General features: G+C 37.6%; 3 protein-coding genes and 2 pseudogenes across 7 annotated transcripts; 4 read left to right on the top strand and 1 right to left on the bottom strand.

Moving 5' to 3' along the window:
- Nucleotides 1–786: 786 nt before the first annotated feature.
- On the top strand, nucleotides 787–4,717 carry LOC108319741 (protein IQ-DOMAIN 2). Of its 5 annotated transcripts, XM_052874228.1 has the most exons (7): nucleotides 787–938; nucleotides 1,138–1,220; nucleotides 1,916–2,015; nucleotides 2,211–2,510; nucleotides 2,823–3,044; nucleotides 3,167–3,286; nucleotides 3,637–4,717. In XM_052874228.1, the coding sequence occupies exons 3-7, from the start codon at nucleotides 1,941–1,943 to the stop codon at nucleotides 4,345–4,347; spliced, it is 1,428 nt and encodes a 475-aa protein (XP_052730188.1). In that variant the 5' UTR covers nucleotides 787–938; nucleotides 1,138–1,220; nucleotides 1,916–1,940; the 3' UTR covers nucleotides 4,348–4,717. The 5 variants fall into 5 exon arrangements, with proteins under 5 accessions (XP_052730188.1, XP_052730189.1, XP_052730186.1 ...); XM_052874229.1 differs by lacking the exon at nucleotides 1,138–1,220 and having other exon boundaries at nucleotides 789–938; XM_052874226.1 differs by lacking the exon at nucleotides 787–938 and having other exon boundaries at nucleotides 992–1,263.
- Nucleotides 4,718–8,457: 3,740 nt separating this feature from the next.
- On the top strand, nucleotides 8,458–10,222 carry LOC128195842 (uncharacterized). The gene is made up of 3 exons (XM_052874533.1): nucleotides 8,458–8,625; nucleotides 8,711–8,860; nucleotides 10,100–10,222. The coding sequence occupies exons 1-3, from the start codon at nucleotides 8,458–8,460 to the stop codon at nucleotides 10,220–10,222; spliced, it is 441 nt and encodes a 146-aa protein (XP_052730493.1).
- Nucleotides 10,223–26,128: 15,906 nt separating this feature from the next.
- Nucleotides 26,129–28,223, bottom strand: LOC128195843 (two-component response regulator ORR22-like; annotated as a pseudogene).
- An 8,336-nt stretch (nucleotides 28,224–36,559) lies between these two features.
- On the top strand, nucleotides 36,560–37,815 carry LOC128195844 (30S ribosomal protein S5, chloroplastic-like; annotated as a pseudogene).
- A 19,738-nt stretch (nucleotides 37,816–57,553) lies between these two features.
- Nucleotides 57,554–58,138, top strand: LOC108319740 (uncharacterized). The gene has a single exon (XM_017550979.1). The coding sequence runs from the start codon at nucleotides 57,554–57,556 to the stop codon at nucleotides 58,136–58,138; it is 585 nt and encodes a 194-aa protein (XP_017406468.1).
- Nucleotides 58,139–72,089: the final 13,951 nt, after the last annotated feature.

The raw sequence follows: 72,089 nt of genomic DNA on the forward strand, positions 1-72,089 counted from the left end.
TCGAAAAAAACAATATAAATATCAAGTTGGCATATAATGATAATAATTCACAAAATCTATCTTTGTCTTCTACACCGTTAGCCTTCAAAAAAAAAACTTCAATGCAAATTAATTTCTTGAATTTTCCTTTTATTACATATATATACACTAATATAAAAACTAATTTCAAAATCATACAAAATTTAACACACCCAAACTGATTAATTTTCAATAATTTAGTTGCTTACATTATTATTCCCTCAAAAATCGTTTTAATAGTCATAATAAGAATATTGATCTTTTCAAAATTATCTGCTAAACAATATTTACTATATACTTTTATTTATTAGTTAGTTGTGTTTAATTCCTTCATTTATTAATACATAGAAATTGATTTTTTTTCCTATATAAATCACGTGTATTTTTCACACAACAATTTGTTTCAGTGATACTTTCTCTATAAATATTTCAAGTCAAATAATCAAGAGAGGATTTTTCATCAGCACTTAAAGAATACAATTCATTTATACATAAATAAAAGTAAAGTAAGTAACTTCTCAAAATAATTTATCCAAACACTTATTTTTTTATGAATACTTATGAAAGGAAGAATATATACGGTGAAAGTATTAATCATATATATGAATAAAGTCGATCCAATTGAGGATTTTTATCTAATATTAATTGTTCATTATTGTATGAATAACTATAGACATTAATAATTTGCAGAGTAATGAAAAATCTATGCAGGCAACAGTTAAGACAAGGAAAGCAGTTAAATGATAATTTATTGAGGAAGTGTTGAACACAAAAAACAGCAAGGAGAGAGAGTGAGAGAGAGATGAAATGTAGAACGAGAATGTCACTGCCAGTGGTAATGGGCAACCACTGCATGAGTGGACCAACATCAACATCCATGGAAAGGGTCATCATTCATCATGAGACACACGGTTAACAAGGTAACTTAACCAGCAAAAACGGGACCTTGGACTCAAGGTTTTTCCTGAACCATGATAACTAAGTGGGTCCCATTTTCCCTAAAACAAGTAGTGGGGTCACAGTATTTGCTGAACCAGCTGTTCTCTCTCTCTCATTCTCTCCTATCATTGAAACCCTTTGTCCCTTCCCAAGATCTGATTACATTTCCCTGCTTTACAGGGGGAGATAGTGCAAGCGTAATCTCCAAGTTCTTTCATCTTTTTGTTACTTTTTGTTAGAGACACATAGGCCCAGAAGAACTTGTAAGTTATTTGATTCAGATCTGTCTCTTTGGTTTCACTTGAGGTACCATCATTTTCCGTCTAAATCTGGACCCCCTTTTTTAAAATTGCTATTTTTGCACTTTCCCATTTCCTCTTAATGTTGTTGGAGCCGTTTAATGTTCAAAGTTCTTCAATTTCTTTCCTTGTTTTGCTTTGGTGAAAATTCTGTTAGTTGCAGAAGGGTGTTGCATAATTTGACTGGAAATGTTGATTTGATTAGATAAATCTGCATTCTGTGTGATTCTTTGCAGTCGAAATGCACAAAAGGAAGATAATTCGGTTCTTCGTACTGTTGGATTCAATATGATTCAGCGAATGAGGATTTCAAATTACTCTTTGTATTTTTCACATGCCATTTGGATTCCTTTTATGGATAAGGATTTGAATTGCTCAATAGTTCAGATCAGTTAACTTTCAATCATTCCTTGATGATAAATTTCTCTACCAGAAGCCAGAAGCTGGTTCCTGGTTTCCTTTTCATAACTTTTTTTCTTGTTTTCAAAAGCTAAAAGGCTTACATAATTAGTTTTTCAGCATCAATTTCATAGCTCTAGTAGCATTTAATAACACCAGTTGGTGTGCTACTGGATTTCCAATTCAAAGACAAACTGAATTCTTGAATTATTTTGGGTTGAGAGATGATATCATGAAATTTACATATTTCCTGTGTTAAGGGTCCAAGTGAGGAATGCAAAGAAAATGGGGAGGAAGGGAAGTTGGTTTTCTACTGTGAAGAAAGCTCTGAGCCCTGAATCAAAGGAGAGGAACTATCAGGTTCTGATGAAATTTATGTTATAAAATATTAATGTTGATTGCAAAAGAATAACTGAGAAGTTCCTATGGACTTGCACAATACACCTGAAAGTACACGTTTTAGGAAATTTTGTGAGCTTTTTTACAACAATTTATAGTTAACATTTCTCAGGTATCCAGCATGTTCCTTATAGTGTTAACAACTGCATTTTTCAGAAAACAAGTAGACCAAAGAAGAAATGGTTTGGAAAACAAAAGTTGCAGACTTCAGCGTCACAATCCGAAACTGATAAAACACCTCCTCTTCCTCCACCCGAGGTTATTTTACCTCACTCTGAGATTGAAACCAGTCATGATGACGTCAAAGTTGAAACTGCAGTTGTTGCCGAGGAACCTGTTCCTGCTGTTCAGACAGAACCTGTGGATGTCCAAGCCACTACAATTGTTCAGTTACACAGTAAACCAACAGAAGAAGTGGCAGCAATAAGGATTCAGAAAGCTTTTCGGGGATACTTGGTATATTTTGCTATTTTTCATTTAAACCAATGTAACTTATACCATTCACCTTCCCTCTTTCCATTATCTGTTGAATGTTTCCACTTTTTCTCTACAACTACTTGGGACAAAACCTCAGTTACAATGATGATATAACACTTTCATGTTCACTGTATACTACCAGTTGGTCAATTCAAACTCTTAAAATGTAAATCAGTAGTAAAAAGTATATATTTATTATATGTGCTAAGTTAAGAGGTGATATGTGCTGGAAAGCTTCTTGATTCATGATAAACTGCCTGCAAGCTGAGTTATTTCTCAATAATCATTTAGGCAAGAAGGGCATTGCGGGCTTTGAGGGGACTGGTGAGGTTGAGATCACTCATGGAAGGGCCAGTGGTGAAACGTCAAGCCATTAGTACCCTCCGTTCTATGCAGACTTTTGCACATTTGCAAACTCAGATTCGTTATAGGAGGCTCAGGATGTTGGAGGAGAATCAAGCTCTACAGAAACAGCTCTTACAGAAACATGCAAAAGAGTTAGAGAGCATGAGGGTCTGTGTTTCATTTCCCTTGACTTATTTTCTGTTTTTGATCCTGTTGACATAAAGATAATATTTACTTTACTTTTAGATGAATTTTTAATGCTTTTAACTATTTTCAAATTCCTATAATAGCTTGGTGAGGAATGGGATGACAGTGTACAATCGAAAGAACAGGTTGAAGCCAAGTTACTGAGCAAGTATGAAGCTGCTATGAGAAGAGAAAGAGCAATGGCTTATTCATTCTCTCATCAGGTTTTCTATTTGTCGTGAATTTATATTTGATAGGATAGTGAAACTGAAATTAGAAAGGATATATGAAGCTAATATTTTGGTGAATTCAGAGAACAATTAACTTAGTCTTAACTTAGTCTTGTTTGGATAAATTTTTCAATTAAAACTCATAAGAGAAGAAAATAAGAAAGGTAAAATGTATTAAACTTTTTCCATGAAGGGAAATTTGTCCAAACTATTTTGTTATATCACAAAATAATACATAATATATAATGGACTATAATAGGAATATTGCTACTGGTGGGATTTCCTTGAGGTTTTGAATACATTGAACTCTTGACCTTAAACAAGTGCTACTTTATTCTTTACAGCAAAACTGGAAGAATTCATCAAGATCCATAAACCCAATGTTCATGGATCCAACCAATCCAACCTGGGGTTGGAGTTGGTTGGAGCGATGGACGGCAGCCCGGCCCTGGGAGAGCCCTAGCTTGGTGGAGAAAGAGAAGAATGACAATAAATCTATTAGAAGTTCTGGCCGTGGCATTACCAGTGCTGAAATCAGCAAATCATTTGCTAAGTTTCAGCTCAATTCTGAGAAGTATTCTCCAACAGCGAGCCAAAATCCAGGCTCACCTAACGTTGAGTCACATTCCCAGCAATCGCATTCAAATCCTCCCAAGTCAGCTTCTCCAGCAGCTGCTAAGAAGCTGAAGAAAGTGAGTCCAAAGGACATCATTGCTATAGATGATGAGACCAAAAGTGTGATGAGTGTGCAGTCAGAGCGGGCAAGGAGGCACTCCATTGGTGGATCAACAGTGGGAGATGATGAAAGCCTTGCAAGCTCCCCAGCAATTCCAAGTTACATGGTGCCAACTAAATCTGCCAAAGCCAAGTCCAGAATGCAAAGTCCACTAGCTGCAGAAAATGTGACCCCAAATAAAGGGTCCCCTGCTGGGACTGCAAAAAAACGTCTTAGTTTCCCTGCTTCACCTGCTAGACCAAGAAGGCATTCAGGTCCACCAAAGGTAGAAAGCAGCTTCAATGCTGAAATCGCTGTGGGAAATGGTGTGTCTGGCTGATTACATAGCCACAGGAAAACGATGAAAAAACAAGAAGTTGAAATATGGTGGCAAGAATAAGACAAAAGTTCATTTGAATTGTCCCTTTATTTATTTATTTATTTATTTATCATGTGTATCTTCGTCTTATCATTTTTATATTGATTTGGGGTGAAAACTGTTTTGCCTAATACATTTGTGTATTTGTCGTATTCCACGCCTGGTATGTACTCACAATTTGTGCTGAGGGGATCAAAGGTGGTTCATGAGAGTTCTATGGACAAAAGAGCATTCAGCTGCAGAATGACTTACTGAGCCTCCCCCAGTATCTTTCTGTTACTATTCATTCTTATTTCTGATATAAAATGTATATTTAATTTCATTGCCCCCATTATTTGAGTCATTTATCAGTACAGATAAATGTTAGTGTGTTCTGTAACCTCAGTATGAGTACTTTTTCGGGTGTGGGATCACAATTAACGTTTCTTCACACTTTTTTGTGAATTCTTTAACGTTGTATTGATCTTCGTTACTAAGCTATTTTAAGTCCTTCGTCTTCAAATTTCTAGCGTACGTATGTTCGATCATTTAATATATTATAAATTTTGAAGTGGGCTTTTAATTAAGGTTGACTTAATTAGGATCCAAAAATAAGTATGTTTTATTTGTAAATGTGTTAGATTTGTGTTTGCTTATGTCTAATGGAAGGATAACTGGTCGTTTTAGTGGTGTGCCAGTCAATCTACATTAACTTAGGATTGAAATCGATAAACTAACGTTTACCTGGAGACATTTGCAGTCCGGTCAAAATTCTTCCAAGAACATTGGCCGCCCGATCAATGATACGTTAATATTCTTTCAAGAACATTAATCGTCCGGTCAATGATAAATCAATCAGTCATACATTACAGGTGTTTGTAAATAACTATGCTTTCATCCTGTTAATTGGTTTGTAAATATATATTGATCATATTTTTCACTCTTAAAAGCATTTTGCAACATATTTTGTTTTATATTCCATAATTTGATTTACTTTAGTTTTTATAAAAGTAAATACTTACAAAATATTATTTAAATATAAAAAGAATCAAAAATTTGAATTATTGAATATAATAAAAATTATATATGGGATTAATTTTTCTTCGTTATATACATAGGGTCTTCTATTTATAATAGAAGAAATATGGACAAAGTCCAAAATACAAATAATAACAAACTAACTAAAGATAAAAGATAAATATAAAATAAAGATAATATATATATATCACTCTCCCTCAAACTGGTGCATACAAATATGAACCAAACTTGTTACTAATATAATTCATAAAGACTTAGTGAAAACCGAAAAGACTCCCCTTGAGCAACAAATCTGGAAGATTGCTTCATGTAAATCTCTTCTTGCAAATCGCCCTTGAGAAATGCCACTAGTGGATAAAGAAGTAATTGTTGGAGAGCCATCACGACTATAAATAAACTAACAAAAACCATCTTTTCCATGAAAAAAAAACATATATGGATGGGTCAAACGCAATGGATGAACACGAGAAAAAAACTATAAAAATCAAAAATTCTCCAATCAAGACACCTAAAAAAGAAAAAAGAGCAACCTCAATACTCTGAATAGCTACCTGAGAGGACGAGACGTGCAACAACACACGATGAACACGACGGTAGTGACAACGGTAGACGACGACGCCGCCGACAGCAATAGATGACGCCACTGCCGACATCGGCGGATGTAGTGGCAGAGGTACCAGAATTTTTCCTCAAAAAAACCTAACTCTAGATACCATGTTGAATATAATGAAAATTATATATGGAATTAATCTCCCTTTATTAAATATACACATAAGATCATTTATCTATAATAGAAAAAATATAGACTAAACCCAAAATACAAATAATAACAAATCAACTAAAGATAAAAGATAAATATAAAATAAAGATAATATATCTAACACGAATAAATAAATAAAATAATTAGTTTTATGCATGATCTTTTATAAAGGAGACATAAGCTGTAACATCCCAAAATACAGTAATCACCATATAATAGAATTAATTACATTTGATAATAATTCAGTTCAGTCTTATACTAAAAGTAACGTACGTCTATGGCCGAACAGCCTTACTTAAGTCATTTACAACTTAAACAATACGGATACGAGAAAACATGAACGAACGGTTTACAACCAAAACAAATACCGAACGTTCAATTAGAAGAAAAGAAAATAAGCGGCCGAACGATACAAAACCAAATACAAGACGAACGCTTCTATTGCTCAGCCTTCACTTCTACTTCTATTAGGTTTTCCTCTTCCAGCGCGTCCTCCAACAGTGCATCGTCGTCTGCTCACATCCACACGGATGATCATTGCAATGACAAGACGGACGTACAGATACAGGACAACACAAGGAAAAACGAAGGGTAAGCTTAAGTAATTTAATTCACACATCAACATATAAATTAAACATTTCAACAACACAAGAATGATTCAACATATATATATATATATATATATATATATATATATATATATATATATATATATATCAATACTAAAATTATCATTAGACGGACCGTCCGGACTGTATGAATCTGTGTAGCTACAGGCGTTCTTGCACCCGGGTGATGTAGTAACTGGGATACACTCAAGAGTTGCCACCCGAGGTTAGCCCTATCCAAAGTACCCCTAAGGACTAGGACCTCCTGCCGTTCCCACACATGACCTACCCCTCTACGTGAGGATGAGTACTCACGGAACATCAGGATGAACTGCCAGCACTAGCATAACCACAGTCATACTTTACCAATTCCATTATTCAATACAGGAGTCGTTCCTCCCCGGAACGCTCGTTCAAAATCCATAATCGCTTATTCATCTCATATAATATTCATCCTTTAAAATCTTCCACTTTATTATCATTTTCATCATCAGTGTCAAGGACATAAAATAACGAACGTTCAGCCCTCTTCAGAACGAGGACGAACGATAAGAATAAGAACAATACTCAAGAAATGGATTTAAGAGAATATCTTTTAGATTTAAGAAATGGATTGAGTAAACTAAGGAAATCGGTGACGAATGGTAATTACCACGTGAGTCAGTTAAATGAACTAACTCTCTTGAATTCAAACCAATACTCAAGAAATAAGTCAAGTATGGAGGCTTTAGACCGGATCCAATGCAAGAAGAAAATCAAGGTGTTAAGGACTATCTTTAGAATAATTCACATACGGAAGTCAAATGCCAGTAAATGACCGAACATGGAAAAAGGGAAATATTATTACAATTGAACGAACGCTATTTTATCAAGGCTGGTTATACAATAATGCGAGCGTTTGGTATAAGACCGAACACTACTTAGGACGGACGCTAGATGTAAGACCGAGCACTAATTATTACGAACGCTAGGTATAGGACCGAACGCTACTAATCTTAACATAAAAGGGTTTATATATATACGTATTACTCTATTTCAGATGTCGGGGTACAACTATGCTGAGCCGAACGCTCAAACATAGTATTTCCACATGAGGACGCTCGTTCTTGACTAGAATTCTCTCCAAATGAAAGAGTTCCATTTTAAAATAAATTTAGGCTTAATTACCTACTTAGTCCCCATGTTCGGAGGTAATTTGCTGTTTAGTACCCGGTTTTAAAAATGTAGGCATTTGATACCTATGTTTTGAAGTTTGTATCAATTGAATCCTACCCACTTAACGCCGTTATAATGGATAACGTTTTTCTGACTGTGTACGTGATTTGTGCAATCGTGGCAATGAGGTGGCTTAAGTGAGTTGACATGGCAGGCTGAATTGGGAATTTGAAATGGGGTTACATTTTTTAAATTGGGGAAATAAACTAATTAGGGTTTTTTTATAGGTAGCTAGTAGCAGAGGTTAAAGAGGTGAACTGAGGTGGGGGTGGCCTTCGTTGTTTGGTTGGTGTGAAGTGGGTGCCCTATGTTGAGTAACTATTGTTGTTTTCTGAGGTGAAGAAGGTCGCAGAGGTGGGGTGCCCTTCGTTGTTTGCTTCGTCTGAGGTGGGTGTCGTATCCCTGTTCTCTTCTCTGATTGTGGTTCATTTTTGGGGTTGGGGTTGTTTTGTTGGTGTGGACGATGACGCAATGTCAACGAATGACTGTTCGTCTTGCTCACGGGGGAGCTGTCGTGGTGCTTCATCAAGAGGAATGCTTGGCACACAAATATGCTATTGTGGAGAGCTTGCCGTATTGAAAGTCGCGAAAACTGCTAAGAACCAAGGCAAGCCTTTTTGGGGCTGCCCTAATTACAAGGTTTCTTCCCTTCGTGGTGTTTTTTATTTTCGGATACATTTATTTGGTTTTGGCTGAGATGATTTTGGTTGCATGTTTTGTACAGCGTAGTCGAAATGAAGAAGTGCGAGGATGTAATTTCTTCAAATGGGCCAGTGAAGATAATGTTGATGAAAGGGATACTACAATTGGGTGGCAAAGGAGAAAGATTATGAATTTGGAAAAATCACTTTTGGTTTGTCAGAGAAGGGAAAAGGTCTTCATCTGAATGTTATGTTTGATGGGGTTGATTAATATCGTCTTTGTATGTGTTATGTTTTAATTATGTTGAAGTGTTGTAATGAGATTGTGCTTCTAATGCCATTGTATTTAATGAAGAAGATGGTTATATTAGAATGTGTTATGTTTCTGGCAAGAAGTACCAAATCGTTCTAATTTTCAAAGAAGTGTTATAATAATTTAACTCATTTAGACTAAGAATAATCTCTTTTTAGTATGGCTGAAGTACACTTTACAATTATACTCAGACCCAATCTCCAACCTTCCTATTATACTCAGACCGAATCTCCTATAGGTGTTAATTCCAGTTCAAAATCCCCACAAGTGGAAAAACAGCATCCACTGAGCGTGGACGAGCGTCCCACTTCTCGATGCCGAGCGTCCACTAAGCGGATGTGGACGACCGTCGTGTTACTTCGCTGAACGAGCCTCCTCTTCTGCCTGATTGGGCGTTCGCTTCGCTGGACGAGCGTCCTCTTCTGACTGACTGGGCGTTCGCTTCGCTGGACGAGCGTCCTCTTCTGACTGACTGGGCGTTCGCTTCGCTGGACGAGCGTCCTCTTCTGACTGACTGGGCGTTCGCTTCGGTGGACGAGCGTCCTCTTCTGACTGACTGGGCGTTCGCTTCGCTGGACGAGCGTCCTCTTCTGACTGACTGGGCGTTCGCTTCGCTGGACGAGCCTCCTCTTCTGACTGACTGGGCGTTCGCTTCGCTGGACGAGCCTCCTCTTCTGCCTCACTGGGCGTTCGCTTCGCTGGACGAGCCTCCTCTTCTGACTGACTGGGCGTTCGCTTCGCTGGACGAGCCTCCTCTTCTGCCTCACTGGGCGTTCGCTTCGCTGGACGAGCGTCCTCTTCTGACTGACTGGGCGTTCGCTTCGCTGGACGAGCGTCCTCTTCTGACTGACTGGGTGTTCGCTTCGCTGGACGAGCGTCCTCTTTTGCCTCACGGGGCGTTCGTTCTCGTGGCGAGCGTTTGTTAAGTGCAAAATATCAAATCAGCCAATACAATATGACAGAAAATACTTGAGAAAACATCACATATCATCCAAAATAGTTCAGATATCATCCAAAATGTATACATTGTTAACTGCAAAATACACTACAGAAAGCAAAGCAACACTATTTAAAGTCAAAGTACATATCCAAAATAGAACAAAGATGTACTTAATGTTTGAAACTAGAACAATCTAAAGTTGTGCTGTTATTTCATCAGTCTGGGGTTCTTGAGTTATCTGACTTGCTTGAGTTGGGTCTGGTGTACGTTCTTCGTTTGATTGTTGAGTTGGTTGAGAAGGGTGTGGGTAGTCTTGTTGTTGACTTCTCTGTGGGCACTTAGTTTTTCTATGCCCAAGTTCTCTACATATGGAACATCTCTTAGGGATTCCTTTTTGTCCAAGTTGTGTATCATCCTTTTTTTGCTCCCAACTCTCGAGCCTTCTTTTCTTTTTTTGTCTACCTGGCAACACCCGTTTTGGTGGAGGCAAAATATCAGGATATGAAGTCCTTTGCCATAGATCAGGTCCATTGAGAGGGAAAATGATTGGAATGTATGCTTCTTGATAGGTGGAGGTTCTGAACCAGTGCGGGATGAAGTCTTCTGGATTCATGTTCAAAAACCTCATTGCTGTGAGTGCATGAGAGCAAGGAATTCCTGATACAGTCCACTTTCTACAGCTACAGTCTCTTTTCTCTAAATCAACGACATACTTTTCAGCTATGTTGGATGTATGGCAGATCTCAAATATTTGCATCCCTGACCAACTGCAAAATCATAAACAATGAATGTTAAATGGAAACAGTATAAACAACAATAGTAAAGGAAATCACAAGTTGTCATACTTTGGTAGCCAATATTTTGTGTTCTGTAACTCTTTTTGTAGCCTCTTTTGAATTTTGGGGCAAATGAGACCTTGAAATCTACTTATCTTCTCTCTATTGGATGCCCACCTCTTCATCAAGTATATACGAATCTCTTCCAACATTGTTATGATTGGTTTCCCCCTTGCATCTAAGATCACACTGTTAAATCCTTCTGAAATGTTATTAACAAGTGTGTCACAAACAGGTCTTGCTGTAAATCTGGATCTAGACCAAAATCTGGAAAAAAAGATTAAGTTAAACATTTGGAAAAGAACAAAGATGTACAACACATGAAACAACAATTACAATTTTGAATACTAGCCTGGGTGGAATAGCTATCAAATGTTTGAATGCATCTTCATTAACATCCTTAATTTGTCGCATCACTGACTCCCATGCTTGAGGATGTGTTGATGATGCTGCCTTCCATAGTAATTGTCTTAGAGTTATGCCAGTAAATTTCTTCCTAAAATTTGCATATATGTGCCTTACACAAAAACGTTGGTCCACCCCAGGCAAAAGATTTTGTAAAGCTAGGAGAAGTCCCTATCACAGTAAAAAAAGAAAGTATGACTCATAAATTTCAATCCTCATCAATTAACAATTAAAAGTTACACATTTACTTACTTTTTGTTGATCTGATACAAATGTGCACCTTGAACAAAAGCCCCCACCTCCAAGATCATCAATTAACAATTCTAAAAACCAAGTCCATGTTTCCTTATTCTCTACTTCAACAACAGCATATGCTAACGGACACATCTGGTCATTGGCATCTCTTCCAACAGCAGTTAAAAGTTCCCCTCCATATTTCCCTTTTAAGAAACAACCATCCAAATGTATAATAGGCCTACAACTTACAAAGTTGTCCTTACATTCTGACCAACCTCACCAACCTCATCATCGTGATCTTCACCTTCATGACGATGTTCCAACATTTCTATATAATCTGGTTCGGACACCGTGTGAACCACAAATAAATGAGCTTGACCATTCAATATCGCAATGCTGACCACATGCATTGCACATATGTCATCACTTAACAATTCCAACCTAGCTTCTAATACAGAACCACCCAGGGAATACCACACCTCCTTAACATTTCTATATCCCATCTCCTTCAGTATGGACAAGATTTCAAAATAACTCCATCTGTCTGTGTCAACCATCAAGGTACTGGTAGAACCTCCATGGTATCTAAATGACCCATCATTGACAAACTTACCCCCATGGTGAAACACCACCTCAACATCAGGGTCTGACATTTTCTTTAATTCTCAACTATTATATGCTTATATAAAAGTAAGTGTCAGACTACATATGGAACAACTTAATGACCTTCACATGCATCTACTATCATTATTTAATGACCTTCACATGCATTGTAAAGATGCCACGTTTTTAACAGCTATTAAACAATTAGGCATACAAAGTTAATTACACAAAAACTTCTGGATTCACCTACAACATTCCATTTTGTCTCAATGCTTAAATAAATACGCAAGGACCACACAATAAACAACAACCACACATTGAACAATACGAAAGTCAAAACAGTACGCACTCATGGGGAACCAAAAACATACAAACAATAAGCATAAGAAAACGACAGGCACTAAAGAAAGGGACCACTCCAAACACAACAAAGGGGTCCACGACAGGAACACAACATGACACACTAAGGGGACAAGAATCCAACATATTACCATGGGGGACCGAAACTACATAAAAGAAATCATAAAAACTGCACCTTTCACCTTTCCGCCTCCAAAGGGATACCGTTATCGCTATCGCTCACCCGCCGCAATAGATGACACACCGCAAGATACTTCACAACGCCTTTTCGCTCAACAAATCTCCTTCCACAACCACGACAATCCTTCACTCAGTATCAACCTTTGCTCGCAAATCCTTCCACACTATCAACCACAACAATGAATGAAAAATCCCCAATTTCTGGGTGCCCTATTCGTAATGTTTTTTAACGTACGAAAAAAAAACCCTAATTAGTTTATTTCCCCAATTTAAAAAATGTAACCCCATTTCAAATTCCCAATTCAGCCTGCCACGTCAACTCACTTAAGCCACCTCATTGCCACGATTGCACAAATCACGTACACAGTCAGAAAAACGTTATCAATTATAACGGCGTTAAGTTGGTAGGATTCAATTGATACAAACTTCAAAACATAGGTATCAAATGCCTACATTTTTAAAACCGGGTACTAAACACAAATTACCTCCGAACATGGGGACTAAGTAGGTAATTAAGCCATAAATTTACTAGAACAAACCGAACGGTAGAGGACCGTTCGATAACGAACGTACATTATTATAATGAGGATATCATATTCAGAATTTCATCTATTTTCAACTCAAGTTTTCAACATATTAGTCCATACCTTATACATTCATATCAAATATCAATTTACAGACTTTATAGAATTTCACATTTATGATTCATACTCCAAACGATTACTCATATTCACAATCATACATATCAACCATTATCATGTATATCAAGCAGCATGCATCATATCCATTCCTTCAATCAACAGACGTTCATACAGTAAAACAACATACAAATGCCAATTAAATTAATTAAGCTTCCCTTACCTGGATACGTGATGGAAATGGTTTAAAAGTGGGTTTTTAGTTCGTTCAAATCTACAACTTCTACCCTCAACAATCAATACTTCTCCAAACGGCTCAAACTTGAAACTTGTTCGGTTCAAGATAAAGCTTGAGTTGCCGGAAGCACTTCTACGGTTTCTGAATGATGATCGGAGAAGAGGAAAGGTTAGTTTTCTTAGAGAGAAGGTAGGAATTCTAGTGAGAAGGAGGAGAAAAATGAAAGATCAGATTTTTGGAAGATGAAGGGTGCATGCAGAGAGAGTGGGAAGAAGGTTTCAGAAAATCATTTTTGTCTGCCCCACGTCCAAACGAACGTGCATTCTCCTGTGGACACCTGTCCTCCACTATCTGATTTCAGATTCTCGTTTCTTGACACTTGGTGTCAGCACAGAAGGGTTTTGAGTATGTTTTAATGAGATTAGACAGGTGGATTTTGGGTGCACATTTACGAGGTCTGATAGGGTTCTTCAGAAACGAGAACAGAAGGTGCGTGCAGAGAGAGTGGAGCATTTTCTGAAAACTTCAGTTTTGCTTCCCACGCCGATTCCCGACTCTCCTCGTCATGACACCTGGCGTCCGTTAATGAAGTGTCTCGACCTGCAGTCGCCACTTGCGTTGCTGAGGTGTCTCGCTCTCCGACTGCCACGCGGACTCCAGCGAATGTATGTCATTTTCCAGGGTCTTACATAAGCTTTGTTCGCTTCATATTTTCTATTCATGCGGATGTAAAGCGGATGCGTGTTTATTTTCATGAATTAATGTGTATTTGAGAGTGATCATTTAGGATACAAACTTAAAGAAATCCTTGGTGTGAAAGAATTAATGTAAATATTAAATGTTTTTATTTAAATGTCCTATAACTTCTCTCCCATTACACATTATTCTCTTTCTTTATTTCTTTTATTGAGCATGAATACGTAAACATATATTTGCTATTGTGGGCGGTTAAGCAAAACACAGATTCAATTTTTTATAATTTTTTTAATTACAAAACTAAATATTTAATTTTTATTTTATACCTAATAAATTGCATTTTTTTCTACTACAATAATTATTATTTTTTCAAAACTATTCATTAACATTTTTTTAAATAATTCTAACTAATCCAAAAATAATTTTATATTACTTTTAACATTAAGGGCAATTGGTAATTTTCTTTTTTATTTATTAAAATATTTTTTAAAATTTATCACATCAGTTAAATTTCTCACAAACTTTATGTTTAAATCCATTATTTATGACTTCCAAATTCCTTCAAAAAAATAATACACATTTTACTTTCAAATTCATTAAATTCATTCACTCACTCTTCTATCCATCTTACATCTTCACACGTGAACACACCTTTAAAGTTAAATAAAAAATATAAATAAAAAATATAGGCTTAATTGCTTATTTTGTCCATAGTTTCACTCAAATGGGTCAAGTTGGTCCATCCACTAATGGAAAAATCGTTTTTTATGATAGGTAAAAATAACCTATTATGATAAGTAACCTGACATCGTAGTTCTGGACATCATAATAGACTTGCCCATTTTATGACGTAGTAGAAAATTACGTCATATAATAAGTTCAACAAGTTTAACGTATTATGACCTACTTTCATTCACCTATCATAATAAGTCTAGTATATTATGATAGATTTTCATTTATCAATCATAATGTAACGAATATATTATGATGTAATTAGACTTACCTATCATAATATGTAATGTTTATGATGTAAATCTTTTCACCTATCATAATATGTCCAATATATTATGACAAGTAATTGTTCACCAATCATAATATATACTTTTCAGAAATAAACTTTTATTACATACCCAAAATAATTCAAGAATTCAGTTTGTTTTTGAATTGGAAATCCAGTAGCACACCAACTGGTGTTATTAAATGCTACTAGAGCTATGAAATTGATGCTGAAAAACTAATTATGTAAGCCTTTTAGCTTTTGAAAACAAGAAAAAAAGTTATGAAAAGGAAACCAGGAACCAGCTTCTGGCTTCTGGTAGAGAAATTTATAGTTCAATAAATTATATGATTAAGTTTATTATATTATTATTCTATTTACATATATTTTAACGAGTATAAAATATAAATAAATATGATTGTTACTTTATTAATAACCTAATTGATATCAATTTTATAATATTAGAATATATTATTTTGATCCTGAAACAAAAATTTTCTAAGTATTAATCTCAGTACCATATATATATATATATATATATATATATATATATATATATATATATATATATATATATATATATATATATATTACATTTAATACATTACCTGACGGATCACAACATCATCAGGGCTAGTATTATTGTGTAACTTCTGGTATCATTCCTCCATCATTCCACCTTTGCAATTATTCTTTCTCTGTAATATAAAATTTGCATAAGATTAAATCCATATGCAGCAAAGAGGGAAATATGCAGACTGTAACATCCCAAAATATAGTAATTACCATAATCAGAATTAATTACATTAAGCTAATAAAACAGTGCAGTCTTACAAGTAAACCGGACGAGCGTAAAAAGTCGAACGGCATAAACAATACAGAAATAACGAACGCTTTTACAAGCAAGAGTTCAGGGACGAACGGTCTTACAAAACTATAACCGAACGTTCAAAATAACACTAGTAAAGCTAACTACAGAAAACCCGCGAGCGCTCTAAGGCTCGGCTTTAACTTCTACATCCACTAGGTTAGCGTCTTCCAAATTTTCTTCTTCTAGCACTTCTTCAAGTGACGCACCTCCATCTGCTCACATCCACACGGATGATCATTGCAAGGACAGGACGAACGTACATATACAAGGCGACAACACAAGGAAAACGAAAGGGTAAGCTTAAGTAATTTAATTCATACTTCAATATATATATATACTAACAATTCAAATCATTCAACACATAACTCAACATAAATCATCATCCAACATGTAATTATATATATATATATATAGACCGACCGTCCGGACCGTATGAATCTGTGTAGTTACAAGCGTCCTTGCACCCGAGTGATGTAGTAACTGGGATACACCAAACAGCTGCCACTCGAGGTCAGTCCGTTCTTACGTCGCCCATGTTAACTTATGGACTAAGGACCTCCTGCCGTTCCCACACATGACATACCTCCTCTACATGAAGATAGTATTCACGGAACATCAGGATGGACATCGAGTCTTAACTTATCCACAGTCATACTTTACCAAATTTAATATTCAATATATATATCAGAGTCGTTCCTCCATGGAACGCTCGTTCAAATACCAAAATCATAATTTCACTTCTTATAGTGTTCGCACATCTTAATACTTCCTTTTATTTACATTTTCATTCTATGTTCCACTTCCATAAAAAGACGAACGTTCAATCCTCTACACAACGAGGACGAACGGGACTTTCGCGAGAATCAGTTAAATGAACCGACTCTTAGCAATTTAATATAAATGATTCAGAATAATTTGGATATAAAGACCTTAGACTAAATTCAAAAGAATACAGATACAACAAGACGAATATTTAGTACTCTGAGAACAAGTGTTAAACAGGATTGACCGCCAGTCAATGACCGAAAGCGAATACTCATTTACTAATTATTTGAGACGAACGCTATTTACGTACGTTCTGAAATTCAAAGGTATGGACGAGCGTTCAGTATAAGACCGTACACTTCTCAGGACGAACGCTAAATATAAGACCGAGCGCTATTTAAGACGAACGCTCAGTGTAAGACTGAACGCTACTTAAAACGAACGCTTGGTGTAAAACTGAACGCTATTTAGGACGAACGCTCAGTGTAAGACCGAGCGCTACTTAAGACGAACGCTTGGTATAAAACCGAGCGCTATTTAGGACGAACGCTTAGTGTAAGACCGAGCGCTACCATTTTATAAATATGAGGAATATTGACTTAATTTAATTTACTAGATTGCCACTAGGCTGAGCCGAACGCTCAACTTGGTGTTTCACGGGACGCTCGTTAAATTTCAGAATTCTTTTCAAATAAAAGAATTCCTTTTTAAGTAATTGACCAGAAACCGAACGGTATAAGACCGTACGATGACGAACGCTATTTTATCATAGACAGACTTATCAGATTCAGATTTTTCATCTATTCTAACTAAACATTTCTCATTCAATTCATGATCTTATAATTTCCGATTCATCCTTTAATTCACATACTTTATAGAATTCATATTAATCACTCATACTATACAATAATCAACCAGTATCTAATTCATACATATCAATCCACACATACCATATTCACTCAAGCATAACAGCGATCGTTCAGGCATATTCAACCACAGCATACATCTCATACATTCTATTTTTATCATGCTCGCACACAATCATATACGTATAAACTAAATTATTAAGCTTCCCTTACCTGGATAGCAGTGTACTCCCAAAAAGCAAGATTTAGCGCTTCCTCTAACAACGTCCTACCCTCAGGTTTCGCTCAATAATTTCCACTTACTCTAAAACACCAGAAATCAGAATAACTCAGACCTATAACCCATGCATGCAACCAGAACTAGGGTTCGCATGAAACCAAAAAGAAGAACGCTTAGAAATGAGGACTTACCAGTTCCGTTCCAAATTCTGTTCGGATCAGAATGACGCTCACGTCTCCAGGAACGTTTCTACGGTTCTGAAACGTGATCGGAGAAGGAGATGGTAAGTTACAGTAGAGAGAAGGTGAACTGGTTTTAGAGAGAAGTTAGAGAAATGAAGGTTTTGGTTCTGAGGAAGAAGATGAGTGGTGTAGGTGAGTGGAAGAATTTTTCGAAAAAGACATTTTGTTCAAATCCACGTTCGTTCGGACGAACGTTTCCCAAGCCGACACCTGCACACCCACTCTGACTTCAGAAGCTTCCAACGTGACAAGTGGCGCTCGTGCATGCAGCGTTTAGTGCGTTTTTAATGCACTGAACGTGTGGCGCGGTGCATTTATGGAAGCAGCCAGGTGACTCAGCAGTGCAATAATGACAGATTTGACAGTAATCATGGTTTAAATTTCCGAGATCTCACATTCCACCTATCTACAAAAATTTTCGACCTCGAAAATTAAAGACTCACCCGGAAATAGATTAGGGTACAAGTCCTTCATGGCGCTCTCAACTTCCCACGTTGAATCACTAGTCTTAGCGTCCCACACCATCTTCACCAAACGAACGTCCTTGCCTTTGTAGTACTTAGTGCGGCTATCTTCTATACGGACTGGGTGTAGTTCCAACGTTCGGTCTGGACGAAGCTGAATGTCTTCCAACTCCAGTACATGTGATGGATTCGATATATACTTCCGAAGTTGAGAAACGTGGAAAACGGGGTGAAGGTTTGATAGTTGGGGCGGCAATGCATGCTCGTACGCTACTGGTCCTATCTTCCTCAGAATCTGATATGGTCCAATGAATTTGGGAGACAGCTTCTTTGGACGAACGGCTCGTCCTACACCAGTGATTGGATTGAGTCGAAGGAACACATGATCTCCTGCAGCGAACTCCAACGGTCTTCTCCTCTTATCAGCATAAGACTTCTGCCTGCTCAAAGACGTCTTCAACCTCTCCTGGATTTGCTTGACTTTCTCGGTCATTTGCTGGATAAGCTCAGGTCCAGTTAGCACGTTCTCTCCTTCCTTGAACCAACAAAGTGGCGTTCGGCATTTCCTCCCATAGAGTGCTTCGAACGGTGCCATTCCAATGCTCGCCTGGAAACTGTTGTTATACGTGAACTCCACTAGCGGCAGGACCTCATCCCAGGCGCCTAAGTGATCTAGGACGCACGTTCTCAGTAAGTCTTCAAGCGTCTGGATTGTTCTTTCAGATTGGCCGTCCGTCTGGGGGTGATAGGCTGAACTCATCTGCAACTTACTACCGAGCTCGCTTTGAAGTGACTGCCAAAAACGTGAAGTGAACCTGGTGTCTCGATCGGAAATGATGCTCGAAGGTACTCCATGTAAGCGAACGATCTCTTGGATATACAGCTTAGCTAAGTTGGCCATCGACATCTTCAAGTTGACTGCCAGGAAGTGGGCGCTCTTCGTTAGCCTATCCACGATCACCCAGATTGAATCATGATTCCTGACCGTGCGTGGTAGATGAGTCACGAAGTCCATGGATATGCTATCCCACTTCCATTCGGGAATTTCCAACTGTTGAAGTAATCCGCTAGGTCTTTGGTACTCCGCCTTCGCTCGTTGACAGGTTAGACATGATGCCACAAAACGAGCGACATCACTCTTCATTCCAGGCCACCAGAATGATTTCCGGAGGTCTTGATACATCTTAGTCATGCCAGGGTGCATGCTAAGACGGTTGTGATGACCTTCCTCCAGAATAATTCTCTTCAGCTCGCCATCATTCGGAACGCACGTTCTACCCATGTAACGCAACATGTCGTCCGTTCCCGTATTGAACCCCTTAGCTTGATCCGTACCGAGCGCGCTTAAAATTTTCACCAGCTCTTCATCCTCACGTTGCTTCATTCTAATCCAATCAAACACATCGCTAGATATTCTAAGGTTACAGCACTTGATGCTGCTCGGTTCTAACTCAAACTGTAACCTTAGATCTCTGAAACTCTCCACTAAACTCAGCTCGCGCACCATCATGGACGACACATGCACCACTTTTCTGCTTAGAGCGTCCGCTACCACGTTAGCTTTCCCAGGGTGATACAACAGTTCGAAATCATAGTCTTTCAAAAATTCTAGCCAACGCCTCTACCTCATGTTCAACTCCTTCTGATCAAATAAATATTTGAGGCTCTTGTGATCACTGAAGACTTGGAACGTGGATCCATACAAGAAATGCCTCCAAATCTTCAGCGCAAAAACGACCGCTGCCAACTCCAAGTCGTGCGTTGGGTAATTCCTTTCGTGAATCCTCAACTGACGAGACGCATAAGCTACCGCTCGCTTCTCTTGCATTAAAACACAACCCAAACCTTGGTGAGAAGCGTCGCAATATACTTCGAAAGGTTTAGATGCGTCTGGAATAACTAACACTGGAGCGCTCGTCAATTTCAGTTTCAACTCCTGGAAACTGGCCTCACAACGATCGGTCCAAGCGAACGGCTGATCTTTACGGGTCAACTGAGTTAGCGGCGCCACTATCTTAGCAAAACCTTCAATGAAACGTCTGTAGTAGCCCGCCAGTCCAACAAAACTACGTACCTCAGTGACCGAACGTGGACTCTCCCATTCCAGTACTGCTCGCACTTTCGCTGGATCTACCGAAATGCCTCCAACCGACACCACATGACCCAAAAACTGAATCTCCTTCATCCAGAATTCACACTTAGACAACTTGGCATATAACTCCTTCTCCCGCAACACTCCAAGTACAAGTCTAAGATGCTCTTCTTGCTCGTCTTCGGTCTTGGAATAGGTGAGAATATCATCTATGAAGACGACCACAAACTTATCCAAATAAGGCCTGAATATGCGGTTCATATACTCCATGAACACGGCTGGAGCGTTCGTTACTCCAAAAGGCATCACCACATATTCATAATGCCCATAACGAGACCTGAATGCTGTCTTCTGGATGTCGTCTTCCTTAACCCTGATTTGATGATACCCGGATCTCAAATCAATCTTCAAGAACACAGCAGCCCCATGTAATTGATCCAGCAGGTCATCTATCCTTGGCAATGGGTACTTGTTCTTGATGGTCAGCTTATTTAATTGCCTGTAGTCTATACATAACCGAGAGCTGCCATCCTTCTTCCTTACTAACAATACGGGCGCTCCCCAAGGTGATACGCTCGGCCTAATGAATTTCTTCTCTATCAACTCTTCAATTTGCTCCTTGAGTTCAGCTAACTCCGCACGTGACATTCGATATGGCTGAACCGAGATAGGAGCCGCTGTCGTCACCAAATCAATGATGAACTCCATTTCACGATGAGGGGGAAGCCCAGGGATCTCTTCCAGAAAAACGTCCGCGAACTCAACCACAACCGATCGTCCATTACCGTCACTAGTGGACGATCGTTCTTCTACCATTCCTCTGGATTCCTGATCCTCGTGAGTCATAATCAGGAAACAGCTGTCGCCCTCCATAATGTCTTCTTTCAACTGACCGAGCGTCACTGAAAGAACTTCTTCTTCTTCACCCGGGAAGATCAATTCCTTCGCTCAACAATCAATAAGAATGCGATTGGCAGCCAACCAATCCATTCCTAAAATCACCTCCAAACCTTGAAGAGGTAAGCAGATGAGGCTAACCTTAAACTTACGTCCTTCCACTTCTATAGGACACTTGACGCACATAGTGGACGTCCTAACCTCACCAGCTGCTGGGGTAGACACCACCAGATCAAACTGCATCTCGCTCACTTCTAATCCCAGCTTTTCAACACACGCCTTCGAGATGAAGGAGTGCGTTGCCCCCGAATCATACAAGGCACAGCACGATCTACCAAACAGCATGCATTCACCAATTATAAGATTACCTGAGCTCGCTGCCTCAGCGCTCGTTATAGCATACACTCGCCCACTCGCTTGGGCTCGTCCCCCTCTTGACTGATTCCTCCCAGCATTCGGCGGCCTCATCACTACACGCCCACTCATATTGCACTCGTGATCCAAGTGCCCGTTTCTTCCGCAACGATTGCAGTGCTTTCCTCCCACCAACTGAGGGCATGAAGACCTATAATGTGGTCCTCCACATCGGAAGCAAACGACACTTCCCTGCCCAAACTGTCCGACAGGAACCACTGCTTGTGATCTGCTTGCATGAGAAGGCTGGTTTGGACGAGCGTAAGGAGGTCTCCTCTGCACAGCTCCTCCCCTGGACACGATCGGTCCCCTACTCACTTGTTGTTGCCTCTTTTGCCGTTCCGCCTCTGCCATATTCTTCTCCAAAACCTTGGCTCGCTCAACCATAGCAGGAAATGACCGGATGCATAAGCTGGAGATCAAAACCTTCAAATCACTCCGCAGTTCGTTCTCAAATTTCCTGCATTGCCACTCCTCACTGGTGGCCATCGTGTTGAACCGAACAAGGTGCTTGAACTTATTGGTATATTCAGAAACCGACATCCCACCTTGAATCAGTTGTAGAAACTCCACTTCCTTCGCAAAACGGACGCTGTCAGGGAAGTACTCCTCGTAAAACTTGCCACAGAACACTTCCCAAGTGATCGGACGTTGTGCGTCTGCCAGAATCGCCCTTGTGCTCGCCCACCAGTGGCTTGCTTCCCCAGTTAACAAGTACTCAGTGAACGCCAAACGGTTCTCGTCCGGACACCTTTTGGCGTTGAAGATCTTCTCCATGTCCCTTAACCACTGATCCGCTTTGTCTGGGAGACCTTTCCCACTGAACTTAGCCGCATGGTGTTGGAGGAAACTCTCCAAGCTCCACTCAGCAGTAGGCGGGGCAGCGTTGGAAGAAGACGCTCCCGTAGTGTGCCTGGTTGCTGCTAGAATTTCCATCAGCTGTCTTTGAGTTGTTTCAGAGTTGGCACGCGAGGCCTCCAAACTCTGCATGGCACTCTGATTTTGTTGCATCAGGGTGGCATTTTGTTCCATCAAGGTCGTGTTTTGTTGCTGTAATCGGTCAATCACCGTCTCCAACAACCTAGCGTTGTTGGACGCATCTGGTTCAGCAGGTTGAGGTGGTGGAGGGAGTCTAGGTGTCATTCGTTCTCTGGACACAGAGAAAAACGAACGTTAGTTACATGCAAAAAGTTGAGAAAATAACTCATTTTAAACACGTATTAAGCACACAGCAAAAACATAGTGCACCCATAACCTACAATGTCCTTTAAGAGAACAAAACTGCTCTGATACCACTAATGTAACATCCCAAAATATAGTAATTACCATAATCAGAATTAATTACATTAAGCTAATAAAACAGTGCAGTCTTACAAGTAAACCGGACGAGCGTAAAAAGTCGAACGGCATAAACAATACAGAAATAACGAACGCTTTTACAAGCAAGAGTTCAGGGACGAACGGTCTTACAAAACTATAACCGAACGTTCAAAATAACACTAATAAAGCTAACTACAGAAAACCCGCGAGCGCTCTAAGGCTCGGCTTTAACTTCTACATCCACCAGGTTAGCGTCTTCCAAATTTTCTTCTTCTAGCACTTCTTCAAGTGACACACCTCCATCTGCTCACATCCACACGGATGATCATTGCAAGGACAGGACGAACATACATATACAAGGCGACAACACAAGGAAAACGAAAGGGTAAGCTTAAGTAATTTAATTCATACTTCAATATATATATACTAACAATTCAAATCATTCAACACATAACTCAACATAAATCATCATCCAACATGTAATTATATATATATATATAGACCGACCGTCCGGACCGTATGAATCTGTGTAGTTACAAGCGTCCTTGCACCCGAGTGATGTAGTAACTGGGATACACCAAACAGCTGCCACTCGAGGTCAGTCCGTTCTTACGTCGCCCATGTTAACTTATGGACTAAGGACCTCCTACCGTTCCCACACATGACATACCTCCTCTACATGAAGATAGTATTCACGGAACATCAGGATGGACAGCGAGTCTTAACTTATCCACAGTCATACTTTACCAAATTTAATATTCAATATATATATATCAGAGTCGTTCCTCCATGGAACGCTCGTTCAAATACCAAAATCATAATTTCACTTCTTATAGTGTTCGCACATCTTAATACTTCCTTTTATTTACATTTTCATTCTATGTTCCACTTCCATAAAAAGACGAACGTTCAATCCTCTACACAACGAGGACGAACGGGACTTTCGCGAGAATCAGTTAAATGAACCGACTCTTAGCGATTTAATATAAATGATTCAGAATAATTTGGATTTAAAGACCTTAGACTAAATTCAAAAGAATACAGATACAACAAGACGAATATTTAGTACTCTGAGAACAAGTGTTAAACAGGATTGACCGCCAGTCAATGACCGAAAGCGAATACTCATTTACTAATTATTTGAGACGAACGCTATTTACGTACGTTCTGAAATTCAAAGGTATGGACGAGCGTTCAGTATCAGACCGTACACTTCTCAAGACGAACGCTAAATATAAGACCAAGCGCTATTTAAGACGAACGCTCAGTGTAAGACCGAGCGCTACTTAAAACGAATGCTTGGTGTAAAACCGAACGCTATTTAGGACGAACGCTGAGTGTAAGACCGAGCGCTACTTAAGACGAACGCTTGGTATAAAACCGAGCGCTATTTAGGACGAACGCTCAGTGTAAGACCGAGCGCTACCATTTTATAAATATGAGGAATATTGACTTAATTTAATTTACTAGATTGCCACTAGGCTGAGCCGAACGCTCAACTTGGTGTTTCACGGGACGCTCGTTAAATTTCAGAATTCTTTTCAAATAAAAGAATTCCTTTTTAAGTAATTGACCAGAAACCGAACGGTATAAGACCGTACGATGACGAACGCTATTTTATCATAGACAGACTTATCAGATTCAGATTTTTCATCTATTCTAACTAAACATTTCTCATTCAATTCATGATCTTATAATTTCCGATTCATCCTTTAATTCACATACTTTATAGAATTCATATTAATCACTCATACTATACAATAATCAACCAGTATCTAATTCATACATATCAATCCACACATACCATATTCACTCAAGCATAACAGCAATCGTTCAGGCATATTCAACCACAGCATACATCTCATACATTCTATTTTTATCATGCTCGCACACAATCATATACGTATAAACTAAATTATTAAGCTTCCCTTACCTGGATAGCAGTGTACTCCCAAAAAGCAAGATTTAGCGCTTCCTCTAACAACGTCCTACCCTCAGGTTTCGCTCAATAATTTCCACTTACTCTAAAACACCAGAAATCAGAATAACTCAGACCTAGAACCCATGCATGCAACCAGAACTAGGGTTCGCATGAAACCAAAAAGACGAACGCTTAGAAATGAGGACTTACCAGTTCCGTTCCAAATTCTGTTCGGATCAGAATGACGCTCACGTCTCTAGGAACGTTTCTACGGTTCTGAAACGTGATCGGAGAAGGAGATGGTGAGTTACAGTAGAGAGAAGGTGAACTGGTTTTAGAGAGAAGTTAGAGAAATGAAGGTTTTGGTTCTGAGGAAGAAGATGAGTGGTGCAGGTGAGTGGAAGAATTTTTCGAAAAAGACATTTTGTTCAAATCCACGTTCGTTCGGACGAACGTTTCCCAAGCCGACACCTGCACACCCACTCTGACTTCAAAAGCTTCCAACGTGACAAGTGGCGCTCGTGCATGCAGCGTTTAGTGCGTTTTTAATGCACTGAACGTGTGGCGCGGTGCATTTATGGAAGCAGCCAGGTGACTCAGCAGTGCAATAATGACAGATTTTACAGTAATCATGGTTTAAATTTCCGAGATCTCACACAAACGCTATAGAAAAGCAAATAAAAATCAAATATACCTGAATAACAAGTATTTCATCCCGAATCCTTTGTCCAACATCTCCTTCACCTCCACGACCAACAGTAGACAAGATCATCCTTACAATTTCTCTATATTGTGGATAACTTGTATAAACATCCTGGAGCAAGTATGTAAGCCTATCCTGTTCTTTACTTATCTCACTATTCCAATCAGTAACCAATACTTACTAGAAGAAGACGATCAAACATATAAACAGGACAGACATAATCATAAACTATTTAGAAAATGAATGGAAAGTTATATGTTACAGTAAATTAAAACACAAAGGACTAGACAAATGCCTGGAGATGGCTCGCCACATTCTCCCTTGTAAGCTTTTCAACGTTCATCAAATCAAGAATTTTTTTAGGTACAACCTCTGGCAGCAAAACAACAATATCATGAAGCCCAAATTCATACTAGTAAGGGAAAACTACATCAATGGCATAAAATTTGAATAATTGTGACCTTACAATCCCAGGTGTTACTTAAAATAAAGAAAAGTGTTGAGAAAGTCTTCAGAATAATTAAGAACATATATATGTTCTGAACGTTAAATTGACCATGCTAACATCTAACCAAATATAAAAAAGCATCATGAAAATAAAAAAAATATTGAGAACAATTTGAATAAGCTCATCAAAAATTTGATAGAAGTTATAACATTTGTCATATCCTGTAAAAGAGTGAAGAACATACTGTCAATGCCTAGCTGATTAACAGTAGCAACAAACTTGCGGTGCAGTTCCACAGACCAAACCACCCGAGGTTTCTTCTAGGCTGACGGGTCCTCATTAACATGATCATTCTCCTGCTCCTCGTCTTCATCTTACTTAAGATTGAAACTGTAAAATAATTCTAGAGGGCTTAATTGATCCCTCTCACAATCTTCTATTTATAAGAATAAATTGATACATAAGTACATGATAAATAGGGTAACCCTAGACACAATATAATCATGATAAATAGGGTAATCCTAGACACAATATAATCATGATAAATAAGGTAACCCTTGACACACTATAATGATGATAAAATAGGATAAATATCCTAACAATCTTCATCTTGATTCTTCCGTTTCTTAGTCAACTTCTCATTTTGATCTGAATTTATAGCTCTTGATGATCTATGTCCATTTCCACTATCAGAAGTGGGTTTGTCTAAGCTGTTTGTTTTGTTCTTCTCTTTTGAGTCAAACTTCTTGCTTCTGATTACATGCTGTCAGATGTTCTTGAGTTCCATCCTCACGGGTTTCAGCAGATAATCACAGGCTACATGAGAAATCCCCTTCATCACCAGCTTCCTATCACCATTTTCAGGCAACACTGAAATAAAACATTTTATAACACCAAAGGTTCACCAAATAATCATTGAAGCTGCACAAATAACTCAAAACATCCTTCCTACATAACGTTATTGACTCTTCACATTTTCACATTTATCAAAAGTCAACTATGAAACTAAAAAAATTCTATTGTAGGACTAGACTATTTATACAAAAACATAGTACAGACAGATGTATATTTTTTTAAAAGGAAAAGTTAGAAAACTCATTAACATTTAAATACCTTAAATTTCTAGCTTGATTAATAACTATATCAATAATTGTTAATCAAATCAGAAATGGTGAAATAATGATAGTTAAAATGAAGATGTTATTGCTTGATTTGTCGTAGTTACTGCAACTCTATCCATAACCAAGATAAATATCATTATGAAAGAGTAAAGAGGCACATTGCACACACATCCACAGGATAGACAGTTACAAAACCAATGTTTATCCAAGTGCATATTTGGAATTTTGTTAAAGATGGAAGAATCACGTTAGGGATGTGGAAGCTATAAGCCTATAACTATTAGATTCTGAAAATCATGTTTAGGGTGGGGAAGCTACAATTATTAGCTTCTAAATTCACATCCAAAACATGGAAAATTATGTCCCAAATATGAAACCAAACACGCTACAAAATACTCATCCCAAAGAAATAATCAGATCCTGCATCGAAATCATGGCATAACAAGTAGTAAAAGAAATATGTAGTCTATAATATAACCTATAACAAAAGCTTCCTCCGCAACAATTAAGGAAGTTGGAGTTCACTGTAGTATTCATTCTCTATAAACAATTCCATTAGTAAAAGTATATCCATATTAACTACCACCACCAAAAGAATCTGAAACAGAACACAAAAATCTAAAAAAGAAAGAACAAAACACAAACCAAAACCCTAAATCATGAAAAAAAGTAAGCAAAAGCAACAGTAGAAGATTCAAACCATGATATTGACATTTCCGGAGGAGGTTTTCCAATACCATGAGGCAGATCGGGTCATCATCGACGGGAAACTCTTCCCCAGAATCACTCATTCTCTTCTCCACAGTCATTTTCTTCTCCAAACTTCACAAATACCACTTCTCTGCTCGTGGTTCACAAACCAAAACCCTTAAATATATGAAAGATTACCAAAATATTCTTTCGCATCTCGTCCAAAGAAGCACCCTTCTCAAGCTCCGCTGACAACTCTTAGAGAAACAACGCCGCAACGGTGTGAGGCGATGGTGTCGACGACGTAGAGGTAATGGCGAGCTTCGACGGCGTGAAGGCTCCGACGAGTGTGCGCGGCGTGGAGGCTTCGAGACGTGTAGGGTTTCCAGACGTGTAGGTGTGTTCTGTGCCTAGGATGAGAGAAAAAAATGTTGTGCGGAAAAGATGTGCGGAAGGGGAAGAAATAAAATGCGGAATGACGAGATTCAAAGAACTGAAATGAAAGAAGGATGTTGGAATAATTGTTTTAATATTTATCGTAATATATTTTTTTTTTGTAATTTTTATTTTATCACTGTGTTTAATTTATTATGATAGCAGTTTTTTATATTAGTGATAAGGGCAAAAGAGAGAAATTACTTAATGGAAGGGTAAAACCGAGAAAGCACCTGTTTTCAGATTAGGATTAAGACACCTAATCTTCAGTAGCAAGAGAGAGAAGTCGAGTGTGAGAGATTTCTAGAAAGAGAGAGCTCCGAGACAATGAAGAAGCTAGGGTTGCTCACACACACACTCAGAGATGAAGATGATGATCAGAGTAGAGAGAAAAACAACGAATGAACACAATCAGGTACTGAATAGCATCACATATATTCTGTTTTAAATTTGCTTTTATAGTAGCTAAGATACACTGAATCTGTTTCTGTTTTTGTTTATTCTAACACTCCTCCTAAACAAAAACCTTTAATCGAACAAAAAAACACGATTTTATTGAAGAAAAACACTCGTTTCACCGATTGAATCGGTGAACTTTCTTCCATTTTGATTATGGACCTTCTGGACCAATTTTAATCGGTACAAACACTTCCTCCTTAGCATATGAGTACTTTCCTCCGATTAGAATTGGAGAAAGTTCTCTCTAGATCGATCTCCTCCTCTCTGGCAAAAACCCTAGGTTTTTGCCCTCCTTCTGGTGCGATCTTCACTTATCTCAGCTCGCACCATTCCAATATGCTTTATGAGTGACTGAAAGCGTTCACTTTTGAGTGCTTTGGTGAGTATATCTGCTAGTTGGTCTTTGGATCTGCAGTGTACAACATCCAGTCTACCACTACTGACCTGTTCTCTGATGTAATGAAACCGGGTATCAATGTGCTTGCTCCTGCCGTAAGATGCAGGATGTTTAGCAAGGTCTATGGCTGACTTGTTGTCAACAAGTAGCCTCACTCTTCCAGTTAGCTCAATTTTCAACCCTTCTAATAGGAATCCCAGCCAAGTTGCTTGACAAGTAGCTTCACAAGCAGCTATGTATTCTGCCTCACATGATGACAAGGCAACCACTGGTTCCTTTCTTGAACTCCAGGAAATTGGTGTTCCTCCCATGAAGAAAATATAACCAGCAGTGCTTTTCCTATCTTCCTTATCACCACACCAGTCTGCATCTGAGTAAGAAGTGATTTGCACTTCTTCCTTAGTCTCTCCTCTTCCCAACAGTATTCCATAGGAGTGAGTGCCCTGCAAGTATCTTAGAATGCGTTTAACAGCATTCAAGTGTGACATTCTAGGGCATTCCATGTATCTACTCACCACTCCAACACTGTAACTCAAGTCAGGTCTTGTGTTATAGAGGTATCTCAAACTCCCAACAATACTTCTGTAAGCTGTTGGATCTAAAGCTTCTTCATTCGGCTCCTTTTCAAGTCTCAGTCCCACTTCAGCTGGGGTATTAGCAGCATTACAGTCCACCATTTCAAACCTCTTTAGTAGATCTAGAACATATCTGGACTGGTGCATCACAATTCCATTCTTAGTCTCAGTAAATTCTATTCCAAGGAAATAGCTAAGCTTTCCTAAGTCACTCATCTCGAATTCACTTAGCATTTGAAGTTTGAATTCTAAAATCAGCTCCTCACAGCTCCCCGTGACTAATAGGTCATCAACATATAGGCATACTATTAGCTTCTCTTGTCTGCCACTGTGTTGGCAGCACTTCACATACAACCCATGTTCTGAAACACACTTCTCAAAGCCAATGCTACTCATGAACCCATCAATTCTCTGGTTCCAAGCTCTTGGAGCCTGTTTAAGCCCATAAAGAGCCTTTCTCAGCCTGTACACCTTGTCCTGCTGCCCTTTAACCTCAAATCCCAGTGGCTGTACAACATATACGTCCTCTTCCAGCCTTCCATTTAGAAAGGCTGACTTCACATCCAACTGGTGTAATGACCAGTGAAATTTAGTAGCCAGTGACACCACCAATCTGATTGTCTCTACCCTGGCTACAGGAGCAAATACTTCTCCATAATCAACTCCAGCCTTTTGTAGAAAACCCTTAGCAACCAGCCTTGCCTTGTTCCTTACAACAACACCTTGTGGGTTTATTTTTAACTTATAAACCCACTTTAATGCTATGGGTCTCTTGTTAGAGGGCAGATCAACCAACTCCCAGGTCTGATTCCTCTCTATAGAGTCAATCTCTTCCTGCATTGCCTTATACCACCTTTCATCTTTTACAGCTTCATCAAATTCAACTGCTTCAGCTTCTGCTATTAAAGCAAAGTGAACAAAGTTGCCTTCTGATGTGAGTGTTGCCTCATAGGATAAGTCATAGTCTCTTAGATGTGCTGGCAGTTGTGTAACTCTTGATGACCTTCTATTGTTGTCATCTCTTCTCTCCTTCTCTGTTTCCACTGTTTCCTCTCCAGCAGTAGCATCTTCCAGATTAATGGTTGATGATTCTTGCTCACCTGTTTCCCACTGCCATACTCCAGCCTCATCCACTACAACATCTCTACTCATACAAACTGTTCCTCCTATAGGATTATACAGTTTGTAACCTCCAGTGGCATTGTACCCTACCAAAATCAGTGGCACTCCCTTGTCATCCAGCTTCTTTCTCAACTGGTCAGGTACATGCTTATAGCATATAGAGCCAAAAATTTTTAGATGCTTAACATCTGGTTTCACCCCTGTCCATGCTTCCTCAGGTGTCAACCCATTCAGTCTCTTTGTTGGAGACAGATTAAGAACATATGTGGTTGTCAACACAGCCTCTCCCCACAGAAAATTAGGCAGCCCTTTACTCTTCAGCATGCATCTGACCATATTTAATATGGTTCTGTTCTTCCTCTCTGCTGCCCCATTGTGTTGTGGTGTATAAGGAGGGGTAACTTCATGCACTATCCCTTCCTTTTCACACAACTCTTTAAATTCAGTGGAGGTATATTCTCCTCCTTCATCTGTCCTCAACACTTTAATTTTCTTCTCACACTGCCTCTCAACTAGACATTTAAATTTTCAAATGTCTGCAGCACCTCCCCCTTTCTCCTGATTAGATAGACCTAACATTTCCTGGTCCAGTCATCAATAAACAGTAGAAAATACCTGTTGCCTCCAGGTGTTTCTACTTGTATGGGGCCACACACATCTGAATATACCACCCCTAATTTTTCTGTTGACTTCTGGGGTAAGATCTTCTGAAAACTGCCCCTGGTCTGCTTGCATTGGACACACTCCTTGCAAACTGTTTCTGGAATTTCCACTTTAGGCAAGCCACTCACCATATTTTTCTGGCTTAACAGTGATAAATCCCTGAAATTTAGGTGTCCAAATCTGAGATGCCATAACCATTCCTCTTTATTTTCTGTTGCAGTAAAACATTGATGTTTTACTGCACTCATTACCACCCGAAAGGTCCTGTTTTGTGACAGTTGAGCCTGCACAATCATCTTCTTATGTTGATTGAAAATGCTGAGACAATTGTTCTCCATTTTCATCACATCTCCCTTCTGTAACAGCTGTCCCAAGCTTAGCAGATTCGTTTTCAGTCTTGGTACATACAATACTTCTTCAATTATCACTTCTTTCCCCTCTGCATCTCTCAGAACAACTCTCCCAGACCCTTCTGCAGTCAAACTTCTGTCATCTGTAAATCGGATCTTCCCCTGTACAGCTCCTTGCATTTTCACAAACCAGTCCTTCCTCCCTGTCATATGGGTAGAGCAGCCAGAATCCAAGTACCATGTTGTGCTCTCTAGCTGCTCCTCTCCAGTGTTGGCCATCAACATCACAGCCTCTGAATCTGACTCATCCTCCTGGGCCAGATTAGCCCTCTTCTTGGGTTTATTTTTAGCACCTTCCCCTTTCCAGCATTCTTTTGCATAATGCCCAAGTTTTTGACAATTATAGCATTTCACTTTCTTCTTGTCAAACTTCCAATCTCCTCCAGTTTTCTGGTTTTTCACTGGTACAGATTCACTGGACTCTTCCCCTTGCTGTTCCTCTGTATCTTTACCTTTCTTGCTGCCCTTACTCCATTTCTTGAACCCCTTTTTCCCTTTAAACTGAGATCTGGCCTGTAGGGCCTGTTCTTGGCACTGCTTGCGCTCATTGATGCGATACTCATGAGCTTCTAATGAGTGCAGCAGCTCCTCAATCTGCATAGACTCCAGATTACAGGCTTCTTCAATAGCCACTACCACATGATCAAATCTGGGGGTTAGAGTTCTTAGGATTTTGTCAACAATGTACTCATCTGAAATTGCATCCTTGCATGCTCTCATTTTATTCACCAGTTCTTGAACTTTATCAAAGTATTCTGCCATAGTTTCACCCTCATCCATGATCAGAACCTCAAACTGCCTCCTCAGTGCCTGTAATTTCACTTTCTTGTTTTTGTCTCCATCACCATACATCTTCACTAGAATGTCCCACACTTCCTTAGCAGTAGTAGCCTTAGAGATCTTGTTAAGAATCTTTGGACTTACACATTGATACAGCAAAAACCTGGCCTTGCTGTCCAATTTCACTTGGAGTTTGTAACTTCTTTTCTCCTCTTCAGTAGCTCTTTCACCCAAATCTGGTAGCCCATCTTCTATCACTACTGACACATCTTGAAAACCAAAGATGGCTTGCATCTTGATGCGCCAGTCATCAAATAATTTCCCATCAAATACAGGCAATGGCCCCTGTATTCCTCCAATACCTGCCATCACTTTCTTGCTAGCTTCTTGATTTACCCACACACAAAGAAACCTTCTTTCTCCACTTCTGGATATACACAATTCCAGTCACCAATCACACACCCACTGTACACGCCAGGAATCACAAGCACCTATGCTCTTGATACCATATTAGTGATAAGGGCAAAAGAGAGAAATTACTTAATGGAAGGGTAAAACCGAGAAAGCACCTGTTTTAAGATTAGGATTAAGACACCTAATCTTCAGTAGCAAGAGAGAGAAGTCGAGTGTGAGAGATTTCTAGAAAGAGAGAGCTCCGAGAGAATGAAGAAGCTAGGGTTGCTCACACACACACTCAGAGATGAAGATGATGATCAGAGTAGAGAGAAAAACAACGAATGAACACAGTCAGGTACTGAATAGCATCACATATATTCTGTTTTAAATTTGCTTTTATAGTAGCTAAGATACATTGAATCTGTTTCTGTTTTTGTTTATTCTAACTTTTTATATATCATGATATATGTAATTTTTATTATGAAAATGTCATTGCTATATCTATTATTATAGGTTTTTTAAAATACGCCATAATATATTTTAATTTTATTATAAAATAATCATCTATCAATATATGATAGATCGATTTCACCTATCAAAAGAGAGAAAAGAAGAAGAAGGTTGAGTGAAAAAGAGAAAGATGTAGAGGAGGAGAAAAAAAGAGAAGAGAGTGAGAGAAAAGAAAAGGAAAAAGAGAGAGTAGTAGAGAGAAAAGAGAAAGAAGAGAGAAGAAGTGAGGTTGAAAGAAAGAGAGAAAAGACCAATGTGGAAGAAGAGAGAAAAGAAGAGGTTGAGAGAAAAAATGAAAGAATTATATGAAAAACTCCTTCCTTACCCAAAGAATTATTCTAGGAAGGAGAAGGAAAAACACTTAGCGTTTTAAAGAAATCTTCAAGAAATTTGAGATTAAAATTCTTGTGATTGAGACCCTGTAACAGTTCCTGCTTATGTTAAATTCCTGAAAAAATTCAACAAAATGAAAAAATATCCAGAAAAGGAAACAATTGAGGTACATGTCAATTGAAGTGTGATCTTGCAGAAGGCACTTCCTCCAAAGGTTAAAGATCCGGGAAGTTTCACTATTCCCTACACTATTGGGAGTCATGAAATAGGGAAAGCCCTAATTGATTTAGGATCCAGTATCAATTTGATGCCCTTATATGTACTTGAGAAGATTGGTGGTCTTGAAGTCAAGCCTACAAAGATGAGTTCGCAAATGGTGGATGGATCCATTAAGAAGTCCTATGGTGTGGTGGAAGATGTAGTGGTTCGAATAGACAACCTTAGATTCCTAGTGGATTTTGACATCCATAAGCTCATACCAAATTATATCAATATCTGTTAGGTTATTATTAAAGTAACAATCATATTTATTTATATTTTATACTCGTTAAAATATATGTAAATATAATAATAATATAATAAACTTAATCATATAATTTATAGCTATTTTTTTTTTAATTTTTCTGCTCATTGCTTCTTATAAAATATGGAGTGTTGGCCATAGTTTAAATTCTACAATGCTTGTACCAAAATTATGTCTTCCTTCCCAGTGAATAATGATAATTACTATGCTATTTTTTATTTAATTTTTCTGCTCATTGCTTCTTATAAAAAATGGAGTGTTGGCCGTAGTTTAAATTCTATTATGCTTCTACCAAAATTATGTCTTCCATCCCTGTGAACAATGATAATTACTTGTATTGATGGGATGAAAAGCTGAATAATTGCGTTCATATTTTTATAATTACTTGGACCTTTAACTTGAATAAAAGTTATAGTTGTCTGTTAAAAGATTCTATCTTCATATGGTATGTTAATCTTTATCTTTGTTATGCAGGGTATTTTGTGTCAAGTTCAATGGTGATGAAGTTATGTGATTTCAGGAAGTGATGATACTAACCTTAGGGTTTGGAAGGCAAAAACATCTAAGCAACTTGGAGTATTTCCTTGCTTCTTATATTACTTAGATTTGAGTGAAATAATTAATGTGTAAGAGAGCATATCCTTAGCATCATGTAGCAATGTTTATCATGATTTTGATCATGTTTAATTGTCTTATTTCTTGACTGAGTCATACATGTCCATGTATATAGTTTATAAAATTATTCACATATAATTTGATGTAAATTCACATTATACAAATAAAAAAATGAAGTAAAGAATATTCAAGAGGCCTTAAAAGATCATCACAAAGACGAGTGTGCCGACTTGATATTTTGGCATTATAACAATAACAAAAAAGAATAGTTTTGTATTTTTATTTTTTTACCGTAAGAGAAAATTAGAATCATAGGATTAAATAAAGCAGTTTCAAACTTTATATTACATATATTTGTTTTTGTTACAATCAATATTAAATATTTTTGTTTGAGCCGTACATGATGAAATTCGCATATACGATTCTTTGGGGGTTTCTTTAGGTTACGTATCTCAATAAAGTTTATGATTGGTTTGAAGAATGTCTTGAAATTCAGGCGATTGTCGATGATATATCCACTAAATATGTTTCGCCTCATGTGAACATATTTTATTGTTTAGGAGGAATTATACTTGTTTTTTAGTCCAAGTAGTAATTTAATGTATTATTAGACAATTTAATGTTTGAAATGAATTTCATTGTTAGTTTAATTGAATATGTTCATTTCATGTTATATTGATTATAAATTGATTGATGAGATGATAATATAGAAAATTAATTGTAAATTGATTGGATATATCAAATGTAATAATGAATTTTTTTTTAACAAAACAAGTTTTTATGATAGGTGAACAATACAAGTAGTTGTTCACCTATCATAATATATGCTTTTCAGAAATAAACTTTTATAGATTTAGCATCAGAGCAAATTTGACGTAGCTTGAAACTAACAGTTTAGTTTAATCATCCATAAGCTCATACCAAATTTACAGATTTATGATGAATAAACATACAACAAATCATAATTCAGGGTTTAAAGTAAAAGAATAACACTACCAGAAATATGCTTATTACCGAAGGATTAACACCGATGGCCTTTTTTGTCTTTCGGTAATTGGACAGTGACAGTACCGAAGGAATGCGCCCTTCGGTAAGGTTTGGATTTCGCTATCCCATTCACCCAAATTCAGTATTGTGAAAGTTTCTCTCCCCTGTCGCCTCCCTCGCCCCCCCTCCCCCCTCCCCCCCCAAAAAAACCTCTCAACCCTAATCTCACTCGTTCAATGGTGGCCATTTTTTCGCACTTCCCGCTTCTTCTCGCTTCTCTCTCCTGCCTTCACCGCCACACACCGTCTCCCTCCTCTTCGCCAAACCCCAACACCACCCTTCCCTCCTCTACGTCAAATGAAAACCCTCTGATGACATTGACACCTCGTTCTTTGACAACGTCAACCCCCCATAGCCTCCGGAGGGATTTCTCGTCCCTCCCTCCTTCTACGATGGCCCCCTCGAGACGGAGGACGAGATTGCCGCAGCCTATGTGGAGCTCTACGGCCTCGCCTTCAGCGGCGTTTCCATGCTCGGGAATGACATCTTCGAAACGGATGCCATGGTGAAGCAGGACACGGGGTTTGGGTCCGGCACGAAGAAGGCGAAGGTCTGCGATGAGTTCGAAGAGAGGGTAGTCCAGATAAGGAGGGTGACGAAGGTTGTTAAGGGAGGGAAGCAGTTGCGCTTTAGAGCTGTCGTCATTGTCGACGACAAGAAAGGCCAAGTCGACGTCGGAGTTAGCAAGGCCAAGGAAGTCGTCGTCGCCGTTCAGAAGTCCGCCTCCAATGCCAGGAGGAACATCGCGAAGGTGCCAATGACTAAGTACTCCACTTTTCCCCACAGGTACTTTCTCGAACTTATGTTACCCTACACTATATTTCTGAATTGTTTGTTTTGGTCACCCATTTATGTTGTTATGATAATCTGCAAGTGTCTTTTGAATCCAAGATTGAATCGATGAGGTTTGTTATAATTAATTATGAAATAAAAATGAAATTGACTTTGCATATGTATGAGTTAAAAGTAAAAATTTGGAATTGGAGTCTGAGATTGAGATTGAGATTGAGTTTGAGTTTGCACTTGGAAGAATGGGAGTTCAGCAAAAGCTCATTTCTTTCTTCTTTCATTCTTCTCTTGTATTCATCATGTTTCCCCTTGTTGGTTCATCACAAGAGCACCAGAAAATTACAAGCAGCCCTTCAAGAACCAAAGATAATAACCACATTAAGGTAGGGTATTTCATCAAATTCCATATTCTGAACTTTTATTCAAGAAAGTTAGCAGCATAATCTATTCATTTTTTCCCTCTTGCCTAATTTCCAATCTTGCAAGTTAAATCCTTTGTTTATTAAATTAAATCCTTTGTTTATTAAATGTGAGTTCTGTCTCTGAAGCTAACTCTTTTTCTTTTGTGATTGGTTAAGATGTGTCCAAGACTATCAAACAAAGAGCTTGTGGGCTTCGAATGCGGTTCTTGATGCCTGTTGGTATACTTGCAAATAGACTATCAAACAAAGAGGAGAATTCAAGAAGGCATAGAATTGTGTTCTATGTTCATTCAATTTTACAGGCAAGTATATCTAAGTCCACATTACATAACAACTCCAAATCAAATGTAATAATTGATTGTTTCTACTGTAAAAGCAGGCTAAATTTTATGCCTTCCTATATCATATCCACATTAGATTGTTTGGAGAAAAGTTACTGAAAGAAGAAACTGAATCTAATAGAACTAGATTTAAAGTTCCAGACAATTCAAGTAGAACCTTATTCAGACTTGTTAAAATTCAATTATGACTTTGATGGTAGTTTCATGTTCAAATTATTTTGCATGAAACAACTGCAGCTATTTTTGTTAAAGTACTATATATTCACGTCTGAAACATGTCATTGCAGGGTGATTTCCTTTGTTTTCTCGGAGCCATCCAAAAGGTTGTCTATGTGTATTTACTGGATGTGTATAATTTGTGTTTCTGTTTTGCAATTCTATAACATCTCCAAGAACAGTAAGATTGAGAGAATTCTTTTGAGGAAATACTACCATCTGATGGCTGTCTTGATGTTTTTGCCCGCCCTTATCTTCTAAGTGATTTGGGACTAGAGAAAAAGGGATTTTTCCACTTAGTATCCATTATCCATTTTCTTTGTACTTCACTTGAAAGTAATAGGAAAATGTACTACTGCAAACACTCCCCAGACTGTTTACCTTATTTCCAAATAGCCACCCTTAACCTTCAAATCTGGATGAAAGGCCTTTATCTCTCTGAAGCTTGTAATAGATCCTTCCATATCTTTGAAGCTGTTCATTATGACTTTCTCATATTGATTAATACATATGATGGTCTTGAATTTGTCCACGTTATTTAAAAAAAAAAAATCCTCATTTTATTTCTTTTTTAAAAAATTATTATAGTTTCTATTTGTTTTTCATGTAAAAAATAGATAAAAGGTAGTCATTTTTCTATATTTTTCTATAAAATAACATGGTAAAATTAGAGATTGTAATAAGTATTAGCAGGCAAAAGGATCTGTTAGTAAGTTTTAGAACACTTAAGGGCCTCTCACCTGATGTTAAAATTAAGGTCACTCATTCGAAATAATTGCAAGTGGTGTCAATGCTTTTTCTCACTTGAAATCAGACCCACCAATATATATATATATATATATATATATTAATCTCACATTTATCATATAGGTTGTCCTCTTGTTCTTCTTCTAAGGATTTTCTTAAATAAACGTCTATATATTAATCTCACATAAATCACTTTTTTGCAAGCATAATATTAATTACTTCTGGGAAATAAACGTCTATATATGTTTAGTTTACACGTGTTATATATATATATATATATATATATAATTAAGATTTTTCAAGCGTGGATTGTCAACAATACACTAAACGAAAACAGCTAAAAAAAAACATTGTAGATAATTACCGAAGGCTTTCACCCTTCGGTAATTAACGAAGGCTTTTGTCCTTCGGTAATTACCGAAGGGCAAAGGCCGTCGGTAATGGTTAGCGACAAGGGATTTACCGACGGTCATCTGACCGTTGCTAAGCCGTCGGTAATAGGTTATTACCGACGGCTTTTGCATGTTTCCGAAGGATTATGACCGTCGATAATGCCCTTCTTTACTGTAGTGTAAGAAGTTTAGAAACTTCAAACTAGTTGACGAATTTCAAACGATTATAATTCTCCTTTAATCGATTCCAATGCAACAGAGTATTATTGAATTTTCTTTTCAACACAGTGTACAATCAATCAACTAATATCACCTGCATAATCCTTTCATCTCACCTAGATAAAGCGTTAGATCATATGCAGTAAAACTGATAAAGAATCACTAACACATATTAATTATGAATATGCAATTGTAATGATGTAACCATGAAAAGTTCAATTGCTATCATACAAATGATAAAATATAACTCTTGAATTATATTATGACAAGTAATTCTTGAATTATTTTGGGTTGATGAACACTTTTTCCTTTGTTGTCCTTTTCTTCTTCCTTCACTTGTGACAGGAAACAATTTTTACCTTTCTTGCCTGGCTTAGCAGCTTTTGTACTAGTCCCTAGTGCATCTTCACATGCAGCTTTGAGACTAGTCTTCTTCACTTGGATCTGCTGTTCAGCATTGAAGACATTGAATATCACCTCCTCTTCTTGGTCTTTGAGTGTTATAGTTCCATAATCAATATTGATGCTAAGCTTGGCTGCTTTCATGAATGACCTTCCAAGAATAATACGAATCTCCACATCTTCCCCCATCTTCATCACCACAAAAAGCACTAGGAATCTAAGGTTTTCTATTCGAACCACTACATCTTCCACCACACCATAGGGCTTCTTAATGGATCCATCCACCATTTGCGAAGTCATCTTTGTAGGCTTGATAAAGCGTTAGATCATATGCAGTAAAACTGATAAAGAATCACTAACACATATTAATTATGAATATGCAATTGTAATCATGTAACCATGAAAAGTTCAATTGCAAGAAAGGTAAAAATTGTTTCCTGTCACAAGTGAAGGAAGAAGAAAAGGACAACAAAGGAAAAAGTGTTCATCAAGACTCTTTGGTCAAACATGAAGAACTCAAACCAAGCATACCAGTGACATTCAACAACAAATTTTGGGTTGTGAAAGAACTTAAAGTTGATGGACTGATAGAGATTGAATCTCCAATTTCAAGAAGAGTCAAGAAGGTGAACATGAAGCTGATAACGGTTGAAAATACTGTCATTTGTGATGTATTTTTTATACTAAATGCACTCTTTTCTACTTAGAAACTTGCTTGAAATCATGTTTTTCTGTTAAGTTGTGTGAATAAGAGAGTTGAGGTTGAATTTGATGGTCTTATGACTAATTCTCCTTGTTTTGTTAGAAAATCAGATAATATGGAAAGCAAGGATGAAGTGCTAAGGAGATGGAGCTCAGAAAGGCTTGGAAAAACACCAGCAGGGAGGAATGCTCGAAGCTTGGGCGCCCTTTTTAGAGGCTTAAGCGTAGAAGAGTGTTACTCACCACCCAGACACCCCCTTTTGTGCACTTGAGCGCCAGAAGCACGAAGCTTGGGGGTCATCTGTGAGGCTTAAGCGCATGAAACCACTACTCACCGCCCGAGCGCCCTAAGTGGGGTGCTTTAGCGCTAGTGACACGAGCCTGGGCCTTGTTTCTGTTCTGTCTTCGCTCTATTTAAAGGACCCAGGCGTCCTAGGTTTGGTATCTCTAGATAGAGCAGCGCAACAGCACACTCTTCCACTCTCTGAAGGTGGATTTAGATGCGGGAGCTTCCATCCTCTACTTTTAGGGTTTTACTATCTCATGGTTTTCCATTCTTCATCTAGTTTCACCATGTCGATGGTGAACTAAACTCTATTTGTTATTGGGGGATGATGTAACCTTGTGAACTCTCATGTATTTGAATTGATTCTTAATAGTATATGCTTTTTCATTAATTGATAGAGTAATTCATCTGTGCTTATTACATGCTTTGTTTAACTCATTCATAGCATAATGTATGAATTGCATGAGTGCTAGGAGGTCCCTTACAATTCAGGTTCTTGTTGAATTACTCCCAAGAGTAATATTTCTCAAGGATGAGGGTATGAGTCTTGGTCGTCTTAAAGCTCTTGATCTTCACATTTAATTACTATGAATGCTAGGAATTGCATGAACTAGTGATTGAGGACATGCTTATTTCTCCTAGGGATCGGGTTTAAGTGATTTAGTGAGTGACGTTAACATTAATGCATAAAGAAGAATTCTTACATACATGAGAGGAAACTTGGTGGAATCTAACCCCAACAACATACTCATCTCATATTAAACAACATTCATTCATCACTGTGTTATTCTGCTATTGATCAAACTGCATTCATATTTAATTTTATGTGTTTGCATTTGAAACCAATGATCTCATTTTCTTTAAGTCTTAATTAATCGAGTTATCACACGGCTGTCTAGTGCCGAGAGTCCTTTGGGATACGATACTTGGTCTTACCATTTTATATTACTTGTGCGATTTGGTACACTTGCCAATCCATCAACAAGTTTTTGGCACTGTTGCCGGGGACTCACACTTTAAACTATTCTATTTGTGTGATTCTTGATTAACTTTGACTTTATTTCTTATTTTATTTTTATCTTTAATTTTTTTCTTATTTTTAATTCGTGTTTAGTGTCGTTTGTTTTTGTTTTTATGCTAATAGTGTTATCTAGGGTTTTGTGTCTAGTTTATGCAGGATAAAGTCAGGACTAGGAGCAACAAAAGTGTTGAACCTCTTCTTGGAGGACTTGAGACTAGTAGAAGGCCAAGAAGAAATAGATTATCTAGAGAACCTTCTAGCAATTAGAGATTACTATACCTTTGACCGAAGCACTGTAGCAAATTCCTGCTTATGCGAAGCACATGAAGCAATTCCTCACAAAAAAGAGATATTTAGATGAGGAGACTATGGATGAATAGGGAGATTGCAGTGTTATTTTGGAGAAACCACTTCCTCCAAAAGTGAAAGATCTAGGAAGCTTTACTATTCCTTGCATCATTGGGAAGGTGAATATAAGGAAAGCCTTAATTGATTTAGGGTCAAGCATTAATTTGATGCCCTTATCTATGCTCAAAATGATTGGTGATCTTGAAGTCAAGCCAACAAAGGTGACTTTGCTTATGGCGGATGGGTCTTCCAAGAAACCCTATGGTGTAGCGGAAGATGTTGTGGTTTGTATAGAGAAACTTAAATTCCTGGTGGATTTTGTGGTGATGGAGATGGAGGAGATGAGAAGATCCCAATTATTCTTGGAAGGCTGTTTATGAAAACGACAAAGGTAATCACCAATGTGGATGATGGGATGATAATGCTTCAAGACCAAGAGGAAGAGGTGATCTTTAATGTCTTCAAAGCTGAGCAGTAGATTCAAGAGAAGAAGATTAATCATAAAGCTGCATGTATGGATGCATTAGTGACTAGCCCTAAAGTTGCCAAGCCGATCATCAAAGGTAAAAATTGTTTCTTGTCACAGGTTAGGAAAGAAGAAAAAGATGACAAAGGAAGGATGGTTCATGATGACTTGGTGGATGCACAATTCAAACTTGGCACACCTGTAAGATTCAAGAACAAGTTGTGGGTTGTGAAAGATTTTAAAGAGAATGGAGTGATAGAAATTGAAGCTTCATATTCAACACGAGTCAAGAAGGTGGACCGAAAGCAATTGATGAGTTGGTGTGATGAAAGCAAGAAGAACACCAACATTAAAGATGGAACTTGAGCTTTATTGGGTCAAGCTAATAACGTTAAAAGAACGCTTACTAGAAGGCACACCCAGTGATTTAAAAACATTAATTTCTTCGAGTTATTGTTTATTTTGGTGATGTAATTTAAAACTTTGGAACATTGTTTTATTTTGTTATGAGACTGCTATGGCATAACATCTACTGATGGATGTTAGGTGACAGAGTATCTACTAAAATATATTATGCTTATACACACCTACTAATGGGTGTTGGTGAGAAAGATATGCGTCTACTGAAGGATGCTGGAGGATTCATGGGTGAGGCTCGTGACGTTAAACAAGCGCTACCTGGGAGGCAACCCAATTATTTAAACTTATCTTTGTCTTGTGAACTTTATTTTGCTTCTGTTTTTAGAATAGGTGTTGATGTACTCAGTTTGAGACTTATATCTGATGCGATGGTTTGATATTGATTTACGTGTGATGAGTATTACTTGATGATGCTTTGATATTGATTAATGTTGAGATGTGCACAAGATGCTGATATACAGGTGGTTGTTCACAAGCTATGTGAACAAATGCATGATGTTGTGATTGTGATTATGATGCTAAGCAGGATGTGTATTTGGTGTATGTGGAACATTGAATTAACTTATATGTGAGGTTTTGAACTCCAGAGTATTTGTTGTGAATGATTGTTATTCTTTTGATAGCATGAATGATTTTGCCCAGGTTTCTATGATTGAACTAGTTGCTTACTTGTGTCATATGATCAAGGCCATTTTTTATTACCCCTTTTCTTAGCCAATGTATGATTTTAGCCCAAACGAAAGAGAGCATGAAGTGTTCTACCCTTTTTGAACCTTAAGCCTTAAATAGATTATAAAAATCCTTTCTGAAAATCGTTACCTTGAGTTAAGTTGAGAATCATGGTGTGGTATTGATAAAGGTTCAAGTTTGGGGTTGATTGGGAGAATTGAAAAAGAAAGTAATGAAAAGAATTGAGCTAAGTATTGATCATTCATGAGAATAGCATCTGTTGGATATTATGTGATTATGTGAACACCATGACGAGTGATTTTAAACAAGGCATGTGTACATCTTGACTGAATTCTGTTTGATGAGCTGATTTGAGTAATTACATGTCTTGGAACAAAAAGTTTTTGAATGTGTTGAACCATTGTATTGATTGGTGGAAGACTGAGTTCTATCTTGTTTGCTTGAGGACAAGCAAAGTTCTAAGTTTGGGATTGTGATAACGGTTGAAATACCGTTATTTGTATACTTAATTTTGATATTAAAAACAACCTTTATGACTTAGAAACTAGCTTGAAATCATGCTTTTGCTTAAGTTGTGAGAATAAGAGAGTTAAAGGTGGTATTATTGGTTTTATGCTTAGTTTTCCTTGTTTTGACATGAATTAAGATGTCTATGGTGAACTAAACCTCCATTATTGTTGGGGAAATGATGTAATCCTTTGAAACTCTCATGTATTGAATTGATTTATAATATAAATGCTTTACTTCATTAATTGTTAGGGTTTTTTCTCTACGCTCTATGCATGCCTTGTTTAATTCATTCAATTGCATGATTATTGATTTTGTCAATATGGACACATATGGGAAAATCTAGAACTTGGGAAATTCTCCCAAAAGCAATATTATCTAGACATAGGGATAGGAGGGTTGGTTGCCTTTAAGCTTCTGTGCGAATGTAATGCATAATTAATTGTTGGAGATACAAGACATTGTGAACTAGTAATTAAGAGTAGACTTTCTTCACCGAGACATCGGGTTTAAGGTAAATTAGAAAGTGGCATTAACATTAATGAAGAAGATGAATTTATAAATACATGAGAGTGGATAGGATAAGTCGGAAACCCCAACAACATAATCATTCCATATTTTATACATCAATCACCTGTGCATTCTTCAAGTCAATTGATCAACACTTGCATTCAAATTTATTTTTTTGCATTATAAACACTATGATTTTGTTTACAAGTCTTAATTAATCAAAAAAACTGCATTAATGTCTAGGTCGTGAGTCTCTTGGGAAACGATACTTGTTCTTACCATTTATTATTACTTGATACGATTCGGTACACTTGCCAGAGTGTTAACAATAATCACATAATTGTTTAGTGTCGTGAGTCCTTTGGGAAACGATACTTGGTCTTACCATTTTATTATTACTTGATACAATTCGGTACGCTTGCCGACATCTTAACAAGTTTTTGGCGTCGTTGTCGGAGACTCGTGGTTTAAACGATACTTTTGTGTGATTATTAACCGATTAGACTTTATCTTAAATTTTATCTTTTTATTTTTTTTTTATTTTTATCTTGTTATCTTTTTATCTTTTTGTTTTATATCTTTTTATATTTTATTTTATTTTTTAAATTTTTTTTATTGTTTTATCTTTTAATCTTTTTATCTTTAATTTTTTTTTGTGCTAATTAGGTGTTGTAGTGTTTTGTTCTCTAGTGTATGTAGGGCAGGGTACAATTCAAACTAGAAGCACAAAAGTTTCTAAACCTCTTCTTGTAGGTTTGGACATGAGTAGAAGAAAAGGAAGGAACAAGATGTCCAAAGAACTTTTCCCTTCTCTTGATTCTCTTTTACAGCCTTCACCTCAAAGATCTGACCAGGAAACTGAAAATATGGCTGAAGAGCATAATGGTAGACGTACCCTGGCAGATTATGCAACAATCATTAACCCTTATCATTTTAATAGCATTGCAAGGCCGAGGGTTAATGCTGCAAATATGGAGATGAAGCCTGCTTTGATTCAATTGGTGAAGAACAACCAATTTAATGGATTGTCACATGAAAATCCATATGAGCATCTAACCACATTCAATGAGATATGCAATACTGTGAAGATTTTTGGCGTGCCAGATGAAGCTATTAAACTTAGCTTGTTCCCTTTCTCTTTGGGAGGCCATGCTAAGATGTGGTTGAACTCTTTTCCAAAATACAACTTTACTGAGTGGGAAGCCGTGGTTGCAAAGTTTCTGAATAAATACTTCCCACAATCAAAGGTGAACAAAGGTAAGTAGGAAATTTCTTCTTTCAGGCAGGGCATGGCTGAAACATTAGATCAAGCGTGGGACCGATTTAAAGGCTTACTAAGAAAGACGCCCACACATGGCTTTGATGATCCTACAGTAGTCATTTTATTCCATGGAGGTTGATGACAAATTTATGAACACCGAAAAACGGCGCCAAAAACTTGTTTAACCCTCGGCAAGTGTGACCGAATCGTATCAAGTAATAAACTCGGTAAGACCAAGTATCATTCTCCCAAAGGACTCAGGACCTAGTTAGTTATATGATTTGTTGATTATTTAAGACTTGTGAACAAATTCTTGTGGTTTCAAATGCACAAGACAATAATTAAATATGTATGCATGAGTTTGATCAATGGAAAAGAGGAAAACAAACACAGAATGAATTATACGGATGAGTATGTTGTTGGGGAAATCAATTTCATCTTATCCACTCTCATATATTTTAGGAATTCATCATTCTTTTCATCAATGTTAATGCCACTCTCTAAATTACCTTGCGAAGAAATCCTATCCTTAATTACGAGTTCATTCAATTCCTAGCATCCCTAATAATTAATTCTGAAGCACAGAAGCTTAAAGGCAACCAATCTCAAATCCCTATGTCTAGGCGATATTACTTTTGGAAGAAATTCCCCGGATCTAGATTTTACCGTATGTGTCCATATCACTAAAATCAATAATCATGACATCGAATGAGTTAAACAGTGCATGCTTTGAGCAAAGAGGAAAATCCCTAACTAATGATGAAAGAAAGCATGTATCTCAAATAAGATGTTTAAACACAAATTCCATATATGAGAGTTTCACAAGATTACATTGATTCCCCAACAACAAGAAGAGTTTAGCTCACCATATTCATGGTGAAACTAGATGAACAATAATGAAATAATGAAAGATAGAACCCTAGAAAGATGAGTAGGTAGCCTTCGCATCCAAGATCTTCCTCCAAGGGGTGAAAAGGTGTGTGTTTGCTTCGTCTCCAGCAAAAGATACAAACCCTAGGAAGTCCTAAAGCTTATATACTATTCGAAATATTACAGAAAAGTGGGCCTAAGCCCAAAATACCACCGCTCAGCGGTAAACTACCGCTCAGCAGTACTAGCGCGTAGTCAATTCTCCCCTCACCTGCACTTTCACCCCTCAGCGGAGCCAACTGGTGTTCATTAGTGCCACTCATTGGTAAACTAGCGCTGACCGGTACTTGCGGCTTCTCTTCTTTTGCACTTTTTGAGTTCTTTTCTGATTCCATCTCTATCCTTCTTCACTTCTTTCATCAAATTCATCTTAAAACCTGCATAAAACACTGAAATCAAGCATAAACATGTCCAACTCTCTTATTTCTAAAAATATGAACAAAAGCATGATTCTAAGCTAGTTTCTAAGTGTTAAAGGTTGCTTTTAGTATCAATTTTAAGCATGAAAATAACAGTTTTTCAACTGTTATCACAACCCCAAACTTAGAACTTTGCTTGTCCTCAAGCAAACAAGATGTAACTCAATCTTCTACCAATCAATATAATGGTTCACTCCATTCAAAAATCCTCTTTTCAAGATAAGTATGTACTCAATTAAGCTCATGACAAAAACTTTAGTCAAGACATGCACATGCTCTAGTGTTCACATAATCACCTAATATCCAACAAATGCTACTTTTCATGAATGATCAATCAACTAAGCATGGATGTTCATGTGCTCATGGAATCTTTCCTCACTAGATAAAGTGTTTCACTCAAACACACAAGTGTATAAGAGGTAATCACTCATTCACTCTACTATCACAATGTCACAGGAATTGACTTTGTCTTTCATTTAACCATAATAAAAAACATTCACAAGCATACATCATCACAAGGACTTTTCAATGGCTTATAATGTGGCTGGGCTAACAAGAAAATTGGTTTTTCTAGATCACAAAACCCTTGAGTTAAGAGAATCATATAAACACAATCATTCTTACTTATTCCCAAGTTTCCTTTGCATTGAGCTTTGCTTTTTCTTCTATTTTCTTTCTCTTTTTCTTTTTCTTTTCACATACTTAGTTCTTAGCTCTTAGCTCAATGTTTTCAATTTCCCTTTTATAACTTCCCAACAACCCCAAACTTGAACATTTATCAATACCACCATATATTTTCTACTTAACTCAAGGTAAAGCTTTTCACAAAGGGTTTTCAAATCATGTTCAAGGCTAAGGGTTCAAATGATAGAACACATAGTGCTCTCTTTTAGTGGGCTAAATTCATGCATTTGGCTAACAAAAGGGTTACGAACAAATGGCCTTGATCATATGATGCAAACAAGCGATTGATTCAATCATAGAAAACCTGGGCAAAATCATTCATGCTTTCAAAGTAATAGCATTCAATCACAACAACTCTGGAGCTCAAAGCCTCACATATAAGCTCATTCACATTCCACATATACACATCTTGCTTAGTATCATAATCACAATCACAACATCATGCATTTGTTCACAAAGCTTGTGAATCACCTGTATAAGCATATAATGTGCACATCTCAACATCAATCAATATCAAAGCATCATCATGCATTACTTATCAAACAACAATCATAAGCAAACCATCATAACAGACAAAGTTCAAATTGAGTACATCAAACCCTATTCTAAAAACAAAAGCAAATAAGTTCAAAACATAAAACAGAAGATAAAACAAATCCTGCTCTAGTGCTGATAGCATCCATCAGTGAATGTTTTCCCAATTCCTTATCAACTCATGCTATCGTCAGAGTCTTCTTCCTCTTCTTCTTTTTGGATCCTATAGTCTTGATTCTTTTTGCCTGATGAGGAGGCTGACGAGAGGGTCGCACCTCCCACAAAAGTTGTGCATAAAAGAATGCAGCATAGACTAGGAAGTGACTCCTAGGTCGTCTCTCAAGGACCAATATTGTTGTGGTTCAGTCTTAGATTTAAACACGAAGTGGGGGGTTTTGATGGTAGTTTGTGCGGAAAATTAAATTTAAATTAAAACAGCAGTGCAGAAAACGTAAATGCAATACATACAGAAAATTCAGAAAACGATAAATTCAGAAAATGGTAAATTGTAGAAAACGGTAAATTGCAGAAAATGGTAAATTGCAGAAAATGGTAAATTGCAGCAGAAATTAAATTAAAACAATAAAACAGACCTGGAAGTTCACGGTAAATGCAATCAAACTGTAAATTAAACTGAAATCCATTACAGCAAGGCAGAACATTACTGGAAATTAAACCCCAAAACCTCCCCAAAGGGGGAGGGGGAAAAATGAAAGCTCAGCACAGAACGTAAATTGCTTCCTAACTATCCTACTCCTAATTCTACTTACTTCTCTGCTGCTCTCCTTCTTTTATAGCAAATATTGTGCACCTACTCTGTCTACTTCTGCAGCCAGGTTTTGTGTTTTGTCTTCGTAGGTTGAAGACTTTCTTCACCAGGTGCTCCTAGCTGTGCCAGCAAAAATAAGGTGGGGTCCTCCATGTTTCACCTACACTTGGCATCTTCTTCACTTGCCGTGGTTCCCTTCTCCTTCTTCATTCCAACCGAGAATACCACTGCTGGATTCCAAACCTCCGTGCTCTCCTCCCTGCTTCCACATTCCAGCTCCTTGCTCACGGCTTCTTCTTCTTCAACTAGACTAAGATTGTGGAGCATCTTCTTTACTGGACCAGCTGCTGGACGTTCCTTCCATGTGCATCCACCCTTCTCCTTTCCGTTCAGCCATGGCCTCCTCACGTTGCAGCTGCTTGCTTGGGCCACTTTGCTGGATGAAGGCCGTGAGCTTCTCCTCTTCTCCTAGCTGGACCGTGAAAATCTATGGATCTTGGACGTGCTTCTCCTTCCAGTCGTGTTCAATTCCTAAGCCAAAAATACAAACACTCTCTTACGTGATGGCTGCTGTTATGGAGTTGCTGCTGGGCATGGAGGTCTTCTCTACTAGTGGCTGCTCCAAGCTAGACGTCTTCTTCTCCAAATGCTGGGCAATGAGCTGCTGCCAAGCCAAGAAGACCGTGAGCTTTTAAGTGGTGTGGCCGTGGACTCCTCTTCAATAAAATTCTGCACTTGATTTTGGAGATCCTTCATGCGGACAAGAGCTTCCAACGTGGCCCCTCCTCTTTCAATAACCGTGAGCTTTTCCAACATGGTGGCTCCCACTCTTTGATTTCAATTAAGGCTGAATGCTCTGCTGAATGGCCGTGAGCTTCTTTGGTTGCTTTTCCCAAATAATGGACAATTCAAATGCAATTCACGTTCCAAGCTATGCCATTAGAAAACCGTAGGTGGTCCCATGATTGTCCCCTTTAACACTTTACAAAACCAAGAAAGGAACATCCCATTTTGTGTGCTGCCGTGAACTCCCTCTGCACATTTTCTTTCATCACTTTTGACAAAGCAAAAGGGGGCCGTGTGATTCCAAACTAATGTGGTCCCTCCTCTTATGTGGCATACTTTTCAATTTTGTTTAATATGTTTGGTGCTACATTTCATACGTGAATTGTCACATATTCTTCCAAATTAATTGAGAACCGTGGCTGCACTTATGTGGTGGTAGTATCCTTCTTCATTCCAAACCAAAAATTGTTTGCTGCCAAAATGGGCCGTGTGGCATGGGCTCCAAATTCTTCTACGTGAAATGGTGACCAAATGGGTATCAACATATAACACATAACAATGAAACGTGTTTCATCCAAACCATGACACCACCTTTCCAACTCTAAATAAAATTATTTCACCTTCAGTTTACATAACACACAGATTAATTTAATGCAGCGCGACTTCGACTAGATAGCACAGTGTGTAAATAAATATTCTTCCAAATGTCCAAAAATATTTACAGAATTTTCCCTGCACTCAATAATGTAAATAATTATTCTCAGATAATTCAAATTAAGTAAAATAAGAATTTCTGATCAAATTAAGCACAATCAGTAAAAACGGGAAAATACTCGACAATTAAGCCCAATTCCCTGATTAATTCTAGCACAATAAACTAAGTGAAGTGAATACAACATTGACTCATCAGAGGCCATCCCTGCATCAAACATAATTCACAAAACCACAAGATACCTTGTGATGAATGCATATTTATGCCCACATTTATGTTTGAAAATTAAAATTTTGATGGGATAATTGTGTTTAAATGGTTGATTTTAAGTGAATTTGTGATGATTGGGTTTGGGAAATAAAGAGACGTAAAAAGTAAGTTTTAGCACATAAATTATTCTTGGATGTTCTAATGTTTATTTGTGCAGCTGAGAATATAAGTTTTATTGGTCCAAATGGCAATTCAAGGCCCAAAATCAGGTTTTATTTGGAAAATAATGTACAGATGGGCCAAACAGACAAGCTTTACCCTTGCAACCCCTAAAATCCCTACATACACTCCTATTTCTGAAACAGGCCAAAGACCAAGCCCAAACACTAAGCCATTTCTACTACACCTCCCTAAGTATCCTATACACACTCCTCCTAAGCTAGACTCCACCAGATCATGCCACGTGTCCAAATCCTCCCCACACAGATCTAGCCAACCACATCTCGCCACCTCAGCCCTAACCCATGAGCATCATCTTCCACCTTCTCCAACAGAACCCTAGCCGCCACCACCTTCCCGCCGCTCCGCTCCGTCATCGGACAGCCACTGTCGTGCCGCCGCCGCAAGCCCAACGCCACTGCCGTGCCGCTGTCACCACCACGCCGCGGCCTCCGTTCATCTTCTCCCTTCTCGAAACCAAAGCGCGACATCCATGGCCGCCGCGACACCAACTTCTTCTCCCTCCTTTCCCTTCGGACAACCACCATCAACCCCAAAATCGCGCCTTCCTATTCGCGATTCAAGCTTCTTCGCCACTGGACCTGCAAAAATCAACCACACTGCGGTACCATGGGCACCACCAGCCGTCGCGATAACACTCTCTCCTTCGTCAATCGCAAGGCCGCAACATCCACCTTCATCGCGCCATTAACGGCGACGTCGCAACATCATCGCCTCCGACACGCACAGTCGCCGTGCTCACCTCCTTGCCGCTGCCATCCATCTTCGAACCTGCAATTCAAAAGAAAAACCCAAACAGACGCAGGCAGAGGCGAAGGGGGAAGCCCTTTCCCCAATTCTGAACCCTAATTTTGGGTAGGAAGGAGCCTGACACGTGTCGAGCTCCCATTGGTGCGTCCTCCTCTGGTCAAAGCTGGTCAATAAGCCTTCTCTGGTCAAAGTCTGGTCAACTGAGGGGCTTTCTTGTAATTTCAGAAACTCAGAAGGGGCTAAAGTGCAGATAGAGGAAATTTCAGGGCATTTAATTTTGGAAATTCAGAAAAGCTAAAAGATAAAATTCAGTTGTTGAATTAATTTAATTTGGGAATATCAACCGAAAATATCTTCCAAATAATGTTATAATTATCTAAATCTTTTAGTTATCTGGAAGATATAAGATAAAAGATTCTATCAACTGAATACTCAGAGTCCAAGCCCAATCAAGCCCTATATAAAGAGACCAAGGACTTCACTTCATTCATTCTCTCATACTCCTCTCACTCTTATTTCATCTTGTATTCAACTCCATTCATGGAGAGCTAAGCATCTAGGGCTATTCTACTCTAATTCCCTGATGGATTCTGAGGTTACGTTAAGTTAATGCAATTGTTTATTTTGATTACTGATTTAAGTTGTTCTCTCTCTATGTCTTTCATCTCTCTATCTTGTTAAAAGCAAAGATTTTTGCATCATAATATGTTTCAATCTACATGCATATTGATTATATGAGTTTTAGGGTTTCTAGGTTTAAATTGAGAATCTACTTTGATTTAATTTAGGAACTTTCATATGATTTAATGGTTTTTACTATCAATTGAGAATGTACTTTGATTGATTAGTAATAATTTCAACTATAATCAATTGAGAATTTACTTTGATTGATTAGCTTTTAATTTGGTTAGGAGATTTAAGAATAGACATGATTAAACACAATAGAATTTGATTGAGAATGTACTTTGGTTGAATTTATTGTGAATAATCTAGAAAGGTTTTGCATTTGATTGAGAATTTACTTTGGTTAAATGCATGATCGCCCTCAAATTAATTAAGAATGTACTTTAATTAATTTGAAACTTAAGCAATAATCAATTGAACAATTATCTGTGAATAACCGATGATGAATCTATCTTGGAAAAGTAGTGGAATTAGCCTATTTCATCGTAACTGTTTTTAAGTTTCTTATTTATTCTTTAAACACTCTTCAACCATTACTTTTATTCATAAGCATTGCATAGCATTCGCAAGAGTCACAGATATTCAAAAGCAATTCCGTGTTCGTTGGGAGACGACTCAGGGTTACTTCAACCCTGTCTACTTTCTTGAATACTAGTTGGCAATACTGAAGTTGCCTTGAAAAGTAGTATTAATTTGATAGCTTCAACGACAGCCTATCAGCCCATCTGCGACACTAGCGCTCAGCGATGCTTTCGTGAAGTGCTCTTCTTCTTCCTAGCTTAACCTAGGTGCCTCTTACTCATGCCCCTCACTTGCTCCCTGCAATTAAATTCTCAGATCACTCATGCATCCAAATCCCTATTATGCAACTAAAGCAGAACAAACAACAAAAATATAATCAATCAACTGGGTTGCCTCCCAGGTAGCGCTTGTTTAACGTTACGAGCCTGACCCAAAATCCTCCAGCACCCTTCAGTAGATGCAAATCTTTTTTACCAACACCCATCAGTAGGTGTATACAAACATAGTATCCTTCAGTAGATACTCTTCCGCCTAACTTCCATCAGTAGATGTAAACCCTGTAACAAAAACAAAAATACCCAAAAGTTCAAAATTACATCACCAAACCAAAAATTAAAAGTTCTTAAATCACTGGGTTGCCTCCCAACAAGCACTATTTTAACGTCACTAGCTTGACCCAATAAAGCTCATGTTCCATCTTCTTTTTCTTCTTTCTACTGAACTTCTTCAAAAATTTAATAAAACCAGGAACCTGTTGCAATGTCTCAATCATAGGAACTTTAATCTCCAATTTCTTGAAGATTTCCATAAAGCACTTAAATTTCTTTTCCTTCCTACGATACTTCTTTAGATGAGGATGGGGTTTTTCATATGATTCCTTCTTCTTTCCTCTCATCTTCTTTTTCTTACTTTTCCTCTCCCTAAATTTTCTCTTTTTCTTTTCTCTTATTTTTTTCTTCCCTTCTCTTTTTCTTCTCAACTTCTTTATTTTCACACAAATTTTCTTTCTCTCTTCTCTCTCAACCACTTCTTTTTCTTTTTCTTCATCTTTATCTTTCTCACTCAACTCTTCTTTTTCTTTTCTCTCTATCTTTTCCTCATCTCTCCCTATTTTTTTCCCATAAAAAATCTCGTCACTTTCAGTGACAATGGCTTGACCTTCCTCCTTAGGGTTAACTTCAGTATTAACCTTAACCTTCAATCTCTGACTAATGTAACGAAGGTGCATCTCCATCCTTTTACATGATGCTTCAATGCTTTTCCGAGTGGAGATGGACTCCTGCAAAAACTGTTGAAGTGTGTCCTTCAACGTTGGCCTTCTTTCCGATAGAGAGGGTTGTTGTTGCCATTGTTGTTGTGGTTGATTCTCAATTTGTCCGGCAGCTTGCCAAAATTGACTTTGATCCATGCTTGAATGAGGTTCCCACCAGTGGTTGAGATTACTTTGGTAGAATTGAGTGCCCATATAGTTAAATTCTTGTCCGAATTGCATCCTGCAAACATTAGGCACAAAACTCTAGAAAATATTTGTTAGCACAAAAAAAAATGGAAAAGATAGATAAAAAATCAAAGGATATAATTGAAAAGATAGGAAGATAGGAAATAAAAAAAGAAAAATAAAAAAAAAATAAAAACAGAAAATAAAAATAGAAAATAAAAACAGAAAAATAAAATAAAATAAAATAAAATAATAACTGAAAAATATAAACAGAAAATAAAAATAGAAAAATAAAAACAGAAAACAAAAATTCGAAATTTAAATTCAAAATTCAAAAAGAAGTCAAAGATAATCAATAACCACACAAATAAACTAGTTAAACCACGATTCCCCAACAACAGCGCCAAAAACTTGATGACAAATTTATTAACACCGAAAAACGACGCCAAAAACTTGGTTAACCATCGGCAAGTGTAATCGAATGGTATCAAGTAATAAACTCGGTAAGACCAAGTATCGTTCTCCCAAAGGACTCACGACCTAGTTAGTTATATGATTTGTTGATTATTTAAGACTTGTGAACAAATTCTTGTGGTTTCGAATGCAAAAGACAATAATTAAATATGTATGCATGAGTTTGATCAATGGAAAAGAGGAAAACAAACACGTAATGAATTATATGGATGAGTATGTTGTTGGGGAAATCAATTTCATCTTATCCACTCTCATATATTTTAGGAATTCATCATTCTTTTCATCAATGTTAATGCCACTCTCTAAATTACCTTGCGAAGAAAGCCTATCCTTAATTACGAGTTCATTCAATTCCTAGCATCCCTAATAATTAATTCTGAAGCACAGAAGCTTAAAGGCAACCAATCTCAAATCCCTACGTCTAGGCGATATTACTTTTGGGAGAAATTCCCCAGATCTAGATTTTACCGTATGTGTCCATATCACTAAAATCAATAATCATGACATCGAATGAGTTAAACAATGCATGCTTTGAGCAAAGAGGAAAAACCCTAACTAATGATGAAAGAAAGCATGTATCTCAAATAAGATGTTTAAACACAAATTCCATATATGAGAGTTTCACAAGATTACATTGATTCCCCAACAACAAGAAGAGTTTAGTTCACCATATTCATGGTGAAACTAGATGAAATACAATGAGATAATGAAAGATATAACCCTAGAAAGATTAGTAGGTAGCCTTATCATCCAAGATCTTCCTCCAAGGGGTGGAAAGGTGTGTGTTTGCTTCGTCTCCTACCAAAGATACAAACCCTAGGAAGTCCTAAAGCTTATATACTATTCGAAATATTACAGAAAAGTGGGCCTAAGCCCAAAAATACCACCGCTCAGCGGTAAACTATCGCTCAGCAGTACCAGTGCGTAGTCAATTCTCCCCTCAACTGCACTTTCACCCCTCAGCGGAGCCAACGGGTGTTCATTAGTGCCGCTCAGCGGTAAACTGGCGTTGAGCGGTACTTGCGGCTTCTCTTCTTTTGCACTTTTTGAGTTCTTTTCTGATTCCATCTCTATCCTTCTTCACTTCTTTCATCAAATTCATCTTAAAACCTACATAAAACACTAAAATCAAGCATAAACCTGTCCAACTCTCTTATTTCTGAAAATATGAACAAAAACATGATTCTAAGCTAGTTTCTAAGTGTTAAAGGTTGCTTTGAGTATCAATTTTAAGCATGAAAATAACAGTTTTTCAACTGTTATCAGCTACAAATGATAATGAGATGCATAGTGAAAGAACTCAACTGCAACAAAAAGGAGTTCTACAACTACAATCTTAGGATGCTTTGTTGGCACAAAATAAGATTATGGCTCAACAACTGGAAACTTTGATGAAGAAAATCTCTCAATTGTCAAGGGAGTTGCAGAACGTTTCTCAAGTTCAACAACAACTTTGTGAGTTGTGTGGTGGAGATCATATTAATGGTCAATGTGTATGCCGGAAGTTACCCAAGAGGAAGTCAATTTTATGGGTCAAGGTAATCAATTTTGTCCAGGTAATTATAACCAAGGATAGAAACCTCACCCAAGCATGGGTCAAGAGCAAGCCGGGCAATTCAATAGACCATCACAACATGAATGGCAACCACAACCCTCCTTATCTTAAAGAACTACAAAGTTAGAAGAGACACTCCAACAATTTATGCAAGTGTCAATCTTGAACCATAAAAGCACTAAAGCTGCCATTAGAAATTTGGAGATACAGGTTGGTCAACTAGCTAAGAAGTTGGAGGAGATGCCTAACAAGTATTTTGGGGCTAATACTGAAGTTAACCCTAAACAGGTGTGCAATGCCATTATGACGAGAAGTGGCAAGATGTTAGTTGAGAGAGAAAAGAGAAAGATGAGTTGAGTGAGAAAGAAGAAGAAATGAATAAAGAAAGAAAAGAAGAGGCTGAGAGAAAAGAAGGTAAGAAAGATGAGAGGAAAAATAAAGGAGAAAAGGAAGAGAGAAAAGAAAATAAGAGAGAAGAAAAGGAGAGACAAGAGAGAGAGAAAAAGGAAGAGAAATTGAGAAACCCCTTCCTTATCCAAAGAATTTTTCAAGGAAGAAAAAAGAAAAGCAATTTGAGCGATTTATGGAAATTTTCAAGAAATTGGAGATTAATATACCCTTCTCTGAGGCACTTCAACAAATACCTTTATATGCTAAATTTTTGAAGGAACTCCTTACAAAAAAGAGCAAATACATTGAGAGAAAACAATTGAACTGCAGGGCAATTGCAATGCTATTATGCAGAAGACTCTACCTCCAAAATTTAAATATCCGGGGAGTTTCACCATTCCTTGTACCATTGGAAACCATGATATAGGGAAAACTTTAATTGATTTAGGGGCTAGCATCAACTTGATGCCCCTATCTATGTTTAAAAAGATTGGTGATCATGAAATCAAGCCAACAAGAATGATGCTTCAGTTGATAGATAGGTCTGTCAAATACCCTTATGGTGTGGTAGAAGACGTGGTGGTGAAGATTGATAAACTCCAATTCCTAGTTGATTTTGTAGTGATGGAGATGGGGGAAAATGCAGAAATGCCACTTATCCTTGGAAGACCATTCATGAAGACAACCAAGGTCATAATTCATGTAGATAATGGAGTGTTAACATTGAACGATCAAGATGAAGAGGTGACTTTTAATGTCTTTAATGAGATGCAACTAATTCAAGTAAAACAGGCTAGACCTAAAGCACCAGGGGAAGTTTGCTCAGTAACTAGTCTACCTGATCAAGCTGCAAAGTTGGTTAAGAGGAATCATAATTGTTTCTCTCCAAAACTAAAGGAAGAGGATAAAGATAAAGAAGAACTAGTTCACTAAGACTCTGTGCTGGAAAGTAATGAACTCAAACCTAGCCAACTAGTGAAATTCAAGAACAGGTTACGGGTTATCAAGGATATTAAAGCAAAGGGAGTTTTCGAGATTGAGGCTCCTTATTCTAGGAGAGTAAAGTTGGTGCTAGGAATCTACTGAGATTTTGTTGGTGTCATGAAAGAAAGAAGAACGTCAACATCAAAGATCTAGATTGAGCTTAATGGTGTAAGGCTCGTGACGTTAAACAAGCGCTTATTAGGAGGCAACCCAATTTCTAACTTTTTCTTTTTAATTTATTATTTTTGTGGTTTGGATTTGATTTTGCTTTGCAGGAATGACTGCATCTACTGAGGGATGCTAGGAGGACTCAGATGATAGCATCTACTGATGGATGCTAGGATGATTTAGATGAGAGAATCTATTGATGAATGCTACTAGATTAAGCATCTATTGATGGATGCTATGTGATTAAGCGTCTACTGATGGATGCTATTGACGTCATCTAAGGATGGATGCCGATGAAGATGAGAAAGATCAACATCTACTGATGGATACTGATGAGAAGGATTCAAATCTACTGATGGATGCTGGAAGATTCAGATGAAAGAATCTACTGATGGATGCTGCTGGATCAGGATTTTTTTTATTTGAATTGTGTTGTTATGTACTTGGTTTAATGAATTGTGCTACAATGGTTTAGTATGATGTGATAAAATGTTTGTGATGAGTAATATTCTTGTGTTTTCTCTATTGTTCTATGATGCATGTTGAGTTAATGATTAGTGAGACTTTTAAGCGTAGATGGTGGTTGCTCATAGTTTTGTTAAAAACAGATGCATGATTTCAATTGTGATTAATATGTTGGACATGATGTTTATTAAATTGTGGAACTTGTTTTAGCCTGTGAGAGATTGGGCTCTAGAGTTTTTGATTGATTGAATGCTATTGCTTTGGAAGCATGATTAATTTTGCCTAATTTTTTATTATTGAACCACTTGCTTGCTTGTTACACATGATCAAGGCCTTGTTTTCTTCTCCTTTAGAGCCAATGTCAATAGGTGAACCTAACAAAGAACAACGTTTCTTTTTATCCTTTGAACCTTGAGCCTAAATTTGAATTTTGAATGAAACCCTTTTTGAAATCCTTACCTTGAGTTGAATAGAGTATGTTTATATGGTAATGGAGAATGATTAAAGTTTAGGGTTGTGAGAAACTGGAAAGAACTTTGTGAAAGTCATTAAAAAAGCATTGAGCTAAAGCAAAAAGCAAAAGAAAAGAAAAGAAAGAAAATAAAAGGTTAAGCTCAATGCAAGTAAAGTTGGGAATAAGTTAAAAATTGGTTTCTCACATAAAAGAAGAAAGAGAGTTGATTGTTAATGAGAACAAATGAATTGTGCACTCTCTTAACTCAAGGATTTTGTTGTCTAAAGAAACCAATTTTCTTCTTAGCCCGCCCTCAATACAAGCCTCAAAAAGTCCTTGTGATGATAACTTACTTGTGAGTGTGTTTGATATGTGGTTAAATGAAAGACAAAGTTGATTCATGTGACATTGTGATGGTAGAGTGTAAGAGTGTCACCTCACTATACACCTTTGAGTTTGAGTGAAACACTTTTGAGTGCTTGAGTGAAACACTTTTGAGTGCTTGAGTGAAACACTGTCTTTGGTGAGGAATAGTTCCATGCACATAGGGTAACATTCTGTCTGCTAGGAATCATTCATAAGGTTGTTGCATCTGTTATGTATGTCTTGATTATGTGAGAACCATAGTTGAAGCTTGACTGGCTAAAGCATCATTATATCTTGACTAATCTTTCTATGATGAGCATACATGAGTGATTTACTTGTCCTAGAGGAAAATGCCTTTTGATGTGCTTGACCATTGTAGTATGATTATTTTGTTTAAGCCAAGTTACTTTTTGCTTGAGGACAAGCAAAGTTTCAAGTTTGGGGTTGTGATAACGGTTGAAAATACTGTTATCTGTAATATAATTTTGATACTAAACGCACCCTTTTTGACTTAGAGACTTTCTTGAACTCATGTTTTTGCTTTAGTTTTGCGAATAAGTGAGTAGAGGTTATACTTTATGAGTTTATCACTAAATTCCCTTTATTTTGTAGCTAATAATGTGTCTGGAAGAATCTCCAACAAAGTATAGAGCTAAATCAGCCATAAAAGCAAGCAAAACAGCAAAAAAAAGTGAGTTTTGGAATGCTACCGCCAGGGCTGAGCGCCAGTTTTTTCCCGCACCATGCCTGGGCACCCTTCCAGGGGCGTTGAGCGCCAATTTTCTCGAAGTTTTGCCTGGGCACCCCACTTAGACCTGTTTTCTATTATTTTTCTGTTCTATTTAAGGACTTGGACGTCATAGGGATTGTATCTTTTAATGTCTTGAGCACAAAAACACACTTTTCACCCCTTGGAGGCAAATTTGGGGATGTGGGAGCTCTCCTCTTCAGTTACTAGGGTTTTTCTATCTCTTCGATTCCATTGTTCATCTAGTTTCTCCATGATAATGGAGAACTAAACCTTATTTGTTGTTGGGGAAGATGTAACCTCTAAACTCTCATGTATTTGAATTGATTCCAATTTATATGCTTCTTCCATTAATTGTTAGGGTTATTCTTCTTTGCTCAATGCTTGTTATGTTTAACTCATTCATGGCAAGATTATTGGTTTTCGTGATATTGACACATATGGGGAAACCTAGATCTGGAGAATTTTCTCCCAAAAGCAGTATTGCCTAGACATAGGGATATGAGTTTTGGTCATCTTAAGCTTCTGTTCATAATGCAAAATTAATTATTAGGGAGACAAGACATTGTGATCTAGTAATTAAGGATAGGCTTTCTTGGCCGAGACATCCGGTTTTAAGTAATTTAGAAAGTGATGTTAACAATTGAATGAAGAAGATGAATTCATATATGCATGAGAGTAAACTAGGTGAAATCTAAACCCCAACAACATTCTCATCTCATATTTTCAACTTCATCTATTCATTCTAGTGTTTAGCCTCAATTGATCAATTTTCATTCATATTTACTTTCTTGTTTTGCATTCAAAACCCCTAAATTGTTCTTCAAAAGTCTTAATTAGTTGAGTAATCACATAACTGTTTAGTACCGTGAGTCCTTTGGGAAACGATACTTGGTCTTACCATTTTATTATTACTTGATACGATTCAGTACACTTGCTGACATCTTAACAAAGGTATATTTTCACATTTACGAAACTCAGAAACAAATCGTTGGTTGAACAAAAGAGATATTTACAGAAATTGGCTGAGATTTCCAAGGAGATACACAATAGAAAGAATTTTCGTGCATGAAGGTCTAAACATGGAAGAAAAGATAACAACTCACCTTCTTACATGGGTGATTATACTTGGAAGATTGTTGTAGGATACAATGCTTACTAAGGATGTTTATTTGTTGTATGTAATCAAGAATGATTTTCTTACCAACTGGGTTGAGGTATTAAAAGATCACATGGCTGAAGCTGCACTCAGTAAATCTCATTATCTGCTTGGTCAGCAGATTATTAACTCTTCAAGGTGTGGATGTTGGTAGAGAGCAAAAATGCTCAAGCAACTACACAAATGTGATTAACCGAAACACTATTGCATCTCTTGGAATGATAAAGACAATGAGAGGTTGGTGCTTCAAAGGTGAAGAAAATTTGGTCTACAGTTCAAGAAGTACACCTGCTGTAAATGAGGATCGTACAAATTTCTTCCCTAAAACTAACTTTGAGCGGTTTGTAGTTGACCAGTTCAGAAATCTGAATGAAAGGGTGACAAAACTTGAAAGAAAAATTGATAATGCTCATCAATAGAGAAAATATGAACCATCTGATAAAGACTCTATGGACTCGTATGAATCGGAATAAGGCTGTAGAATTACATATCTTGAGTCTTTTGAAGTTTAGAATTTTTGGTTGATGTGTTTTGATTGTAGTGTTTTCTATGTTGTTTTATTGTTGGCTTTATATGCCACTTTTTTTTTTTGTTTTAATCTGATTGTAATTCATGATTAAATTTCAATGAAATCAGAGTTTATGGTTAACTCAATCTGTGAATGAAAAATTATATCTGTGATTGAGTAAAACTGATAGCACTTAAATTGATTTCACTATGCTTGCATTCAAATGAGTTATTACTTACTGTTACATTCATATCTTTGCATACTCACACATTATCTGTGATAATTCTTGTATTATATTGATTCTGTCACGTCCATTAAATTCACTACTGAATCACCACTCTGCTTCCATTAACGCCCGGGACACGTATTCAGTGCCATTAACGACACGCACGTACTCTTGCATGCGACGGTCAGATGTCATTTTTGGAACGTTCCAAAACGTTAATGGAAGACGGGTGGCAGCCACGGAATGGACGCACGTCCTGCCTGGGAAGAGAAACTTAATTTCCAGAAAACTCTTTCCCTTTCTCTGTGCGATTCATCTTCTTCCTCAGGATTTCTGAATCTCAAATTATCCACCTTCTCTCTAGAACTCTTCTCCTTCTCTCTTCCACAACTCACCATTCTCTTCTCCGTTCACGTTTCAGCACCGTGAGGACGTTCCCTGCACCGAGAGCTACATATTGAACCGAACGACTCCCAATTCTGGTAAGTTTCACTTGGGCGATCGTCTCTGGTGTCCCTGTAAACTGTTTCAGCTGCATGCAACGGTGTATGCTAAGCCCTTTATTTTTCTTTTGTTTAGTTTAGCGGGAAAGCTTAAGTGAAACGTTGAGAGAGCTCATTTTAGGCGAGTCAAGATCCATCCTTTAGGACGTTTGCTACTGAATCCGGGTAAGGGAAGCTTATTGTGATTTAATTTATACTGTGTGTTATATGCATGCTCGGTATGGAATGTGTGCATGAATTGTATGCTGATGTATTAGTTATGAACGATCGCTGTTATACTGAATGGATGTAGTATACATTGGTTGATTCGTATGCTGATGGTTGCTTGGTATGAATGATTTAGGAGAATCTTATAAAGTATGTGATTGGATACGATGTATAAAGTATGAACTGAAATATGATAATATGAATTCTGTAATGTATGAGATTTATGGTGGAGATAGATTATAAGATATGAATCATACGAAAAATCTGGGCAAAATAATAGTTCTTACTTTGATAATGCACGCTCGTCATCGAACGGTCTTCTATCGTTCGGTTTTTCCCTGACAATGATTTAAAGTAGAAATTCTTTCATTTGGAAAGGATTCGACTTAAGAACGAGCGTCCCCCTTTGAAATGCTATTTGAGCGTTCGTCCTAATAGCGCTCGGTTTATACCAAGCGTTCGTCTTAAGTAGCACTCGTTCTTACACTGTGCGTTCGTTCTAATTTGTATTCGGTCATCTATTGAACGTTCGTCCTAAGTGGCGCTCGGTCTCAGACCGAACGCTCGTCCATTTCCGTAAATTTCAACGAACGAGAATAGCGCTCGTCCTGAATTCCCATAAGCGTTCGTCCTAAATTTAAATAGCGTTCGTCCAATATATTTAGTAACGTTCGTCCAAGTCTTCGGTGACGTTCGTCCAAATTATTTATTAAACGCCTACTTTCGCGCTCGATCATTGACTGGCGGTTGTTTCCCTGAATTAAATTGTGTTCGGTTTATTTTATATAACCAAGTTGTGAGATATCTATTCATTGGATTCGTGCCAGAGTCATTGAACTTAAATTATTCTAAGTATTTTTCCCGATCGTACTAGAGTTAGTTCATCTAACTAATTCAAGAAGTCTTTCTCGGTCTCGCCCTCGACGTTCGTCCTCATTATGAAGAGGAGTGAACGTTCGTCTTTTTAAGAAAGTGGAACATAGAATGAAAATGTATTCAAGAGGATAAATCAAGATGTACGAACACTATGAGAACTGAATTTGAGATTTTGGATTTTAACGAGCGTTCCAGGGTGGAACGACTCTTGGTTGGAAATTGAGATTGTAAAGTATGAATGTGGCAAGCTTAGCTGGCGGGTCATCCTGATATTCCGTGAGTGCTCGTTCTCAAATAGAGAGAAGTATGTCATGCGTGGGAATGGCAGGAGGTCTTAGTCCATAACTGTAACTTGGACAGAACGGACTAACCTCAGGTGGCTGATGACGAGTATTACAGCTATCCCACCTGGGTGCACGGACGTCGTAGCTACACAGAATTCATACAGTCCGGACAGTCGGTCTAGTATCAGGATTTTAATTGAGTTACGGATGAATTGAATGTATGTTTTATGATTCACTTGATATATGTGATATGTATGAAATGTATGTTTTGACTTGAATTAAATTCAATAAGCTTACCCTGGGTCTCTTTCTTGTGTTGTCGTTCGTCCTCGAACCTTCGTCTTGTCTATGCGATGATCATCCGTGTGGATGTGAGCAGATGGAGAGGCGTTACTGGAAGAAACACTGGAAGAAGAAAATTTGGAGGACGCCAACCTCGTAGAAGTGGAAGTGAAGGCCGAACAGTAAAGGCGTTCGGTTTTTAATTATAGTAGTTAGAATAGCGAGCGGCTGTGAGCGAGCGCTCTATTGTGAATTGTAATAGTTGGACGTTCGGTCGTTGTTTTGTAAACCGTTCGTCCTTATCTTTTGTGAACGCTCGTTAAATTATGTATATTAACAGCCGTTCGGCCTTTTTCGTTATTGTCGCTCCCTGTGTTTTAAAACTGTTTTGAATTATTAATATATGTGATTATTCTAAGTATATAGTTGATGACTGTATAATTTTGGGATGTTACAGATTCTAAAACGCTTGATCTAGAAAGACCATGCAAGGTTTTGCAGGAACATTACTTGCTGGCTAGATGAAACTGGGAAATCAACAATATGCTATAGCAAGAAATCGATTCTGACTGGATTCAAATCGATTGAGTATCAACAAAGGTTTAAAGATTCCAAACTTGGAATATCTGATATCTTTAAATCTTGTTTTATATACTGTTGAATTTTTATTCTTCTTATGTCTCGTTGCTCAACTGATATACATATTTTGAAATGATAAAAGATTAAATTGTTTTTGCTGATTGAAAATGTATCAAGTTTTGATCTAATACTATTGTTACCTATCTACTTCTATACATTACTTGGAATATGCATTAACATGCTCTGATATATACTCTGATTACTGCATTGTGCATCTATGTTTTGATATTGAAACATGCATAATGACAAGGGGCATTGCATATTATTGATCTGTTTTACATGTCTTCATTTAAGGGAGAGAATATCCTAAATCATGTGAATAATACTGTTAAGGGGAGCATAATAATATGTTTATATCTGATGCATCTCTATTGTGCTTGATTATCTGTGTATCAATTACAATGTGCTTACCTTTTTTGCTAATGCCCAAAGGGGGAGAATTATGATGTATCTGTAATTGGTTGATAATCTGTATTGATTTGTGCAACATTGTTGATTATTAATCATGGTTGTGCATCATAAAAAAAGGGGGGAGATTATTAATTGGTTGATAATCTGTTTTGATTTGTGCAACATTGTTGATTATTAATCATGGTTGTGCATCATACTCTTGAAGTGCTGCAAAATGAAGAAAGATTCATTATGATTTCATATATGTTTAAAGATGAATTTGATTTGTAATGTATTCAAATACTGAACCAAAATTTTATCAATCTTATCCATAAACTCCAACGTACATGTTATAGCAAATTATGAAAAATAATTTTTCCAAACTGTCCAATCGGACAATTCAAAATTTAATACAAACGATTAAAAGATTAATCGTTTGTGTTAAATTTCAAACGGGAACAAAGATTCACTCAATGATTTGATACTTATAATCTAACATGCCAATTATAATAACACAACTATCACATGCATATTGAAACCAATAACACATGCATACCTAAAAGTTAAAAACATGCATATGCAAAAGCCAATAACATGCATACACAAAAGCCAATAACATGCATACAAGAAAGTTATCAACAAAAAAACTAACCTTTTTAGCAGATTAAAAAAGAAATGCAAGGAAATAGAGTAATGCAGGCCCAAAAACATAGGCCAAAAAGAGTCAAAAGCGTCGCCCAAGAACAAGCCAGAAACTACACCAAAATGTAATGAAAACGAATTTAATCAGTTCAAATGGAAGATATTTCATCAAAGAGTAATTTAATCAGAGTAAAAGTAAATTTAAACAGTCCAAAAGAGAGGAAACGCACCTAGAAATGCAATGTCTCATAGAGAAAACGCGGGGAAGACGATGAACAGTGAGCGTAACTCCTCGCGGGTTCGCGTTTTGTAGTATAAATGGCTCTAGACGCCGGCTGCTAGGGGGGTCCGCCATTTATAATAGCATAGACGTCGGGGCCCTAACAAATATGACGTCTTTCTGATTTAAAAATTCATATTCGCAGGGCTTATAGGCACCGGTTTAGAGGGGCCTCGACGTCTAGGTGAACGTTTCACCTACCCTGTCAGCCATCTAGACATCCGTTAGGAGGGGCCCCGACGTCTATAATATTACAGACGTCGGGGCCCCTCCTAACAGACGTCTATATGCCCACTTATTTATGAAAATGCCACCAGTCAATAATTTACGTTGGTTGTTTGGTGGACCGACGTGTACGGGGTGACGTTAAAGGCTAATTCTACACTAGTGGTAAGAATTCTTCTTTATGCATTAATGTCAACGTCACTCACTAAATCACTTAAACCCAATCCCTCGGCGAATAAGCATGTCCTTAATCATAAGTTCATGCAATTCTTAGCATTCCTAGTAATTAAATGTGAAGATCAAGAGCTTAAGAGGACCAAGACTCATACCCTCATCCCTGAGAAATATTACTCTTGGGAGAATTCAACAAGAACCTGAATTGTAAGGAACCTCCTGACACTCATGCAATTCATAAATGATGCGATGAATGAGTTAAACAAAGCATGTAATAAGCACAAATGAATTACTCTAACAATTAATGAAAAAGCGTATGGAATTAAGAATCCATTCAAATACATGAGAGTTCACAAGGTTACATCATCCCCCAATAACAAATAGAGTTTAGTTCCCCATAGACATGGAGAAACTAGTTGAATAATGGAAAAGCATGAGATAGTAAACCCTAAAAGTAGAGGATTGAAGCTCCCGCCTCCAGATCCGCCTTCAAAGAGTGGAAGAGTGTGGCGTTGTGCTTTTCCAGCCAGAGATACCAAACCTAGGACACCTGGGTCCTTTAAATAGAACAAAAGTAAAAAAGAGGCAAAGCCCAAGCCCGAGTCGCCAACGCTCAAGCTGCCCACTTTGGGCGCCCGGGCGGCGAGCGGTGGTCTTCCACGCTCAAGCCTCGCAGAGGTCGCCCAAGCCTTCTACATCAGACGCTCAAGCGCGCCCAAAAGGGGCGCCCGGGCGCTCAAGCGCTTAAGCGGGCAGTCATACTCTCATGTATTGAATTGGTTCTATATTTTATATTTTTTCTTTCATTAATTGTTAGGGTTTTTCTTCTATACTCTATGCATGCTTTGTTTAACTCATTCAATTGCATGATCATTGATGGTATTTGTATGGACACATATAAGTAAATCTAGAACTGAAGAAATTCTCCCAAGAGCAATATTGCCTAGACATAGGGATAGGAGGATTGGTTGCCTTTAAGCTTCTGTGCGAATGTAATGCATGAATAATATCTAGGGAGACAAGACATTGTAAACTAGTGATTAGGAGTATGCTTTCTTCACCGAGACATCGGGTTTAAGGTAAATTAGAAAGTGACATTAACATTAATGAAGAAAGATGAATTGTTTACCCCAACAACATCATTCCATATTTTACATAAATCACTTTTGCTTCTTTTGATCCAATTAATCAACACATGCATTCATATTTATTTTTCAGTATTTGCATCTAAACCTACAAGATTTCGTTTACAAGTCCAATTTAATCAACAAATCACATAACTGTTTAGGCCGTGAGTCCTTTGGGAAACAATACTTGGTCTTACCATTTTATTATTACTTGATATGATTCGGTACACTTGTCGAGGGTTAACACATACTCTGTGGGCAATCACCTGTATATCAGCACATCATGCATCACCTGACATCAATCCACACACTAAAATATCACAAAGCAAGACTTATCATTAAATAATCACAGTTGAACCAAAGAAGTGTAATCCATTAAAGAAAAGTACAATACCAAACAAATAAGTAAAAAGGAAAACAATAAAAAACATAAACACAATAGAAGTAAAGCAAATAAAAATAGAAAAATAACAAATATCCTGTCTTGAAATAAATATGGCATCCATCAGTAGATGCCCAATACAAATCATCACTCATCATCAGAGTCCTCATCCTCAGCCTCAACATCATCATCTTCATCCTCAGCATCCTCATCCATAGCTGAAGCTTCAGCTCTACCACCCTCCTGCGTCGGGTTAGCAGGCCATGCCACATAAGCTGCAAATTCATCCTGAGACATGAACGGTCTCTCAGGGAATGTGGACGTCAGTGTCCTCAGCAGCGCCTGCTCGCCCCTGCATACAACATTCATCCTAGTATCCAGTAGAGAATAGTACATGTCTGGTGATAACAGTTGAAAAACTGTTATTTTCATGCTTAAAATTGATACTAAAAGCAACCTTTAGACTTAGAAACTAGCTTGAAATCATGCCTTTTATCTTTATTTTCAGAAATAAGAGAGCTGGACAGGTTTATGCTTGATTTGAGTGTTTTTGTGCAGGTTTTAAGGTGAATTTAGTGAAAAGAGTGAAGAAGGAGAGAAGTGACATTAGAAAAGACAAGAAAGAGTGCAAAAAGAGAAGTCGAAGGCACCGCTCAGCGGTAATTTACCGCTGAGCGGCACTCAAGGAGTCACGTTGGTACCGCTGAGGGGCAAAATGGCCGCTGAGGGGAAGAAAGAAGACGCGCAACCACCGCTGGGCGGTATTTACCGCTGAGCGGCACTTTTTGGGCTTGGGCTTTTGTAATCTTTTGTAACTCTAGATTAGTATATAAGGGCTTGCACGTCCTAGGGTTAAACATCTTTGGCAGAAACGAGGCAAACACTCTCTCTTCCACCCCTTTGAAGGAGGATCTTGGATGCTCAGGCTACCTCTTCACCTTTATAGGGTTTATTCTTTCATTCTTTCATTGTTCATCTAGGTTCACCATGAATATGGTGAACTAAACCTTGTATGTTTGTTGGGGAATCAATGTAATCTCTTGAAGCTCTCATATATGGAATTTATGCTTGCATCTTAATCTAAGACTTATGCTTTCTTTCATCATTAGTTAGGGTTTTTCCTCTTTGCTTAATGCTTGCATTGTTTAACTCATTCTATTGCATGATTATTGGTTTTGTCGATACGGACACGTACGGGGAAGTCTAGATCCGGGGAATTTCTCCCAATATTATACTGACAATATTATATTGGTTGTCGTTAAGCTCCTGCACTCATGAACTAATCATTAGGAATGCTAGGAATTGTATGAACTATTTGATTAGGGAGAAGCCATCTAGAATGGTACTTTAGAGAGTGGCATTAACAATGATGATTTGAATGTTGAATTCCTAAAATGTATGAGAGTGGATGAGATGAAATTGACCCCCAACAACATATTCATTCATATAATCCATTGAAAGTGTTTATCTTTTGTCTTTGCCATTGATCAATTCATGCATACATGTTTAGTTTTCGTTTTGCATAATATAATCCAATTATTTCGTTTGTAAGTCTTAGCTAATCAACAAACCACACAACTAAACTAGGCCGTGAGTCCTTTGGGAAGAACGATACTTGGTCTTACCAAGTTTATTACTTGAACGATTCGGTCATACTTGCCGATTGTGAAACAAGTTTGTGACATCATATTTTGGTGCTTACAAATTTGTTCATCAAGTTTTTGGCGCCGTTGCCGGGGATTTGGGGATTGAACCCGAGTCCTAGCAACGGCTAATAAGTTTTCACCATCAAGTTTTTGGCGCCGTTGCCGGGGACTCGTGGTTTAACTGGTTAATTTGTGTGATTATTGATTATCTTTGACTTTTTGAATTTCTGTTTTTATTTTTTTTTTTTTTTATTTTATTTTATTTTATATTATTTTATTTTTCTGTTAGATTAGATTTTATTTTATTTTATCTTTTTAGATTAGGTTAGATCTTATTTTATTTTATTAGGTTAGGTTAGATTTTATTCTATCTTTTAGATTAGATTAGATTTTATTTTTTTTTAGATTAGGTTTTATTTTATTCTATTTTATTTGATTCTATCTTCTAAATCTTTTTATCTTCTGAATTTATATCTTCTTCTATATCTTTTTGTGCTAACAAATCTTTTCTAGGGTTTTTTTTTCTTGTGTATGCAGGAAGCAATTCGAACTAGGAGTAAGAAAACAACAGAACCACTTTTTGAAGGTCTAGACGAGAGTAGAAGGAGGAGAAGAATCAGAACGTCCAGAGAACTTTTCCCTTCTCCAGAAACTCTCCTCCAATCATCACCACAAGGTTCTGTTCACAGCACAAGAAGTATGGAGAATAACAATGCTAGAAGAACTCTTGCAGATTACACTAATATTGCTGGACCTCAACACTTTAACAGCATAGCTAGACCTAGAGTCAATGCAGCCAACATGGAGGTCAAGCCAGCATTAATTCAACTGGTGAAGAGTAATCAATTTAATGGGTTATCTCACGAAAGCCCATATGAGCACCTTACAACTTTCAATGAGATCTGCAACACGGTCAAGATTAATGGGGTGCCAGACGAAGCTATCAAACTTAGTTTGTTTCCCTTCTCATTGGGGGGCAATGCTAAGCTTTGGTTAAACTCTTTTCCAGAAGAAAGTTTCACAGAGTGGGAAGCAGTGGTCACAAAATTTCTAAACAAGTACTTTCCACAATCTAAGGTGACCAAAGGCAAGCAAGAGATTTCGTCTTTCAAGCAGGGCATGGAGGAGTCACTTGGGCATGCATGGGACAGGTATAAAAGCTTGTTACGCAAAACTCCCACGCATGGTTTTGAAGATCAAGAAGTAGTCTTAACTTTCCTTGGAGGGCTTGGTTCACAAACCAAGATGATGCTGGATGCTTCAGCAGGAGGCAATATTAAATGGAAGACTCTAGAGGAAGCAACTGAAATTATAGAAAACATGGCTACTAGTGACAATGAGCTACACAGTGAGAGAGGAGCTCCTATACAACAAAAAGGAGTGCTTCAATTACAAACACATGATGCCTTGCTAGCTCAGAACAAAATTCTAACTCAACAGCTGGAGACTCTGACTAAAACTTTGGCTCAATTACCTAAAGAGTTGAAATCTGCTGCACAGGTACAAACCCAGTTGTGCGAATTATGTGGAGGTGATCATGTCAATGGTCAGTGTGCTTTTCCAGTGGAAGCCGTGGAGGATGTTAATTTCATGGCTAATCAATTTCCATACCGCCAAGGGAATTACAATCAAGGGTGGAAACCACATCCAAGCATTGGCCAAGGACAAACTGGGCAAGCTAATCAATATAACAAGCAGCAGCAGCAACCAACCTTGTGGCAACAGTTATCTACGCTTAATGAAAGGCAAACAAGGTTGGAAGAAACTCTTAATCAATTCATACAGAAAACAGAATCTTCTCAAAAGAGCACTGAAGCTGCTATAAAGAATTGGGAGATTCAAATGGGTCAAATTATCAAGCGATTGGAAGAAAGACCAGATAGAAATTTTGGGGCTAATACTGAGGTTAACCCCAGAGAAGAGTGTAAGGTGGTAGAGAGTGTTGATGATGAGAAAGTTGAGTTAGATACAGAAGAAAGAAGAGAAATAGAGAGCAAAAGCACTTTTCCTTTTCCAATCCATCAAGACTTCACAGAATTATTCAAAATGGTGGATAATGATGCACCTTGGGAACAGATTCTACAACAGATTACAGTTTACACTAAATCTAATGAAGAAATCTCTACAAAGAAAAGACGCAGAGATGATG

The sequence above is a fragment of the Vigna angularis genome, chromosome 3 (assembly GCF_016808095.1).
Source record: "Vigna angularis cultivar LongXiaoDou No.4 chromosome 3, ASM1680809v1, whole genome shotgun sequence".
Lineage (NCBI taxonomy): Eukaryota > Viridiplantae > Streptophyta > Magnoliopsida > Fabales > Fabaceae > Vigna > Vigna angularis.

Excerpts from the sequence above, each read along its gene's own strand:
- LOC108319741 (XM_052874230.1), top strand. The coding sequence starts at position 1,545 with ATGATTCAGCGAATGAGGATTTCAAATTACTCTTT. Across the intron at positions 1,580-1,915 it reads AGGATTTCAAATTACTCTTT|GGTCCAAGTGAGGAATGCAA; the intron begins GTATTTTTCACA and ends TCCTGTGTTAAG. Across the intron at positions 2,016-2,210 it reads CAAAGGAGAGGAACTATCAG|AAAACAAGTAGACCAAAGAA; the intron begins GTTCTGATGAAA and ends TGCATTTTTCAG.
- LOC128195842 (XM_052874533.1), top strand. The coding sequence starts at position 8,458 with ATGTCAACGAATGACTGTTCGTCTTGCTCACGGGGGAGCTGTCGTGGT. Across the intron at positions 8,626-8,710 it reads GGGGCTGCCCTAATTACAAG|CGTAGTCGAAATGAAGAAGT; the intron begins GTTTCTTCCCTT and ends TGTTTTGTACAG. Across the intron at positions 8,861-10,099 it reads TTTGTCAGAGAAGGGAAAAG|TCTGGGGTTCTTGAGTTATC; the intron begins GTCTTCATCTGA and ends TTATTTCATCAG.
- LOC108319740 (XM_017550979.1), top strand. The coding sequence starts at position 57,554 with ATGCAGAAGACTCTACCTCCAAAATTTAAATATCCGGGGAGTTTCACC.